Source organism: Xenopus laevis, chromosome 7S (assembly GCF_017654675.1).
Source record: "Xenopus laevis strain J_2021 chromosome 7S, Xenopus_laevis_v10.1, whole genome shotgun sequence".
NCBI classification, from domain to species: Eukaryota; Metazoa; Chordata; class Amphibia; order Anura; family Pipidae; genus Xenopus; species Xenopus laevis.
In genome coordinates this window covers 32362607-32431222 of record NC_054384.1, presented here as the reverse complement: position 1 = coordinate 32431222, position 68616 = coordinate 32362607, and the positions used below count along the sequence as shown (strand labels likewise).

Here is a 68616-nt window from a genome sequence, read left to right as displayed (position 1 = left end):
CCGGCAAAAAATGCGAACGTTCGCGAACAGTTCGCGAACTTCGAACACCCGCTAAAATCGTTCGATTCGAACGATTGAAGGATTTTAATCGTTCGATCGAACGATTTTCATTTGAATCGAACGATCGAAGCATTCGATCGAATGCTTTTCATTCGATCGAATGCTTTTCATTCGATCGAATGCTTACAATCGTTCGAACGAATGTAAATCGTTAGATTTTTAGCGGTCGAAGGAATTCGAATGGTCGAATGGTCGAACGATTTGTATTCGAATCGAACGCGAACAGTTCGCTACATGCCTATTTATAAATGAAGTCGCCATTGCGCTATGATTCTTAGGGAATTCTACATGGAATTCTACTGTGCCATCCTGCTTTCTGGGTGGGGGGTATACAGAAAATACAGGGTTAAAGATCTTAGTACAAAGTTAATCCAGAAAATGGTCCAATTGCATCTTGGAGTCAGGAAGAAATGTTTTAAAGCAAATTGGAGAAGCTTTAGAAAGGGGGTTTTCACCTTCATTTATATCAGCAAGAAGTTAGACAGGTTTTAGGCTAAAGGCTAAAGGCTAGACGTATTTTTTTCAAACTAAATAACTATGTCTAACTAGCATAAAAGGGATCCATGTAGTGAGAGATATTTGAATTTTTCACATTATTAATTTTTCACATTACTAATGCAGCTCCTCATTATACTTGAGTCCTGTACAGTCTATTGTGTCCTAAATCTTGAGGTGCATGTAAAATCATCAAGCAGTAATGTATGTATGAATGAGCAGCAGAACTTTTTTCAATTACCCCTATTTAAGTAAGTAGTAAAAGTAAGTGAGTAAATACATATACTAGTGGCTGAGTGGTAGTTAAAAGCATTAATAAGCTTCATTACTTATTCACTACAAGTATTGCCTAATATAAATAAATATAATAAGGTTGGGGAACAGTAATTATGTATTAACTTTAGGGTATGCACATTAATAGGGTACACACAAAAATATGGATGAGCTTAAATATAAGTGGCTAGGGTCATGGGATAGGGGGGATCAAGGGCATTCCCCCCAGTTATGAGGGGTGCTGGTGGACCCCTGTATATTATTTTCGTGTTCCCCACACTCTACTACAGTGTTGGTGGGGGAGGGGGTTATGCTGGGCCTTGGCTTAAGGAAAAGAAGATACACTCAAAATGTTGTTGCGATGTACAACTTGCTTTGTCCAGAAAAGGGCACCTGCCTGCTTACTGTGATTGTGAATAAATATAGTGTGAGCAAAGTGTATTTTGCTCATTTAACACGATTGAAAAGAATTTGGAATGATTTGTTTGGGTGACAGGTCCCCTTTAAAGGGGAACTCCGGCTTCCAAACCAAAATTTGATAAAGAGGCCCACATAACACAGAAACCCCTAATATACCCATCGCAGTTACCTATTTCTTCAAAACGTATGAATAAATGCTGAAATCCAGCTGTTTAACAGTTCTCTTTCTGCATCATTTGAAATCCTGGCAGGGAAGGAAGGACTAAACTCTGATGTTACAAATTGTAACAACTTCTCCACAGCTTACAGACAGCATGCAGGAACTACATAACCCACAATGCATTGCACTGTAATGTTCCTTTCCTTATTGAAATCATGTGTGCAGGGAATTGTGGGGTTTGGAAGATGCAGGCTAAGGACATATGGCTGTTGATACAAAGTAACAGTAGTCAGGCAGCTCAACAAAGTAGTCAGACAGTTCAGCAGGAGAGCAGGGGGCTAAGCTTAGGGAATTGTTCCAAACCATTAAAAATCATGAAAAGTCTGCATATTTTTTAATTGATGTATATTGCAAAGTTGCTTGAAATTATATTTACTTTTCAAAAAGCGTAAGTTATGTTTTTGTGGAGTTCCCCTTTAAGTTATTTGTATATGTACTGCTATTGAAAGAAACCTTTGTCTGTCCCTTTCTATTCTCTGTCCTGATGACTCAGACTGTTGATACAATGTAAGACAATCCAGCTGATTAACAGACCTGTCTTTTGCAACATTCTTTAAAAAGTAGAAACAAGGAGTTAAGCTAATTCTGCTTTCAGTAGCAATTTTTAGAAATAACTTTTTAACAGCGCTATATTGGAAAGTTGCTTAGAATGATTTTCTTTTCTTAAGCAAATTTTTATTTTGCGGATGACTTGCTGTTTAAAACAGGGGACTAATGCCACAGTGTTATAGTATTCTTCTGTACAGGTTATGAGTAAACCTAGGGAGATGTGCTTGCTTGGAGATTTCTATTTACAACTTCATTTGGCTGACTGTACACATAAGTCAAACCAAGCACCCAAGCCTGATACGCTGTGCCTTCTTTTATTGAGAATTTTATTATGAAGGAAATGAAAGATGGAAAGGGAGTCACCATCTTGAATTGTATTAGTGTTAGTAACATATGCTCACTGTACACTGGGAAGCTTGCTGAGAAACTAAGCTTAGGGGCTTTCGCAAATCATCAAGAAAAAAAATTTAGTTGACCTGTCATAGATGCTAATTCACAGGGCTGATTATTAAATTCTGATGAAGAATGCTCTGGTTTCTATGTTACCACATAATGATAATCTGAATGCATTTCTTTGGAGAGGGATGAAAGCCCCTACCTGCTTTTCTCTCTATTTAGCATGACCTTTTCCAAAAAAAAACAGCTCTTGAGCTTATAATCACCTTTTTAACTGCAGGGCAGTCCATAAAGGAAATGGAAAGTGTTATACTTGGGATGCCAAAACTTAGGCAGCCCCAAATGATCACATTAACTTACCTGAAACCCCGGGCCGGTGCTCCTATCAGGTGAAAGCTGCACCGGCCCGGGGTCATTCCAGCGAGCACCACGGCATGATCCTCCTTGGGCTTCTTCTATCTTCTCGTGGGAGTGCATGTGCAGTAGAGCGAAAAGCCGAATTTTAATGAAAAAAAAAAAGTCAGGTATTTTGTTCTGCTTTGCATGTGTCTGCTCTGGGAAATTTGAAGAAAGAAGAAGCATGAAGACAATTGCTCCGGGGTCCTTGCTGGAAGAATCAGTTTTCTTCTGATAGATGCACCGGCCTGGGGTTTCAAGTAAGTAAATGCGATCAGACTTTCAGGACTTTCACGCAATCACGCCAGCGCCTTTAAGAGACACGCAGGCGTGCGCACCCTAGGAAGCACACAATAAAGAAGGACAGGAGCGGCGCAGCATGCGTCCACGCCACGCCAAGGACGCGTCGTGGGCGACACTGCCCACTAGACCACCAGGGTAGGTTCTTACACAATCCCTGCCAGAAGCACAATAGGAGAGGGATAGGCGAGGGATAGCCAATCACAGCCCTGCATTCACACAAGCAAAGACATGCTTTAGTTCCTATTAGGTCAGCCTAGCTGCTGATTGGTTCCCATCCTAAAGTGCAGCTGATTGCTACCAACTCCCTGCACAGCCTGGGAAAGGAGGCAGCAGGAAGTGGAGTGGTAGGTTTTTGCAGAAATTTTCAATAAATCAACCTCAAACACTATTTTAAGCACATCCTTATATATTTTTGTCTCCTTGTCCAAATCACATGTACCGTACCATTAAAATGATGTGAAAGTAACTTGCCAAATGTCGGTTGGTGGTTAGTTCATTGTATTCTGTGATCCTATTGTGATAAGCTGCAATCAGAAAAAAAAATATACTTGATGTGTGCAAAAAAAAAAAGCTGATATTTGTGTCATTGCTGTGGATCACAATGGAAAGCTATTGCTAAATATGTTTTAACCTGTACATGAAGCAATTTCATATCAGTGGCAAAATAGGACTGGGGGTTTCTATCCAGTTGTAATGCTATTTTAGGTGCCAGTTCAATTCATTTAAATCTGTTAAGCATGAATTTTTCAATGTTTTTTTCACTAATATACCTGCTTTGAGTTTCATATTTAGCTTAATGTGCCAATATTTTCCATAGTTTTCCAGCAAATCTTAAAGGAGAAATAACTGAGTGTAGGGAAATGCCACTTCAAAGAATAATTCTAAAAAACAATACAACCCAGGCAATGCTTATATCTCAGGATGGTACTGCTTTATTATTAAAGAGAAAAAGGAAATAATTTTTTACAATTTGGATTATTTGATTAAAAATCAGTCTGTAGGAGGTGATATTTCCCTAATTCAGAGCTTTCTGCATAATGGGTTTTCAAATAAAAGATCCCATACCTGTACTTGAGTTTCCCTTCCATAAGGTTCACTTGTCATAAAAATATGCAGTGTAGCTATGTCTTACTAGGCTTTATCTCCACAAACTTCACTTCACTTCCCCACACACCATTGCCTCTGAAGTTGCTATTATACATCTTATAACATTTATAATCATTGTGTAAGTCTGGTTAACGGTGAATGTTATTGCTACTTTCTTTCTTACTACATACAGTACATACAGTACGTTACTAATATGCAGTTGTGTTCAGAATAATAGCAGTGTGTTTTAAAAAGTGAACAAAGCTCAAAATCCTTAGAATAGCATCTTATTTCTAAACGAACAAATACATTATGAACACTGGACATTCTATTCCAAATCAAAACATGAAGAAAAATGTATCAAATTTGTGTAATTCCGTTACAGAGGAGAATAATATTCTTTACGAACTGAAACATTCACTGTATAAACTAAAAAATGTTTTATGATTTTGCTTTCCTTTGAATCACTGAACTAATATTTAGTTGTATAAGCAGTGTTTCTCAGAACTGTGTTGTGCTGTATGGAGTCCACCAACTTCTGGCATCTGTTACATTCCACAATTCTTCTGTATTTCTTGATTTTGCCCCAGAAACAGCATTTTTATGTCGCCCGAAAGTTTTCTATTGGATTAAGATCCGGGGATTGGGCTGGTCACTTCATAATGTCAATCTTGTTGTCTGGAACCAAGATTTTGCTCATTTATCGGTGTGTTTGGGATCATTGTCTTGTTGAAACCCATTTCAAGGGCTTTCAACATGAACGCTTCAAGTATTTTGATGTATTGAAATTAATCCATGATCCCTGGGATGTGATAAATACAACGAATTGTAACCTCTTCAGCACGGTTTTTTTCAACAATGGGACTTTGTGGGAATTTCTTGCCGATAGCTTAGCTTCACATAGGGGTATATTTATCAAAGAGTGAAGTTAGAGATCTCCACAGTCCGCAGAGTGAAATAACGCCTCTCTCCATTCATTTCTATGGGATTTTAAAAGGCGTTTTTATCAAAGGGTGATAGTGAAAGTTCACCGTTTGGTAAATACGCCTTTAAAAATCCCATAGAAATGAATGGAGAGAGGCGGTATTTCCCTCTGTGGACTGTGGAGATCTCTAACTTCACTCTTTGATAAATCTACCCCAAAGGCGTCTTCTAATTGTAACAGTACTCACAGGTAACTTAACACTTTCTTTGATCTTCCTGGAGCTGGTCATTGGCAGAGTCTTTGCCATATTGGCTATTCTTCTATCCATTCGAATGGTAGTTTTCCAGTTTTCTTTCATGTCTTTAGTTGCCATTTTAAAGCATTTGAGATATTTTAGCTGAGCAGCCTATCTTTCTGCACTTCTTTAAATGTTTTCCCCTCTCCAATCAACTTTTAGAGGGAAATCATGCAAGCAGCACAATATGTCCCTTGGTGCGTTTAAAGGGGCCGCTTTAGGTTTAAAATTAAAAAAAAAATTTAAAAAAATTTAGAAACATAATTTCAACCAAAAACAGTGATTGATCAGGTTAGTGATGTTGAACTGTTAATATTCTAAACACAACTGTACATGTTTCCATATCATTTCCATGGCTGGAATGTAAATGCCTAACAAAGATCTCAGGTCTCAGGATTAACAAGAAATGAAGTAATGATGTGCAATAAATGTAGTAATCTATTTAATATTAAAGAGTTCCTAAACTTTCTTGCATCAGGCTTCAGTTTTGGCGAGTGGCAGTTTAACAACCAGATGGAGGGTCAGTAAGTTTGCTGCCACCAATAGAAAATAAAGGAGGCCGAACCCCAAATCTTTGATGAAGGATTTGGATCAATGTCCAGTCTGAACCCTATTTTGCAGATGGAAATTAGGGAATGGAAGAAGGAAAAGTAAGTCCATGTGGACTGCACCAGGCTCTTGGATTTGGCCAAATCCTGCTGAAAGAGCCTCAGATTTGGCTGAATCTAGGAATTGGGGCATCCCTAAAATAAACACTACAAAGTATACCGATAGCAGTACAGGCCTGACTCCTAAATTAACAACTCCGTAATGTAGATGGTATATACTGTATAATTCAAAAGTGATTGACCCCTCCAGACAGAGTTGCAGCTTTTTGTGCAGGGTATGGGGGCTTCTCAATGGCGTACCTGAAAATCAGACAGGTTGAAAATCCCTTTAGCAAGTATTGTATCAGGAGATCAATAGGATTGTCAGATAGGCAGGGGCGCTTCGCCAATGAGGCGACTTGAGGCTGTTGCCTCAGGCGGCAGCACCCCACTAGGTACCAGGGGTGGCAAAAATGCCGCTACTGGTACTTTAAGAGCTGAATTTTCGGTTTTCAAACAGGAAATTTGACTCTTCTTGCACAGAGAGCGCAGTTAGGCTCCCTGCGCTAGTGCACTGGCCCTCTCTGCCGCCCTCGTGGACCCCCTCAGGCATAAAAAGTTAAGCGCACGGGGAGGGGTGGCGGAGGGGCCAGGATCGCCCCTGCAGATAGGTCTCCATAGGCTTGAAGTATTATCAGTTCAGTGTAAAGGCAGCCAAACTGAGCAGATGTCCGTGTTTAGCGACATTGCAAAACAAGTGGATCTAAGGATATTTGTTTAGCTGACACTGAAGTTGGCTTGAAAAACTGAAGGAAAGCCATAATAACAATGCAACGGTGTACTAAAGAAAACACAAAAGCATGCACTTTACTGTGAACCCTATGTGCTTCAAATATTCTTTTGCTCGCAAATTGATAGTACTGCACTCCAAAATGCATACACATTTTTTTCTAAAAAAGCAAATAAAAACACACTTTCCCCAACTTTATTCAGAAAAGAGAAAAATCCAACAACATAATTTTGTAACAGAAATATGTTCCTATCCTTATAAAAGAAAACAATCAAACACAAAACAAACGCATCGAAATTGGAATCACTATATAAACTGCAGTCTGAGGTTATACACAAATCTATTAACTTAGCCTGTACTTCTGAGAATAAAACTTAAATTACACTCAGTACATTTGTCTTTAAACATTAAAACAAAAAACCCTCATAGTACAAATAGTGGAAATAGGACTTATATTGAACATACCTTAAAATTGCCTATTGTTTTATTTAAGAAATGAAGTTTGTTTTTTGTTAGTCCTTGTACTAAACAGAACAAAATATATTTATCTAAAGTCACAAAACAAACCAGTATTTCAGTGGGAATCTCTCTTTATAATGAGCTGATCCTCATCTAAAATATTTATATTTACAAGTCAAATAACAGTCAAAAATGATTTTCAGCACAAGCCTTAATTAATGAATGGATGTTGAGAAAGTGGATATACTGGCCATTTAAACAGGAAATACACCTTTTTTTTATTTTGAGTAGGTATGCGCCAAATCCCTGAATGAATCCTAATTTGCATATGCAAATTAGGGGTGGGGAGGAAAATCGCATGACTTTTTGTCAAAAAACAAGGAAGTAAAAAATGTTTTCCAACTTCCCACCCCTAATTTGCATATGCAAATTAGGATTCGGTTCAGGATTTGGCCGAATCTTTGGTGAAGGATTCAGGGGTTCGGCTGAATCCAAAATAGTGGATTCAGTGCATCCCTAATTGAAAGCAAGACTGTTACAATCTGCGTGGTGTGCAATTATAATGTCAAACACAAACTGTAAGAGATGCATGCACCAATTAAAAGCAGCGATATAGGTATAATATGTACAAAAGAGAAATAGCTTAAAAAAATACGGACACCAGAAATTAAAACTTATTTTTACAACTTTCATAAGATTGTTTATGCATGCTATTTATAATTTTGCAATAGGTTTTACATTGCCCATCTGATCCCCCATGTTCCTCTATGAGGGGTCTGCCATATTTGTGCAGCAGTAGTCCGTTAGCATTAGAAGCTGTACCTGACAGGTTGAGAAGGGACAGAGAAAATCAGGTTATGGAACTTCAAGTAACAATAACTTACAAAAACAGAACTTTTAGCAAAAAACGATGTCCTCTAGTTACCTTTATGTTTTGAAAAGTAGTAACACCAAGTAACAGGTTTAGAAAATGCTGCGGGCACCTGTAATATCCGTTTATTCACAATTAATATTCAATTGTTTAAATGACAATCCAGCTGTTGAAATGATGTTTCAGTGCCATTGGAGACAAAGGACTGAGGTTGTACTCACTCATCAGATGTGCCGACTATGGGGGCAGTAACATTTTTAGCTTTACACGCTGGTTAAGGCCAGTAAATGGATCAGATAGGCAGGAGGCACATGTTAGAGCAAAATCTTTTTCCTGGCAAAGCCATGCAATGTTCAGGGACATACTGTCCCACACTAAGACTATCGCTTGAGATGGCTGCATAAGGAAAGAAAAGGAAGATGGAGTTTGCAGGGTGGGGGAAGTGAGTAGGTATGGCTGGAGGCAAAAGTGGTTTTAAGAGAAAAAACTGTACACGTATCCATTTAAAAGTAAAGGTATTCATTTTTTATATACAGATGGATTTTTGTTTGCATCACACATCCGAACTATGTATTGCTTAAGAATTCACAGATGTATAACAAAATGACAGGTCATGATATTCAGCTGTACTTTTATCACATAATCTTACACATAGTATATGTAAAAACTTATAAACAAGTAGTAATAAGGTCACTCTGATAATGCCCTAGTCAACCTATGGATTTCTCCCTATTGGAACAGCATCCTCTTGTCTGAGTAAACTAAGGGAGGATTTTGCCCTGAAAATCCGCAGTCAGGGATTTGCCTCATGTGAGCACTGACAGACAGAAACCATGCTTGTGCTTCCTCAAAATACTGTGCATCAAGGCAGACTGCAGTTTTCTCCACTGGTCATGTGACATTGTACCCTTACAGAAGAGTTGAGGACATTGATCTGCTCAGAGCATCTAGTGAAGAATGGTGAAAATGCAGAAGATATAGCAGTTATCTATAAATCTGCAAGCATTTTAGCCTGCATCACTATAATCTGTGATACGAGTCCAGCCCATTATGAAGCAACTGCAGAGAAAAGCAACAGCCATTTTTATATGCTGCCACTCATTTCTGCCAATATTAACCCTGGTGGATTTAAAAGGCAACACAGAAAATTTCCCAGTGCAAATCAGTGTTGGCTGTGTAAATGATTGTTATAAACAAGGAGAGGAGCCAGTGTAGCAAAACACAGGAACTGCCATAATTAATACAATTGCATAAGAAATTATTTTACAGTTTTACTATCAGCCAGTTTCTAAGGAAGTTCTACAGAGAGGCTTTTTGTTCAAAGGACTTTGCCAAGTCCACTCAGTGTAAAATAAAGGTCTCAAACCTCTGGTGCACACACTTTTTATACAGTAGCACCATATCGTTTATACATACAAAATACAGTCTGGTACCAATGTGGCAGATTACTCTACATTTGACAGTCCTGTTGAATTTCAGTTCTAGGCCCAAGAGCTCTGCAGTGAGCAGGGGTGGACTCATTAGTACCGCTGTGAAGTCAGTAGCAGCTCACCTGATCATGCCAGTAATTGCTGAACTGGGAATTTCAGTCCCAGGGTACTAAAGAAATGCAACAATGATAAAATTAGCAAGCCATTCAGTTTCAACAAGTCCACATGTGTAAGTCATTTTTCCAGTAAGTAAATGTAACGCAGTCCCCCCCAGTCACAGTACTGTAGCAAAGATGTACCGGCTCAAAACCAGTCAATGAAACTTGTATTTTCTAGCTGGCTTGAGATTTATATAGGTTTTCTTCATCTCCTCACTTTCAGGCTTCTTTATATCTTTGTAGCGCTCCCCCTTTGTACTAACCACTTGATTATCAATGTACCGAATCATTTTCTTGGGAGCCTGGGGAACAGTAAAACAAAGAGACAGTTAGAAATTACCTAGACAAACAGCTTTAGTTTGTGTTTTCAAATCCCTGCCATAGACTGTAATACCTACGGTGCCCGCTGCTGAGGACTTGGATGACAGACCCGTAGATTTTAAATTTTTTGGGTGAGTCATCTTAAACAAACCCATTTCTGTACCAGCAGAGAGAAAGGTCACTGTAGTTATTGCTCTGTTACAGATAGAGGAGGATTCTATTCAGCATGAGTGACAGGTGCTGGTCTGACTAATCTTGATAAAGAGTGCTGTATATCAATCACAGTGACACGTGACTATAATAAGATGCTTTACACCTACTGTGACTCCATTAAAAAAGCACTGGGTTCATCCCAAAGAAAGGGATCAATATTATTTTACTTATAAGGGCAGACACACACGCGGCAATTCGGGGAGATTTTTCGCCCGGTGACAAATCTCCCTGCCTTCCCTACCTTCCCGTCAGCTAGAATGAAAATTGCCAGCGGGATGGCACTGAGTGGCGGGAAGGCAGTTCAGGGAGATTAGTCGCACCGAAGAAGAGGAGGAGATTTGTCGCCGGACGACTAATATCCCCAAATTCCCGCGTGAGTCTCTGCCCTAAATGTGTGAATTGCACAAACAGGGCTGTCAGCATAATCTGTGGGGCCCCATACAACAATATTTTCTGGACTCCTACAATTAAAGAAAAAAAAAAAAAAAAACATTGGTAGCCCCCATAAATTAAAAAAAAAAAAAAAAACGTTGGCAGCCATGAGTTTAAAAAAAAAAAAAAAAAAAAAGACCATTGGCATTCAGTGGAACTTACCTTTCAAGTTTTCTTGCCTATTTCGGCTTCATTCATTGACTTTGGCTCCTACTTAGGAAACTCAAGGGGGCCCAGCTAATCTAGGAAACACAGCACACCCTGGGCCCCCTTAACACTTAAAGGAACCAAGCCTGGGACGATTGTCCCCTCAGTGCCCCCCTGATGGCGGCCCTGTGCACAAATTGTTTTTAGAGTATGTCTTCAGATTGGCATATTATACTGAACAAATGTATACTTCGAAAACAATATCCTTGCTAAACAAAATAAAAAATGAATAGGGGTCTCAAGGGCCATATATGATTATACTTTAATAGTCTAACAATAAACTCATCTAGTTAATGGCCGTCAAGGTAAAAGCGGAACTATCTCAAAAATTTAAATTTAATATAAGCTTTAGTATACTGAAATAAGAAGTTTTCTAAATACAATCAAATGAAAGTTCTGTACTGTTTCTGAAATAATCAAGTTTATCTTCACTATCACCCTCTCAGCATATTTCTCTCCATTCTCTATTCATGCAGGAGTTGGGTGTCAGTGACAGTTAGATCCAATATAGATCCAATATCTCTTATAGGGGGCTTCCTTTCCTAGCAGATATATTAGAGCTCACTCTATTAAAATCACCAGACATCATGTCTCTCTACATGCAGTATTTGTGCAAAAGGAAGTTATTTTGTTAGATTTTGTTTGTACTGGAATCAGTTATTTGAGTGAGCTCTAATTCATCTCCTTTAAAACAATTTTAAAGTAAAGTGACCAAATAACAACAAATCTGGAACACTTATTAGAGGCACTTTGCTGGGTTTTCTAACGGATTGCATTTAAACTGAATGAAATCAGTAAAGAACTTCTCACATGATCTGGCGACCTTACTTAAAGAGTAATGGGTAAACCAGCTATGATCAGGTGACCGCACTCAGGCCAAAATTGTCCAGCCGCAGGAAGCAACTGATGCAAAATGTGCCCTTACTCTAAATACAGCCCTGGTCAAGTGTGGTATTCAGCTTGGTAAGGTAATGCTTTCAATCTATCAATGCAGTGCCCAGAGGCCATTTCTGCAGTCATTTTACTGGCAAGTCTGCAGTTAATGGAGTGATCATTGGACATATTTGCAGTGGTCTTACTGGCAAGTCTGGTATTTTTTTTTTAAAATGTTATGCATGTGCTTCATTAGTTCTCCAAGGTAGAAGGGGACCCCCATGTTTGTCTGCAGGGGGCCACCCCAAAATCTAGTTACGCCACTGGTGCTGGACCTAAGGACAAATATATTGCGTTTGAAATGCTTCTCTCCACCTGCGCATTTTAGTGAATCACAAAGCAGTGGATCCTCTCTAATCAGCAGCTTCCTGTAGTTGCCTGCTAGCACAGCCTACCTTATGCCCCTTCCATTCACCAGTGAAGGCAAAGAGGGGTACCCCTTGGATTTAACCATATAAACATCTCATCTCTCTTAGAGTCGTTGCACATGTATTAGTTTTTTTTTTACTGGTCTGCATAATGCCCTGTATTGCCGCTGACCTGCATAAATGTACTGTATACTTGGATGATTACATGAAGTCCAATTTAGACATTTTTCTTTTCATTTTTCAGTAAAAACCTGACTCCCGAATTAGTAAGGGTTATAGCTAGTTAATGCCACAAACCAGACTTTACTATTTAGTCCTAAATAAATTAACCTAGAGAAACATTTAGTTAGACCGAAGGCTGTTTGTGGCATCCATACCTTAGTCACAATTTATTATTATTATGATAATTCACCTTTAAGTTAACTTTTAGTATGTTATACAGTGGCTTATTCTAAGCAACTTTTCAATTGGTCTTTATTATTTTTTTTTAATGATTTGCCTTTTTCTTCTAATTCTTTCCAGCTTTCAAATGAGGGCCACTGACCCCATCTAAAAAACAAATGCTCTGTAAGGCTACAAATGTAGTTACTTTTTATTAATCATCTTTCTATTCAGGCCGCTCCTATTCATATTCCAGGTGCTTATTCAAATCAGTGCATGGTTGCTAGGGTCATGTGGGCCTTAGCAACCAAACTGGAGAGCTGCTGAATAAAAAGCTAAATAACTCAAAAAACTACATAATTAAAAATGGAAACCAATTGCAAATTGTCACAAAATATCCCTCTTTACATCATACTAAAAGTTAATTCAAAGGTAAACAACTCCTTTAACATGTATTTATATAACACCAACATATGTACAATAAATGGGTATATACATTAAACAATAATACATACAAAACATACAATAACCAGCACAAGGGATAACGAGGGGCCTGCCTAAAAGCTTACAATCTAAAAGAGAAAATCTTGTTAGAAGCAATAGCTCACCTCTTTTGGTGCAACAGGTCTGTAGGTTTTTTTGTCATCTTCTGTGTCCACCAGCATGTATCTTAAATAGGAGAAGATTTTTTTCAGCCTAATATAATGGATCTGTAGTGCACTGCTGGAAACTGTACTTCACATGAGATATATAGATACATATTTCTAGCCATTTTTGTCTTGTAATCTTTCATTTAACTGTGCTGGTTCTGCTCAAGCAAGATAAACAATCATACTCATCTTTCCTATTACTCCAACAAAAATAATAAAACTGTTCAAGGAGTTTAAAATCCCATGCACCCCAGTATGAAACCCAATAGCTGTATATAGAATTTTTTTTAAATTACTGATTGGTTTAACATATTAGGTGCTGGATGCTAGCCCCTGCAAACATATCACCATCCTGTATTATTTAGCAGAGCATCTCTACTCTCATATCTACTTTCAGGTTTATGTGTTACATTCTGTAATCCTTCAAAATATTTGTAAACGAATACAGTATGGAAAATATAAAGCATGTTAATTCTTACTTTTGTAAAATAAAGTCTTTTAGATCATCTGTTTTTGGAGCTCCTTGCAAATCCTGAAATTATTTGAAAACCTAATAAATATTTTAGGAAATCAGATTATACAGACTTTAAACAATAAAACCAAACAGATTTTAGCTGAGTTCAGTAACATATTCCTCTCACACTGTATGACTGTACAAAACTGATCAAAGTCTTAATGACATGTATTAATCCCATTATGCCAAGGGAATATTAACTTCTTTGCAATGAGAACAGATACTTCCAAAGTTTTATGAATGTGCAAAATGTTATTGGCCTGGTCACAAGAAACTCATTTAGATTTGGAAATTTGATGTGTGTTATGTCCCTACAGTAGGATATGTCTTTACATTAGGAAGCAAGCCAATTACAAACATGAAACATCAGCATGTTATAATTTTACAGCCAGTCACGTTAATTCCCCCTATTCAATGGTACAATTACATTGATACTTACCTTTGATCCAGAATGATTGTCAGCAATCACCTTTCCATCCACAATAATCTGTACTGCATCTTCCAAGTCCCCCTTTGCCATAGATAGGGCTGTCTGAGCTTGGCTTACAGTGCATGATGGGAAGATTTCCAGGAGCAGATCAATGCCGTTTTTAGCATCATCTTTTTCCTTGAGAAGAAAATGAGTACTATGTGACATCATGCCATGGATAATAAATGTCTAACTATAGCTGCTGTACTGTACCTGCAAATGTTACAAACACTGTTTTACTAAGAAAATATATTTCTTATATGAATGGGGTATTATATCTCTTAAACCCTGAATAAAAGATAACAGCTTTGTACAAAAACGTCCCTTTGCTACATTTATTAAAGCAGTCATACTGCTGTCTTCAGCAGACTTTTGCCATAAATTACAAGAGCAACATTACTGATTGTTCATTGGCGACATTAATTAGCACACATTTATGAAGTCCTACATATTCTGCATTATTCTGAATTATTACTTGACCAAAAGCCCTAGACACATTCAAAAGTCCCAAAATTGGCTGAAACCTGTTACAAAATATTATACTCACTCACATAGTTTAACTATTGTTTGGATAAGGCTTTGATTTCCAGTGGATATATTTTGGATAGTGAGGATAATAATGGATGGGCATGGTACAAGCCATGCTGCAGCAAAGACTAGAGTAACACACAACGCTTTGCTATATACGGGTACCATGATATCATATTAGGGATGCACGGTTTGGGATTTGGCCAGAATTCTGCCTTTTTCAGCAGGATTCGGGCGAATCCTTCTGCCTGACCAAACCGAATTCAAATCCTAATTTGCATATGCAAACTAGGGATGGGGAGCGAAATCACGTGACTTTTTGTCACAAAACAAGGAAGCAAAAAATGTTTTCCCCTTCCCATCCCTAATTTGCATATTCAAATTAGGATTCAGTTTGGTATTCAGCCGAATCTTTCGCAAAGTATTCGGGGGTTCGGCCAAATCCAAAATAGTGGATTCGATGCATCACTATATCATACATAGGTATATGGTGCTAGCGAGTCTGCATACTGGAATAATCACACTTATTTTACTCAGTACCTGTGCCACTGCTCCTTCTAATGGTTCTGTTTCAATTTTTTTGCTGGATTCCGTGCTGGAAGATGTAGGTGTCATAAATGAAACTTCAGCAGTAGGTTTAGAAGAAACATTTTCTTGGGGGGGAAAAAAAAACATAGTATTAACCAAATCTGTAATTTTTCTTCTATGTGATAATATATCAGTGTTTATGCTTGCCCCCCTTAAAAATATGTTATCAGGCTTCAAATTCAAGGACAACTGACTGCTTCCTTAGTTTTTACTGAATAAAATTGTCAAATCTATACCTCCAGTTTCTTCCTTTCCAGGTCACACATCATTAGCTACTTTATATACCCAAAAATGAGAAAACATCAAACGTCAAAGAGAATAAAGAGAGTAAAGGCAACACATACTGACAGATTAGTAAAAATACACCTACACTGAGCCACAGGAAAAACTAACTGACACAGGTAAAGGTGGCTGTACAACGGCAGATTTAAGATGCTAATTCGTGTCCTTTAGAATAATTTGTTTTATCTGCCAGTGTATGGGGCCCTCTGATGGGCCTCCCAGACGAATAGCTAACCAAAAGTCGGGCAGATCTCGATCAGGAAGGTTTGATTTTCCCGATCGAGGACCACATCGGCTAGTTGATGCGGTCCTCAACCCGTAAACTAGTATGCCTGTCACTGTTATCAGATCATTTGGCTGTAGGGCCGAACTATCAGATTAACCCAATATCACCCGAACTTTTGGTGAGCATATAAGGGGGAAATATCCAGTCATTTGACAACCATGCCAAACGAGCATATCTTATAGCGTATGGCACCTTAAGCCACACCAACTGCCATTCACGAATAAAGGTCAGCTAATGATCACCGTAGTGGTAGTAGTAGTTATACTGAATCTACTTTTTTATTCCAGGGAGCACAACTGAATGTGCTTCATTTCGGTTGGTGTGGTTTCCATTAACGCTAGCTGTTCTGAGAATGAGTTCTATATTCCTGTTCTTTTTAGCACTGCTTCTTCATAAGAATCAGCAAATAAAGTAAGTTTGGTTAATTTACTACACATCCAGTAGTTGGAGTCTGCATGGGTAATTTGGCTAAATAGTCTCACTCTCACTGTCTCTTACAAACAGTTTGTATTTTACTTGTAATTGTAAAATACACAAACCTACCTTTGCCACGTGCTTCACTCAACCTCCTCGAGAGTTCAAACAACATATCGTATACTTTCCCACTGCAAATATAGTAAGAATTTTGTCAAGATGGTAACAGAAGGAAAAATATGAATTTTGATTACTAAGGCAATGCCCTTCTAAAATGTAAAAGTCTTTTTAGAAAGTCAGCAATTACAATATTAATCCCTTCTTATTAAAAAAAAAAGTCTGAAAATAAAAATTTGTAAGGAGGTTCACAGTGTTGGCTCAACTGCAAAAAATTAGCAAATATACCAATGCTTCTAGAACATGGATGCTGGATCTCCCCTAAATGAATAAAAAGATGTGATGTTTTTGTGCTAGAAGCTTTGGGTTGAGAATGCTTGTGTTCCTATTTTTCTATATTTAGAAAGTTACCATCAGATGAGGTGTTTAGTCCTCCAGTGCTATCTCCCTGGGGGAGAAAACATTGATCCGCTTTCCTCCGCCCTGACATCATTGCCATGGACAGTCACTAAATCTACTTGTTAGTGCACAGATGGGATGAATCTTGGTGCAAAAATGCATACTTTTGCATGAGGAAGCGAATCTGCATTTCTCCAGAGGAGAAAACGCCCTTTCCTGACATTATAAAAGCATCCTCAGTGCCTTCTAATGCTTTATAACTAGGGATGCACCGAATCCAGGATTCGGTTCGGGATTTGGCCAGGATTCGGCCTTTTTCAACAAGATTCAGATCCGGCCGAACCAAATTTGCATATGCAAATTAGGGGTGGGGAGGGAACTCGCGTGACTTTTTGTCACAAAACAAGGAAGTAAAAACGGTTTTCCCCTTCCCACCCCTAATTTGCATATGCAAATTAGGATTCGGTTCGGTATTCGGCCGAATCTTTTGCAAAGGATTCGGGGGATCGGCCAAATCCAAAATAGTGGATTCGGTGCACCCCTATTTATGACTTACAGTAGAAGGTATATGCTCTATATAACAGTTTAGTTCTAAGAATCCCCCTAAATGTCACCCAAACAGAGCAAAAAGTGCTCAGTCACCCACCAATCACTTGACTGAATGGCAGTCTGAAAGCACCTCTGCACATCCCTAGCAGTTAGTGCTAATAAATCGGCAGTCAGACACTGCATCTATGTAAAATGTAAATTAAAAAATATATATTTAAATATAAATTTCAATGTCTGAGAAAAAAAAATCACAGCATATTGATGAAAATTTACCTGCTAATTTCAGAAAATCCTGGAATATAAGCCTCCAGCATTTCTACAAAAGATTCCATTTCAAAATCTTCTTCTGATGAGTTCTGAGACCCCAGCTCTTCCAAGACTCCAGTGGCATAGGCATAAAACACTTCATCCAGTGCACTAAATGAGTAGAAAAGCACATGCAGAAAAATCAGTTCGTAACAAAATCTGGTTATTCTTTGCATTTCTTAGCATTGAACGAATGGCACCTTACAGAATCACTGCACTGAGCAATACACTCTTGTAAATAATGGCTGGTCTCATCACCCACCTTGGAATTCTCTCCAGTTTCCTTTACTTGACATTGGGCATGCAGAGATAATAAAAGGGCCACATATTATCAGATGATGGAGGGCAACCAGACTGTATTTCTTTGAATTATTTTAAATTATTTTATTTTTTGTTCAGCAGCTTTCTAGTTTGCATTTTCAGCAGTTCTCTGGTTGCCAGGGTACAATTTACCATTGCAACCAGACAATGGTTTGAAAGAGACTGAAACATTAACAGGACAGGCCTTAAATGAACAATAAATAAAACAAATATAATAAAATTAATTTTTCAGTGACTCCCATTTGAAAGCTAGAAATAGGAGGAAGGGGACTTAAAGGGGAAGCAAAAGAGTTGAGGAACTTCACAGCATGGCTCTTCAATGTAATATATTTACATCTTACGGGAAGATTTATCAAAATGTGAGTTTGGAGCTTAATAAAATAAATTAAAACTCACCATGTTCTTTTAGAACTGTATTTATTAAATGTGAGTTCTAACTTTCACCAATTGATAAATACATTTCCCATAGGAATGAATAGAACTTGGGTGAGTTTTTATTTATTAAGCTCCAAACTCACATTTTGATAAATCTACCCCTAAGCTGTAAATACATTATATTGAAGAGCCATGCTGTGAAACTCTAAACTTACATTTTGATAAATCTGCCCCTTATTGTAAAGCACTGCAAAATATGGTGGCACTTAATAAATATGTTTAACAAGTATCACAATAATCTGCAGCATTATGCTATTATACTGACAGTGAAGATGTTTTTGAGAATAATGTCACTTAACGCATTCACTGCTGCAGATAAGTATCAAAAAACTGCCCCTACCTGAGGTCAGCATGGGGGATATGACATTGTATGAAGCCTGTAAGGGATTCACGGATGATTTTCTCGAGAGCCATGCTCCTTGCGTCCTGTTCTGTTGTGCAACAAGAAATTACAGCAAATATTTATAAAATATTTAGCTGCAGCAAAAATAAGTACCAGTTACTGATGAGCAGCCAGCTGCTAAAAAATTACCAGCCCATGGAGCAGTAAATATAGCCTTTCAAGCATGTTCTTTCTAAGTGACGGGGAAAATAAAAACAAAAAGCGAAGCTCAGGTGGAGTTCAAGAAACAGGATAGAGAAATACTTTGTGCCAGAAAGCAGAATGGTTTAGAATAGCAGCATTTTCTTCTGGTCAATTTTTCAATCATACATTACAGGGATCTAAGAAGGGATCTTTCCATTATTTGGATCACCATAACTTAAGTCTACTAAAAATCATTTAAACATAAAATAAACCCAATATGATTGTTTTGCCACCAATATGGATTCATGCAGTTTAGTTAACATCAGATACAAGGAACTGTTTTATTATAACAGAGATAAAAGATATCATTTAGAAAATTAAAACTTCTGCTTAAATGGATTCTATGGGAGATGGCCTTCCCATAATGTTAAGCTTTCTGTATAACAGGTTTCTGGATAAGGGATCCCACACCTGTACAATTACAGAATGTTGGTGTGTAGCACTCAAAAGCTATAGAAACTGTAAAAGACAAGATTCTGTATGAGGCATAACACAAAGGATATATGCTATATGTAATTCTGTAGTCACAGCTACCCTGCAACACTAAATTTAACACTATAACAGGCCTATAGCCACAAAAGGCTCTATACTGCAACATCAGTAAGCATGCCATAACAGCTGCTAAATTCATACTACAAATAAATATACTGCAATACTAGGCTACAATGCAACAACAATAAAAGCTACGCCAATTCCTACAATGAAATACTGTACCTTAAGCTCCAGTAGTTAAACCATACATGGAGCCAGTCGTAGCTATAGTAGTTAAAGAAGAAGTAAAGTAAAATTGTAGGCACCCCCAGTGATTATAAACATGTACCTGATACCCTGGGCCAGAGCTCGTTTGCTAAAACCTGCACTGGCCTGGAGTTCTTCTGTAGGAATACCATGGAGCCATAATCTTCTTCAGATTTTTCATTCTTTGATGGCCCTGAGCTGGCGCATGCACAGTAGATTCGGTTTTTCACTATATTGTGCATGTACCAGCCCAGAAGAGAACAAGAGGAAGCATAAGTGGAATTCATGCTGCTCCTACAAAAGTACCCTGGTCCAGTGCTTGAAGCAACATAGGCTGCCATCCAGAAAAAAGGTTTTCAGGGAAGGTCTTGCTTATTGATGCAATACAATGCAAAACCATGTTCAGCAGTGCTCTGTAGTGCTCAGCTGCTGAACTGGCCTTCCTGCAGTCCTGACCTGTCACTCATTGAAAACATTTGGAGCATTATGAAATTAAAATGCAACAAAGGAGACCCACGAGCAGCTGAAACTCTGTATCACAGCAATAGGTCTCCTTAGTTCCCAATTGTTTACAAAGTGTTGTTAAGGCTAGGGCCAGACAAGGACAAAATTCCTTAACAGTTACAAAGTGGTGTTAAGGGCAGACAAGGCCGAAACTCCCAAACGGTTACAAATTTGTTAAGGCTAGGGCCAGACAAGGCCAAACTCAGTCTGCTGAAATCTGCCGAGCGATTTTAGCCCCGACCACTAGCAAACTCCTCTTCTGTGTTGGCATCTGGAATCTTTTTGTCAGCACGAACACAGAGAAGAAACGCAAGACTTTGTATAGGACAACAATATTTGCCCCAGAGCCAAACCAAGGCTTATTTGCATAAAATCCTATTCTATTTATTTACATTTTACCCAGTGTCCCAACTTTTTTTGAAACATGGTTATGCTTATAATTTATATGGTAATGTCAAAAAACTGTAACTTAATACACTGGAAAGATAATACATTATTAGCTTGTAAAAATTTTGCAGTATATTGTAATGACAATAATATAGATTTGGAATTGAAATTATAATCATAGAATCAAGATATTATTATATGAATGAAGTGCTAGAGTCTTGGCAAATATCTGGCAATAGAATAGCATTATAAATAATGATGAACATCAGATATCCCCACAATATTAATATTCTGATTAATATTCACTATGATAATGGTGAGCTGTGATACACATATTAAAATACAGAATAGCAGCAAGATAGCATAAGTAAAGATGTACAGCAGACACACAGTATTAATATACTTCATAACAACAAAACAAAAATAGCATCAAAGTTAATGACATACTACAGATTTGCTAAGTAGTAGCAAGACAACTGTTACAATGGTGAGCTGCAACAAAATACACAGTATTAACATACAGTGAGATGTACAGTATTAAAGGATAAGTAAACCTTAAAAATAAGTTGATGAGGGTGCTAGTCTAAGCACTTTTGCAATGTACATTCATTTTTTTTTTTAAGATTCCAAGATACATGTACTGTTAATATGAATTTGTTTCTTTCCAACCAGTCTGACCACCAAGTAGTCAAGGAAGTAAATGTATCCCATAATATCTTGAAATCTAAAAAGGTTTACTTATCCTATAAATAAAGAATAATGCAAGCCAGCGCTTTCCACATAAAGGAACTAGACTAGTGATGGGCGAATCTGACCAGCTTTGCCAAAAATTCGTGAAATGGTGAAAAATTCCCCAAATGCATTGAAGTCAATGGGCAACAATTTTTTTTTATCACCCATTGGAGTCTATGGGCAGCTATTTTGCTGCAAAACCTGCCGCAAAATTTTGCTCACCACTACTTGACACAATATAGTAATCTGCTGCAAAAAGCAGTCTGTAATATTAACAGTAGTAATAATGTATTACATTTTAAAAAGGCACCATTGTGTTGCTGAGTAACAATCCGATAGCACCATGCACAATGATGCTGTAGAGATGCACAATGTATATACCATTGAAAAATATAGTTTTGAGAATGTTAAACTTACATACACAGTATATATATATATATATATATATATATATATATATATATATATATATATATATATATATATATATATATATATATATATATATATATATATATATATATAGTAACTAAAGAGGAGTTATACACAATGCTACTTTAGTCAGTAAACATAATTGCAGAGCTGCATCCCATATTAATATGTAACATAATAACTATGATGAATTTCAGAATCATTCACCCAGTATTAGTATGGAGTAATTGCAACATTGTAGTAGATAAAAACTCCTGAAGAGTTGGCAGTATCCATTTACTGAGTAGCTGCAACAAGTAGCATTAATGAAATGTGGCAAAATGAATATACGATGTAGCTGTAACACAGTAACTTTAGATGCACACTCAGGGGCCTAGTTATCATACTGTGTAAAACAATTAACAGGAGAGAAACTGTGGAAAAAGCTGTGTAAAATAAACGGGGAATGCATGATCGTGTTTTATTTCACTCCATTATGTTACAGCACTTCAGACTTTTCATAATGCAATGGGAAAAATCAAGCAGTAAGTGCTGGCAGAAAAAAAATACATGGAAAAAATATGGAAAACACAGCAATGGATGAACGCCATATTTTACCTACAGCATTTTCAAATACTGTAGCTACTTTACACCAGAATTTTGCATAGAGGTAAACAATGGCTGAAAATAATTCACATTTCCTGGTTAATTATAGTGTATTTTGTCACCTTTTTTTCAACACATCATTATAAATATATAGGCCCCTAAGTAACTTCAACATTGTAACAATGATGAACCGCAGAGTTAGTTACTGCATAGTAACAACCTGCAGAGATGTGCATGCATTTTTTTTCATATACTGACTTTTTCCCATCCTCTGGGTATAATAGATCCCAAAAAATTTGAGTATTTTTTACCCTCCCTCCAAAAATTCGGATTTTATAGTGAAAAAAAAAAACACAAATGGAGCAAAGGAGTCACATAAATCCCTTGGAGAACCACATCAAGCAGTGCCCCCCACTGGATTCAAAACAGTGTTTGTTTTATCTTAGACTTGGTAGTATCACTCATGGACACATAGGGAAAAGGTTCTGTGACACTGCTAGTGCCTCTAACTTGCCAACAGGTATAAAGAATAGCATTGCTATTTGCAGTCTACCACCGTTTTCTCTTTGAGAATTTTCACACCAGTTTTTTTCTTCCCAGCTGAAAATGCTGTATAGTGAACTCGTCAAAATGGCAGTAAGGGCAATTTTGATACAATTGTTGCCTGGAAATTAGCAAAAATCATCCATGTTGGTAGTTTGACACAAATACCTATAGCCATGAATAAGAATTAGTAGAGAGCAATTTTCAGGGTTTAGAATTAACCTAAGAAGTCACCCAAAAAGTGCCTTGCGTGCCACAGGCCTATTAAGAAATTCCAAAAAAAGGTAGGAGTGATTAATAGCAAACTGTGTATTTAAATATATGTAATAGTATACATTTAAATAAGTACTTTATCTTTATATTAGCTTTTAGTATGATGTAGATTGTGTTTATTTACTATCTTTTGTATGGTATTTGAATTATTAAGCTTTTTGTTTGATTTCCAGCAGCTATCTGGCAGTGCTTTAAATGAAAGACTGGAATAAAAATAGAAGAGCCCTAAATAGAAAGATAAACAAGAAACAATAACACTGTAGCCTTCCAGAGCAGGAGCTCTGCAATCAGGGTTAGTATCCCCCATTTGAAATTCATGAGGAGGCAGAAGACAAGGACAAATAATTCAGAAAAGCTAAGAAATAAAAATAAAAGAAAAACTTTAAAACTTGCTTAGGATATATAAGTCTATAATATTCTAAACTTTATTTACAGGAAAGTATCTTCCTTTAATGAGCCAAACAATAATAATTTTGAGGTATTATATAGTGAATAAAGTACCCCCTCTTGTAAAATATAAGGATATTTTAAGTTACCGAGGAGTTCCATGACCATATAAAAGCACGAGGCCAAAGGCCGAGTTTTTTTATACAGGTCATGGAACTCCGAGGTAACTTCTAATATCCTCATATTTTGCAACTGGGGGTACTTTATTTATTATAATACACAAATTTCAGCGAGTCATATGACAGAAATGACATCAGAACTCATCGTTTATCACTGATGACATCAGAACTCACCGTTTATAAGGATATAATTTACAAGATATTCATGGTATTTGTGCATTATAATTATATACTGTATATTAATATCATTTTTGTATTACAGGACAATCCCTCATAATTATAACTATCCTCTGCCCTGGGACAGTACTCTTGTTGGTTCGTAAATGCAGTGGCTTGCTGCACTGTTCTATGATGCACCATACTGCAACCTTTTTTCTTTCCCTAGGGATCCCTTGCAGTTCTCCCGCATAGAGCCCATGTTTATGTGAGTGAAAAACTGAATTGAAAAATCTGAACAGCACATGCACATCACAGCCTCAATGGATCCCTGGCAATTGGTAACAGTGGTACAGCACTCATTAGAATAGCAACCTGGGAAGGCATGTTTTTATGTGAAGACAAGCACCAATCAGGAGTCTAAGGCTATCACTTATAATCACTGGGGGTGTCTAACAAATGAGTACCCATGTAACTAAATATACTTCCTTAAAGGGCATCTATCATTAAACTTTTCCCTAGAACTGGTTTAAAGAGTGATTAGAAACAATGGTATCTTTTTCAAGAATTATGCCTCAACAAGTATTGTGCCCTGTGCATTAGGAGCACATTTCTGACGTGTGCGGCCATGATGCAGCACAGCATACTGAGAGAGTGTCCTGATTGGCTCAGTAGAAAGGGCGACTGAGTAAACCAGCTCAATATGCACGTGTGTTCCAGCATGGCCACTCCTACCAGAAGCTTGCCCCCATCCAGAGTGCAGTCTCTAATAGTTTTTAGAGGAAGAAACGGTATCAATGTGTGCCCTTTAAAAAAAAAGGAATGCAGTTAATATTGATTCAGTTAGCTAATAAAGTTGCAGTATTTAACCTGTGGTTAGTCCTGATGAACATAAAGAATTTATAGAAACTGCTAAATATGCAAAAAAAATCATAATTAAACTAAAGCAAATTATTCATTCTAACCCCCAATCTGGGTTCACAAAGCAACATTTTACGTTTAATCTGGGTCCCATCCATAGAAAGCTGACAAACCCCAATAAAAAGTGCATGACTTTATAGGGGACACATTGTATCATCCAAATCTCCTAGTTTATATGCCCCCCGTCCTGTATACGTATAGTGCCCCTTAAAAATGGTTTAAATTGCATTTTACCTCTTAAAAATGTAATTATATCAGAGCTGCAGAGACATCCTCTTTGCTCTGCGTCTGAAATGAGAGCTGGTGTGAGCTTTTGTTCTCCTACAGGAAATGGTCATAGCTTTGAGTGACATGTAAGCAAAAACAACCCAAGTCCCGCCCCCTGTCTCTCTGCTCCTACCAACCAAACTGCTTTAGGAATTTCCTGCTCGTGCTTTTTAGCTGAGCTGCAGCTTCACCCAAATGCAAAAGTTCTATTTTGTACACATAATTCTGTATTAGCTCTCAGATCTCTGTGGCATAGACATGGACAGGGGAGCATGGGGCCCTTCAAGTAAGGCAGGAACTAGAGCCTCAGATCCTTATAATGGTGTTTACAGTGTCAGCAACGTTTGATTCTCTATATCACTCTGGATTACACTGCAAGTCTCTCTCACAGCTGCAGTCTGACTGATCCACAGCCTGGTCACATGGTGCTGTGTGAGGGAGAGATGGTGAATAAATTTCTGTGTGAGTGGAAGGTGGAAGGTGTATTTGTGAGAGTGACTTTTTGTGTGTGATTGTGCATTTTTGTGCTGAACATGGCTACCTGTAGCTGCTGTACCGAGGAAACTTACCAAATAACAGTGTAGAGCTGTTGCCTTTTTTTTTTGGTCAAATGTTTTTTGGACTTTGGCAGTGATGATGTTACACGCATGTGTAACCTTTCCTGAAGCCAAAGATTCTGCACTGCGCATACATGCATCACTGCTGACGTCTGAAATGTTCTGTGTGTTCCAAACCAATCACGGGAGACCAGGGGCAAAGCCAAAATGTGATCATTCCCCCAAAAATTTGGGAGGGGGGGGAGTTTGACAGCTCTGACTGTGTGTGCTCTAGAGAAACAAAGTAGAGAGGTGCACACCCTAAGTTTAAAATACAAGGTGCTAATCCATGGGAGGCTCCCCATGTGGGTCTCCAGGACTAATATAACGAAAAACGGATTGCACACTTGATTTAGAAAAATCATAAACAAAATTAATTAATCAAAAAAAGAAGGTTACAAAAAATACAAAAACAAATGGTGAGCCCAAGTGTTTCGACCAGAGCGGTCTTCCTCAGGGGCACAAATAATAAATAATGAAAAAAGAAAAAGGCCCTTTCTTCTTTGTATTTTTTGTAACCTTCTTTTGTTTATGATTTTTCTAAACCGAGTGTGCAATCCGTTCTTCGTTTTCTGACTGTGTGAGCTCCTCTGTATTATATATTATTATATAAAGTGCCAACCCCTATGGGATTAAATGAGAGCCTCCGTATGCATATGTTTATATGATACCTAGTGAAAAGTTATCTCAGCAGATTTTAGCACCTCTTACAAGGTAATGATGTATGAAATATGCATACCTATACCCTGTTAGTGAGGTAATCAAGATAGTAATTCCATTAAACATCCCCTTATATAGTAAGGACATAGCAAAGCTGTGTATGGCCAGCTGTATTCAACTGAGCTGGGTTTATTTAGCCTGACAGTGTTACAGGATGAGAGACTTGAAACACACTACTACTAGCAAACCTGTATATAGTAGCAAGATTATTGCAATTTTTATTAGGGATGCACTGAATCCAGAATTCGGTTCGGGATTCGGCCTTTTTCATTTTTCGGTCGAATCCGTCTGCCCGGCAAAACCAAATCCGAATCCTAATTTGCATATACAAACTAGGGGCAGGGAAGGAAATCACAATCACAAAACAAGGAAGTAAAAAATGTTTCCGCCTTTCTCACCTCTAATTTGAATATGCAAATTAGGATTCGGTTTGGTATTCGGACGAATCTTTCGTGAAGGATTCGGGGTTCGGCTGAATCCAAAATAGTGGATTTGGTGCATCCCTACTTTTTATTTTATTTTAATTATTTTCCCATCTCTTGACCCCATAATCAATAATTTTAGTTATTTCTATATAAAAGTTATGTTTTAGTAGGAATCAACATCTTTTGAATACTGAATTCTCACAATAGGGTGGTGTGTTTGGACACACAGTGTGGAAGTCCAGGAGTGGGTATACAGGACACTTAATTGATATTGCTTGTTGTTCTTAAATTTTATGTGTAGCTAGCACACCCTTTTTCCTGGCATAAGACACTTTTTCCCTCACACGAGGTGCAGGGGCCACTTCTCCTCCTGTCTTGGTATTTGTCCATTATATATATTTAGTTGTATTCAGAATATTAACAGTGTGTTTTTAAAAAAAAAAGTGAATAAAGCTCAAAATCCTTTATTTCCATAAACACAAATACATTGGGAACACTGCCCATTCTATTCCAAATCAAAAAGTGAAGAATAATGTATCAAATTATTGATAAAATGTTGCGCCATTTCTCTTTAGGCCAGTCAATGTGTTCTTCGGCAAATTGTAACCTCTTCAAACAATGGTACTTTGTGGGGCATCCCTGCTCACTGTACTCACAGGTAACTTTACACCTTCTCTGACCTCCCTGGAGCTGATCATTGGCTGAGTCATTTCCATTTTGGCAATTCTTCTATCCATTCGAATGGTATTCAAATGGTAGTTTTCCGTTTTCCTCCATGTCTTTCAGTTTTTGGTCGCCATTTTAAAGCATTTGAGATTATTTTAGCTGAACAGCCTATTATTTTCTCCACTTCTTTATATGTTTGCCCCTCTCCAATCAACTTTTTAAAGTAAAGTACGCCGTCTTGAATGACCCATTTTACTCAGAGAGAAATGTCCCTTAAATAAGGAACTCCTGTTTTTTCACAGAATGAATTACCTCACTAATTGAATTTCACATTGCTATTATTTTGAACAAGCCTCAGTTAATGATTAAATGACACAGAATCAGCAGCATGCTTGTTATGACTGCTAGTGATTAGTGAGTGAGGTTAGTGAGTTAGTGATGTCAGACTGCTATTTTTCTGAACACAGTTGTGTGTGTATTATTATAGGTATTGGACCTGTTAGGACATGGGGTTTTCTGGTAAGGAATCTTTCTGTAATTTGTATCTTCATACCTTAAAATTAGAAAACTGTTTAAACATTAAATAAACCCTAACTAAAAGAATGGCAGTGAAAAAGTCATACTGACCGTTTCCTGTATAAAACTGGTACATTGTCCTGAAACATGTTCCCTTAGGTTTTACATGCTTTTTTATGCTGAGCAAAGCTTCATAGAGTTGTGCCCTATATATCTGAGGAACTCACCCAAGGGCTATGTTTAAGGTGGACTGTGACAAGTATATGTATTCCAACAGTAATATCACCATCTAGTGGACAATGCATATAATGGCAAAAACGAAACATCTACATAGAATTACAAATTTACAATAACTCAAAGGGCCTATTTATCAAAGTTTGAAAAGGCAAAAGAAAATAATGTTGTTAATGTCACTCCCAGTTTGGATGCATCTTAAATGAAGGTCCCGACTCGAGTGTATCTTACTCCTTGCAACCTTATCCACCTTACATTTTTTAAGCTCAGGGCACATGCGACCCACTCAGAACTCCCGGCCTCAGGGCATGGACACACATGTGTTTTTATGGCGCGGTTTTAAAAAGACCGAACGCCACGTAAATACGCTAAAACTAGTGCGCAATTCCGGCAGTGTGTTTTCAAGCTTAGGCAATGGCGCACTAGGTTTAGCGTATTTACTCGGCAGTCGGTCTTTCTAAAAACCGTGCCATTACCGCGTAGTAAAAATGTGCCCTTAGAGGTTATGTAATAACAGAGACTAAGTTACCTATAGCAACTATTCAGCAGTAGCATTTATTAACCACCTGTTTAAAAGCAAGCATCTTATTGATTGCCACGGGCACCTTAATAAACATTTCTTTTATTACATGTGGGGGCAAGTGCTCAAAAAAGTAGCACACACAATTTATTAATTGCTAGTATTTACTTGTCCTTGCCAATTTGCTATTTATTGTCTCTCATCCTGGATAGTGATGGGCGAATTTGCGCGAATAAATTCGAGAAAATTCGCCGCCAAAACTTCGCCGGCGTCAAAAACAAATTTTCGCGGGCGTCGTAAAAAAATGGATGCCGGCGTCAAAAACGGCTGCCGGCGTCAAAAAAACATGTGCCGGCATCAAAAACGTGCGCCGGCGTCAAAAACGAATTTTTCGGTAAACCAAAACGGCGCAAATTCGCCCATCACTAATCCTGGATAAACCTTATAAGGCTAAAGCAGTTGGGTTAAATAAATTAGCATATTGTATAGTAATGCCATTCCTATTTACAACACAGGGCCTAAACTTAAAACCCACAAGGAACTGAGGGATCCTGGCCTATACTTAAAATTTAGTGTTCCAAAGGTGTTGGGGACTGCCTAGGCCTGGGCCTTTGTGTTCTTTTCATAAATCCAGGCCTCATGTTTTTAGGTATTATTGAAGTACAAGTGTCAAATTCCACTCCTCCAGCACTCCAGGTGTAAATGGCAGTATGATTGGGAATGCAGGCTGGGTGCAAGATGACACAAGGAATAGCAGCCCTGTCAGTTGTCATTCACAAAATCTGCATCCACGATACCCTACTTATCAACTAATTGTCCAAATAGTGCATGAAAAAAAACTCCTTCAGATTACTGGATCAGTTTAATGAACACTATTGGACCTCCCTGATGAAGTGCCCAATGGTGCAAAACGCGTGCGGAGGAAGTGGCTTAAATGAGGTATGAAGAAGGGGGAGACACTGCCATGTGGTATGATATGAGTTAACTTATCATAATTTTGTAATTCAATTGCTGTGGTGAATTTGCACAAATAAATGCCTGAAGTGAGGTACCTTGCATATTTTTTTGATTATTTGCTGAACAGTGGCGGACTCAAACTGTTGTACTGAATGAGTATGTAAGGAGTAGGAAACTATTTCAATTGTAATTACTATTATTTTATCTTCATCCACCAGGTAATGATGTTGGGAAGGAGAATGCCCCAGGGGGAAGTATAGTGAGCTACCTCCTCTGATTGATGAAGAGATAGTAGTAGAAGAGAGTTGTTGGAGCTCACTGCAGTTGGTGAGAGTCAGTGGCAGGGTTGTGAGACAAGCAACTGTGGCTCCAATGTGAAGGAGGCGAGGGACCGGGGTATGCAGGGCCTAGTGTACCTGGAATGTAAGACTGACCCCTCTGCTGAAAGTATACAATAAGGAGCAATGTCCCTGACCGGCAAGGATGGCCTGTAAAGTAAGCAGGAGGCTGAGGCCGAGTGGTCTGGTGAAACCCTAACTGTCAAGAGTGGGGAGGAGAATATGTGTTATAATTGTGCTGAATCACTGGTGGCTGACAATAAATTAATTCTTGAGTTCATTGCAAGCATGTTATGTAACTCCAGTTTAATTGGTACTACAGTGTGGCAAAGGCTTCCTGAGAAAGGGACTGTTGTGGGTGTTACTCAAATAAGTATCCAAAAGGGAGCACAGGACACACGAGACCCATCTGATGTTATAGTTTGCACCTCACACCTCATTTGTTTTGTTGTGTGAAGCTGTTGACTTCACCAGACCTGGTAAAGAAGTGCTGTTAGAATGAGAACTAAGGTGCACACTCATGCTTAAACGACCCATTACTTTTGCTTACTTTTGGTGAGCAAAAGGTCTACTGCCCTGCTGAGTGTCTCTTCCCCAGAGAAACCTTATCAATATTCTTTTTTGAGCTCTGGACTAAAAAGAGAAGAACCAACAAACAACAAAACAAAATTAAACTACCTGACATTCAAGTAAGATCTGCTACCCTGGAGATTGAATTATACAAAACATTCTAGCACCAACTAAAATGGAAGGGTAATTAGAGTTAGGTTTGGCATAAACACTTCATTATCAATAAACATGTATGTAACCTTGCTGTGAGCTAATAGTTGGCCTGCAAAAGGGAAATTGAAAATCAGTGGTGTGCAATCAGTGAAATCACTGCTGATGTCCCATGGAAGCTCAAATCGATTGGCTGCAAATGAATAAATGTTGAGTTTTATAATTTTTTTTTATACACATATATATTTTTTGTATACAATGGAGTCTATGGAAGATGGCCTTTCTATAATTCAGTGCTTAATTCAGTGCTTTCTGGACAATAAATTTCCGGATAATGGATCCTATAACAGTACTGGTGTACCATAAAGAAAATATTTAACACGGTGGATATGTAGTAATTTGCTTTAACACTAGATGTCACTCTCAATCCACTCTAGTGAAGGAAGAGGCTTACAACATGTTTCAAGTTCATTGTACTAGTATTTGTATGTATGCATATCTTTATTTATAAAGTGCTGCTGTATACTCAATGCTGTATATTTCAAAATACAGTAATAGTACACCTGGTGGACAAACTATACAATGAATATGAATAAATTCACAGCAACAAAAACCAAGCGCAAAATGTAAAGAGACACAGGTTCCTGAGCTGTAGAACCTACAATCTATGTAACAATATAGTGTCCTATGAATAAAGAGAAATCAATTTAACTGGTTATTCCATGTTAACTATTTATAAAAGTTGAACTTTGACATACATGTTTAATTCTTAAAGCTTTCCATTTGCATCAGGGATTGACAATTTTGAGAGATGTTAGATATCAATCAATGAATGTAGTTTAACTGCTTCAAGCAATCCAACACTGATACATTTGTCATTGTGTTAAGTATTTTCTTAATGTTGAAAGGAATAAAAAAATGAAACATTTTATAACAATAAGCAAAGTGTTTAGTAACTAGGCAAAATTCTAACTGCTGGGAAGCTTTCAGGCCTTCCCAGTCTGGGTTTTAATAAATCAGCCCCTGAATGGGGCCACTAGAATCTTTCAGAAGAACTATACCCCCAACCAGTAAAGATATTCAGTAAAGAAAAGCACTGGTCCATTTGATAGGCAGTATAAACAAAGGCTGTTTGTTTAAATTATGCTGTTAAACGTATATGGGTCACAGAACTGCTATGAATGGCTGGGGTCCAAAAATTTACAGAATTATGTTTGTGTACTGGTTTCATAACTTGTACATAAGCACATGGCTTAGAGGAATCATTGTGTCATCATTGTAATTCTGATAAACTCTGAATTATAGGTAATATATTGTTTAAATACGTACATACAAGGACAACTAAAGCTTAATACAGAAGTAGCCTACACATTATATTTTGGGCTTTTATAATAGCCCAGGGTGACCCCAGGTCTTCAACAGTGAAGATCTGCTCATATGATGATGGCCCCAATAGATCCCCATTTTCTTTTTTTGTGTTATGGCCAGTTGTCTAAGTTTAGGAACCGACTCTCAATATAAAGTAAAAAAAAATTATATTATTATATCACAATACACAAATGATTAGTAATTAATTCAGATTTACATTACAGAGCAGCATAGAAACTAATACATTGTCTATGACAGATGAACCTCATTTTCTGCCTCATGATTTCCAAAGACCCCTACGCTTAACTTTTCAACAGCAGGCCAAAGCACACTGTGCATGTGTAGTGTCCCTGACACACAAAATATTGCCACACAATATCCAAGATGGCTAGCTCCTGTGGACAATTTCTTGGCCTCAGTTATTACTGTTTTAAGGCTTGCTGCTGTGTATAAAACTGCTCGTGTGGCAAACCATAGCAACCAACCAGTGACTGGCTTTTTTCAGTCAACTGCAAGTTGAACAATGAAAGCAAACATCTGATTGGTTGCCATGGATTGCTGCCCATAGCATATTTTCCTAGTGTTTATAAATGAGCCCAGCACTTAGCAGCATTTAGCTATGTAAATATTTAGGCTTTGGTTCTTCTTTAATACTATAGTGGAAAGTAGCTGACAGCTGTGAATACGACAACAGCAAGTGGGCCCATTTTGGGTTCCATCCCATGGGTTAAGAAGCATTTTTATACATTTTGACTTTTTGACTTTGGAAGCTAACTGCTGTGTTTGTTCTGGCATACTACATTCTAGTTTTGTACCTGCTTGCTACAGAAGCTCCTATGTTTACAGTTACAGAGAATAAGTACAAATCTGTGACAGCCTAAGAAGAGGGGTAAGAAGTGCATCAATATGACCTCATATGCGGCTGCCACAGCTATACAAAGTTGCAAGGATTGGCCAAAAAGTAGGGACACAAATTGCTCATCGATCCACATGTGGTGTGCAGCACTATCCCAAATGAGAATCAAAAGAAATGGATTGTGTTTGTAGGGCAGAGAATAATCCCAGCACACAGAGGTAGAACAAAGTGCACCTCCCCACCAATTAATGCAGTTTGTAATAGGGACAGAAAATAAAAACATACGTTTTACTTCCTCTATTACAACACAACAACATTGATAAAACTATGGGTCTAATACATATAACAGCAGGTGAGTGGTGACTGACACTGTTTGAAGCACGCTGCTTAAAAATGTCCCTTTATCCATAATTAACAGATAGAGATAGGGCCGCCTTTAGAAATCACGGGGCCCCGTACAACAAAATTTTTGGGGCCCCCGCCCACACTGGTGCCCAAGCCCCACCCTATATCCCGCCCACATCACAGTTAAAAGACCACACAGACATCAGCGCTAAAAAAGTAACCCTCACCACACAAAAGTTATAAAAAGCTATTGATGTTCAGGGCCCCTTATAAGTAAAAAAAAAACATTGGCACCAGGGCCCCCCATAAAAGTTTAAAAAAAAAAATCATTGGTGCCAGGGCCCCCCTTACAAGATAAAAAAAATTGAGGCCCCAAACATTTTTTAAAAAAAAAACATCGGCGGGGGGCAAAGCTTGACGCCATGCTGAGCAGACGCATGAGCTAGAGGCTCCTGCAACACTTCAGAAACTTTATTGATTTAGGGTCCATTACTTTACATCAATCAGTACACCCTAAGCTGACATCACAGATAACAGAAATGGCTAATGCAAAGAGAGAGGTAATTTCTTTAAGAAGAATCCTCCGGAGTCCAACAAGGCCCAAGATGGCGCCGCATTATCCTGTACCACTGTGAAAACTTACCCAGACTTAGCGAATACGCAAAGTCTCACCAAAGATTATTTAGATACTAGTCTGGACATTCTCTTAACTAAAATCACGGCCTCATTTCAATCAGAATTAAGGTCGGCAGTTTCAGATCTCACAAAGGAAATTATGTCCCTTGGGACTCCAACAGATTTGTTGGAAACTAAACATGACGACTTACTATCGGAGCATACTAATTTGCAAAGTCGGGTAAACTCTTAGCAGCGTGAAGTCACAGCTTTATCTGCACATGGGGAAGTTCTTGAGAACAGATTCAGACGTAACAATATTCGTATCCGGAAATGTGCCGGAAACCTATAGAGATATGCAGCATCTCCTTGAATTGCTTTTTTCCAAGCTCCTACCGGAATACAGCTCAGACTTACTGCTGATTGATAGAGCTCATACAGGGGAATGTAATAAAAGTCGCAAAGAGCAAAACAATTCGCACCAATAAGACTAAAAATCCACATCTCGCAATGTAATATTGTTCCTTAAACTGTTATTGCATTGCGAATTTTAATTGCGCATTCATAAGAAGTGCTTGAAGGTGTCGTAATCTTTTGGAGCAAACATAACGACTTTTTCAGTAAGAAGTTTTATTACATTGACTGCGCATTGGCGCAAACTATAAAATTCGCAAACGGTCTTTCACTGTCGGAAGGGGTCGCTAAACTGTTTCCGGGCTCGCAAAAGCTATATTAAATTCGCACAAAGCAAAATTTGTTCGCGCAAAGGCATAACTTTTCGCATTGCGAATAGTTTTTCCGTTAGCGATTTTTATTACATTCCCCCGATAGAGCCTTCGTAACAAGCCTAGGCCAGGGGAGCCTCCTCGCAACATGTCACACGTTTGCACTATTTTTAAACCAAGGAAGACCTCCTTAAATCAGCCAGAGACCATGACACAGTGGAAATTGATGATGAATCAATATCGATCTACCCAGATCTGGCCCCTACTACTTTACAAAAAAGAAGGGAACTACGACCAGTCACTCTGGCTCTTCAACAGGCAGGCCTTAAATACAGAAGGGGCTTCTCATTTCGTTTATCGGTCCTGGAAAATTGAGTTTTACACTCGATCACAGATCCGTTTGATGGCCCACACTTGCTGTCTAGATTGGGCCTCGATGAACAGCCGTCGCCACCGCTTTCGCAACCCAAAAGGGAAACCTCACCACTACAACCCATATGGGAAAAGAAGACGGGCAAACAAAAGCAGAATGTACCTGTTCTGCGTGATCTGTTCTAGGATCCCTAGAGTCACCTGAACATGTCTTCATTAGAAGCATGACCGTCCTTTTCTTTGTGAAACTTGGCCAATATATGCCAGTGATTTCTTGTTCTGCAGTTTATACCTTTGGTTCTGGGGTGTTAAGCCGATGTGCTTTTGGCTATGTGTTCTAGCTTTTGGCACTCTGCTACACCTCTCTGGGTCATTTTGATATCTAACATGTTTACTTTCTTGATATGTTCTGACCCTCCTGGGTCTGTTTTCCCAGGCTACTGAAACCGGATCTTTTGGTTACTACTTCTTAAGTTTCTTTATATTGCAGTTTTAATTTTTTTTGCATTTTTCCTTTTTTTATTCTTTTTTTTGTTTTTGTTTTTGTTTTTTTGCATATTTTGCTTTTCTCTCCTACTGTACTGTTTGCTCACTGGATACAAGGACTCGGACAAGCAAAGGTTATATGTTATAGTCATATGATTGATAGTTCAGAGAACTGTTGTCGGATACCATTTATTCAGTTCAGCCTCATGATGTTCTATTTTTATTTTAGGCATCTTCAATGCATACTATATCTCATGTATATGTTTATTATGCTACAGTGGATGATATTTTATTGCACTTATTTTTCATTATCATGGACAACAATATATACAACATGGCGACTGAAATTACTATAGTTACTCAGAATGTTATAATGTATAAGTCTCTCAATCAGCTATATCCAATGTCACAGAAGCTAAAATTGTTCCCATAGCCTGGTCAGACCACGCTTCGGTCTTTGTTTCATATTCCTGCTCATAAAGCTACCATTCGTGGAGTGCGTATTAGTATTGCAGCACATAAAAATAAAGCCTTTCGTAACCAAATTTTGACCGTTGAATGTGAGGTGACAAAGCTAGACCAAATTCACAAACTTAACCCCAATCCACAATCCTTAGAAGCTCTAATGCAAGCTTGCCAAAATCTTACTACTCTGTTATACCAAAAAGCTGATAAATCTCTTAGACGTACACAACATAACTTTTTTCATTCAAAAGATAAACCTGATCGTCTCTTAGCCAGAAAATTACGACAGGCCTAGGGTTTCGATTCCATACTGTCTATTAAGAAAGTGGATGGGACAGTTTTAAATACCCCCTCTGACATAATTGCTCAGTTCCAGGAGTTTTATACAAAGCTTTACTCCATTAGCCCCCGACACCCTCACTTGGACAAAGAAGCGTTGCTATCACATATTAAATTCCCTAAGTTATCGTTAGATGACAATACAGCCCTTAATGCTCCTATTACCACAGAACAAATTTAAACTGCTATTCGACAACTAAGGAACAGTTCCAGCCCAGGCCCAGATGGTATTATAAAAAATTTCGGACCTTTTTAATACCTATCCTATTGACACTTTTTAATGAAATGCTCCGAGAAATGTTATTTGCTAATCTTTCTCTCCTTCCTAAGCCTCATAAAGAACTTTCCGATGTCCAGAATTACCGTCCCATTTCAGTTCTTAAAGGGATCCTGTCATCGGAAAACATGTTTTTTTCAAAACGCATCAGTTAATAGTGCTACTCCAGCAGAATTCTGCACTGAAATCCATTTCTCAAAAGAGCAAATAGATTTTTTCATATTCAATTTTGAAATCTGACATGGGGCTAGACATTTTGTCAATTTCCCAGCTGCCCCTGGTCATGTGACTTGTGCCTGCACTTTAGGAGAGAAATAATTTCTGGCAGGCTGCTGTTTTTCCTTCTCAATGTAACTGAATGTGTCTCAGTGGGACATGGTTTTTTACTATTGAGTGTTGTTCTTAGATCTACCAGGCAGCTGTTATCTTGTGTTAGGGAGCTATCTGGTTATCTGGTTACCTTCCCATTGTTTTTTTGTTTGGCTGCTGGGGGGGAAAAGGGATATCACTCCAACTTGCAGTACAGCAGTAAAGAGTGATTGAAGTTTATCAGAGCACAAGTCACATGACTTGGGGCAGCTGGGAAATTGACAATATGTCTAGCCCCATGTCAGATTTCAAAATTGAATATAAAAAAAATCTGTTTGCTCTTTTGAGAAATGTATTTCAGCGCAAAATTCTGCTGGAGCAGCACTATTAACCGATTCATTTTGAAAAAAATGTTTTTCCCATGACAGTATCCCTTTAATGTAGATATCTGGATTTTCTAAAAAATTTTACCGGCTCGCCTTAATACTTACCTTCCTCAGTTGATTCACCCTGACCAAACTGGTTTTATACCAGGTAGGCCAACTACAGATGCCACTCGTAGGCTTATCAATATAATTGAAGATGCTAACATTACGAAAACTCCTTTACTAACACTTTTATTGGACATACATAAGGCATTTGATTCTCTTTCCTGGCTTTATCTCTTTCAAATACTACCAAAATACAATATCACTGGACATTTTTTAGACATTTCCCTTACAAGTTAAAAAAAAATTGGGGCCCCAAAAAATATTTAAAAAAAAACCCCATTGGTGGCCTATAGAATATTAGAATAATACATTGGTGGCCAGGGGATTTAAAAAAAACAAAAAAACCCCACACAAATTGGTGTTCAGTAGGTGTTCAGGACTTCAACTTTGCCTCCTTTCGTGACTTTTCGCTGCTTCAGGACTTAAATTTCGGCTGTTTTCGTGACTTCGGGTCTTTTTGCCGCTTCGGGAGTTTAGCTTCGGCTGTTTTCGTGGCTTTGGGTCCTTCGGCTGTTCGGGCGCTCGTAAAGGGTGCTCTTTCAAAACTGTAACACTGCCGGGCCCCCCTTCATGCCTGGGCCCGGGACACCTGTCCCCCCCTGATGGTGGCCCTGGATACAGAGACATTTATTAAGGGGTGTACTACAAACAGTGTCAGTCACCACTCACCTGCTGATACATGTATTATACCCAGGCTTTCTTTCTGCCCTACAGATACATTCATCTAGACTAGAACATGTCAAACTCTCCCGACAAGTGAATCGAGTATCTTTGGAAAGCAAATCATTTATATTTTGTATTGTTTAAGCAAGTCCATAGGATGGTCAAATTTCCATTTCACCCTCTTATACTGTAGATGGTACATTTTCAGCACAGTCATATTGATTTGAACCAACCATCACGTTTCCCAAATTGTGGTCTATCCCCCTATGAGGGTTAGGAGGGGATACAGTGAAAGGCTTTTACTGCCAAGATTCTGGTTGCTCATATTTATGTTAACATTTATAGAAATTATGTAGTTGAAGATTTCTTTTTTTTCTGTCTGTTAACATTTGTTAACATCTTGTAGGCAAATGGCCTAAACAAATGTTGGGTAGCAAAAAAGGGGTTTCTGTTGGGTAGAGAATGTTGGGTAGCACTTAAATTCTGAAACCATGTGGCTTACAGCATTGACTGGATTACATTGCTGCCCTCTGAACCACCAAAAAATATTTACAACTACTAGTAGAGCTGGGTCAAGAGATATGTGGACCCAAGGCCACTTGGGTCAGTCTACAATCAACTCTATAGCCCCCTAAGAGCCAAATGAATCGGATTTGAATATTTGTGCCCTTGGTTGGACCGACAGTTAAAACACACGGGAATCTTTACAGAACATATATGTAAGTACAAGATTGTAACGCTGCTTCTGCAGAAGTGTAAGTATATCTCAGCTGTAACTGCCTTTCAAAGGTGAGATCTTGTCATCAGAAAATGATAACCTACATGACAAACAAATACATTTCAAAGTTAGCAAGATGCATTTTTAAGAGTTAGACCTACACCTACAATTTAATACAAGGGTGATTGTATGTTCTGAATAAGAATTAAGATCCAGTAGAAAAAAGAGTGAGTGTGGGGCTGATAAAAGAAATGACCGAAAACCAGCAAAATGCAAGTAGGTAAGTTAGGATCATGACACACAGTTATTGCTAGTGAGATTACTTCTGTTGCCGTTCAAATGGTGCAAATGATTCAATCATTTTAATAAAGCTTTGGCTGCAGTTAATAGAAAATAAATTTGTGGATCTGCACTTTTCAATGCCATTTCGTAATCTGCAAGTTTGGACACATTTTTTGACAAACCTGATGGTTAAACAACATCACTTAGCTTGCATGGTAACTCACTCAGTCCTTTTGTGATGGAATGCTTTATGTTGTCAAAGGGTAACTGATTTAGTCCACTAAAATATTTCATACATGACATCTCATTTCATTTAAATCTAAGTCCCAGTGGTGAAATACTTTAGCTGAGAAAGCAAACAGCCTTTATGTTTGAGCTCTGTCTTACCCATCCATCTTCTTAGGCCCACCTCATATTAGCATTGATCTACAGGGGAAATAAAGTGCATGCTGCTGTTATTATATACCCTGTTACAATTTCAGTTCCAGTGATTGAATGTATATGGAGGCTTTTTGAAATATCGCCATACTAACTTATTTTGTCTTCCTGTCAATATCATGGCACTTGTCCAAATTATGGATCAATATCAGCTGATCTTTTTTATGTTAAACTGTAATGAAGTTGGCTCTTTCTTATTGGAGATGGGATTTTGCTCTAGGCGACATTTTTAACAGAGAACTTTAAAATGGAAATGAGCTACAGAATGGAGAGTAGGTGAATTTTACTCTGTGTATTATAAAATTAATGGCAAGAAAGATATAGAGCTCTCTGTTGTAACTTAATTAAAGGAACTTACATGCAGGAGGTTGACAGATCCTATGTGATGATAAATGAGTTAATTCAGTAAAATAAAGACACCACATAGAACACTGTTTCATGGCATGAAGACAGAGATAGATCAAAATTGGTCACTGAGGCCAGAAATAACATTACATGAACCAAAAGACATACTGTATCTTTACGGTAAGCGGGGCTTCAAACTTCCAACACTTTTTGCTTGCATAGGAAATAAATTTGAAGACTATGGATAAGTGGACTTTTACAGGCCAACTGCAAAGGGTTAAGAGAATTTGCAGAAATCAGGGGGAATATATACTTAAGGGTGAAAGTTAAAATTTGGGAAATTTTCACCGAAAATGAAAACTCAGCACAACACCCCAAATTTAATTATCATTTTGCCATGATTACAATTTTAAGGGAATATTCACACTTCAGTATATATGCTGCTAAAATTCAAGTTCTCTTATCTTAAAGGAGAAGTAAACCTTAAAAATAAATATGACTAAAAATGCCATATTTTATATACTGCACCTATTGCACCAGCCTAAAGTTTCAGCTTGTCAATTGCAGCAATGATCCAGGACTTCAAACTTGTCACAGGGGGTCACCATCTTGGAAAGTGTCTGCGACACTCACATGCTCAGTGGGCTCTGAGCAGCTGTTGAGAAGCTAAGCTGAAATAAGCTGATGCTACAGGACTGATTATTAAATTCTGATGCTTGTTGCATTGGTTTCTGTGCTGACATGTAGTAATTATCTGTATTAATTACTAATCAGCCTTATATTGTGACATATATATTCTATGTGTAATGTATATTTTAATTTGGTCCCTAAGCTCAGTAAATGCCAGTGCCAGTAACCCCTATGTGGACTGTCAGCCTAAAGGAGACTCTGTTTGGCAGTACACCAGGTTTTTATACAACCAAAACTTGCCTCAAAGCCAGGAATACAAAATTTCTTTTATCTTTAGCATAAAGGTTATTTTATAAAAATGTGGAACTGCGTTTACTTACCAGGTTTCCTTTTGCTTTGCATATAAATTGGGGGAGAGATTCCTCAATCCAAATGCTTTTCATTTGGAATGTTCTTGTAATACCATTAACAGTAATTTTGATGTGTGTGTCAGTCAATATAGTAAATAATATAGATATGTGACATTACTCAAGCACACAAGTGCCTAATGGCATCTCTTAACCCAAATGAAGCCTGTATTGTTCCTTGGAGTGCAAGAAACAAAATAACTAGCCTTAATGCACGGTATATACACCTTGCAGTGAGGCTAGTTATTTTGTATTTACTGGACAGTGATAATGCATGATCTAGTTGTAGGAGATTTAGGACAGATTTGTTACTGCTGTACATCAGTTTCCAACATGTTCGTTAAAATGACCACATGTCTCAGCAATAATATGAACAACAAATACACAGTTAAGGACAATGTATTTTATATTGCTCTTTAGTCTTAGTTGAATCATGTGTGTGTATCTCTGTAATTAATACCATTATGGGGTTTCATATGCTCAGGGCTCCTTTAATCGAAGCTACATCTTCCTTCTGTTCTAGAGTGACACCTTCATCAAATCCCCACAGCCCTCTCTCAATTCATTATTTTTGCTTTCAGCTTTCTTTTCATATCATGAGACTAGGAGATCATGTTTCTTTTCTTTGCAGGCATCCACCTGGGCCAGAAAGTGTTTTTTTGGTTTTAACCCTCAGATCAGGGGGCTATAATTAAAGAGATAGTGTTCCGGTTTTATTAACTAAGATTATGTTTCAGCTCAGAAGCGTCCATCACATGCCCTTCACATACTAATGTATAGTGACAATTACTGACTTTGCACATGCCTAAATATGTATAGGGATGTAGCGAACTGTTCGCTGGCGAACTAGTTCGCGCGAACTTCGACTGTTCGCGTCCGCCGAATGTTCGCGAACAAAAAAAAAAAATCGTTCGACCATTCGACCATTCGATTCCTTCGATCGCTAAAATCGAAGGATTTTCGTTCTAATCGAACGATCGAAGCCATTGGATTGAATGAAATCATTCGATCGAATGGCTTCGATCGTTCGATTCGAACGAAAATCCTTCGATCGAACGATTAAAATCCTTCGATCGTTCGAATCGAACGATTTTCGGATGTTCGAAGTTCGCGAACAGTTCGCGAACTGTTCGCATTTTTTGCCGGTGTTCGCGAACGGCGTTCGCGAACATCAAATCGGCGGTTCGCTACATCCCTAAATATGTATATATTCAGATTTTCATATGTACATGCACACATTTGACCTTTTAATAGAAACAGAAATAAAATATAACATATAAAATGTATATTAATTTTATGGTAACATATACCCTACATTACATGTGTTTCCAGTTTGTTTTCCTCTAAGCTTTTTCTTTAACATAAAGGCACAATAAATTCTAAATAGAAAGGTCAGCCTACACAATTCTGTTTGTTAAAATGGATTTTCCAAAGGTAAAATAAAATGGCATCTATAGACTGCAATGATCATTGCTCTGTCTGAAATGTATATTAACTTTGATTTATCAAGCAAAAATATTGGGAGGGGAATACGCTTGTTTTACTCAGTGAGAAGCAACAGACAATAAAGTTATTTTCAAATGTCAGCTTTTGATTGATGAAATGTTCTTTTCAGCTCTAGATTATATTCTGGTTATTTAGGATAGCAGCTGCCATATTAGCTTGGTGTGACATCACTCCCTGTCTCTCCCTGCTCACTCATAGCTCTGGGCTCAGATTACAGCAGTCAGGGGAGGACAGAGGGGGGGGAAAGGGAGGGGGGAGAGGGAGAGAGGAACAAACTGAGCATTCTCAAGCCCTGGAGGTTTAAACTGAAAACAGGAAGTCTGATACAGAAGCCCATGTGTACACAATAGAAGGAAGGAAATGTTGTGTTTCTTTTGACAGAGGACCCAGAGCAGCATTACTGTGAGGGTTTAGTGGTATTTCTATAGACTTAAGCTTACTTAATTTTAGCCTTTCCTTCTCCTTTAAAGGTGAACAACCCTTTTAAGGCTTAGGCTTTATCATTAGTTGTTGGACTTGTTCCAATAAATCCCCTTCCTCAGAGGTTCAGTATTTGGTCAGGGTACCTCCAAGTTAGGGCTACACTTTAAAAAACAAACAAAAAAAAAAACAATTCTGGCAGTACAGAAAGGGGAAGGGAGGTTATTAAAGTAAAGGGGGTGAGCTGGATGGAAATTGGTTGTGTAGGGCAAGGCAATGGCATAACTAGATATTACTGGGCTCCACAGCAAATTTTTTTCAGGCCCCCAAAATGTCTAGAAGTTGAACTGTTTTACCAATATCTATTTAAATTGTATATGAATTAGTAGCTCATCGGGCCCCTATATCTCCTGCCCCCCCCCTGCAGCCACAGGGTCTGCTTCCTCTGTAGTTAAGCCCTCTGGGGCAAGGTGAACGAGGGGCAGTGAGGAAAGAGGCTGAGCTGGAAGTGGGTATTGTTGCACAATGGAGGCACCCAGGCTTTGGCTGATGTTTTAATGACTAGGTAAAGCAAAAAAAAAAATTTGGGGGGTTATTTATCACAATCCAAAAGGTTCTCACTACATTTGAAAACAAGTCCACCAAGACTTTCTCCCCCTATTTATCAATAAATTTTTCTGAAAATTTCTTGTACAGATAAAAACTCGATAAAAACGTGAAAACATCTGAATCTTATGCATTTTTTCAGATTTGTCTCCGAAACCTCTGCCTTTTTCAGATTTGACGACTAAAATCTCAAACTTTTTCAGATTCTCCGTTCGAAGCTACGAAATCTTCAGATTATTGACCTAAACCCAGCACAGATCAGGATTTCATAGGGACATCTGCCATTGACTTTTACATGAACTCGACAGGTCTGAGTTAGAGTACTATTTTCAGACTTTTAACACCAACAGAGTTTAATAAATCTTGAAAAATTTCAGTTTTTATGACGAGAAAAAAATCAGACTTTAATAAATAACCCTCTTTATATAGTGTAGCAGCTAATAATTAGAAAAGGCTCACCAGTAAAAACAGGGTAGTGGGGAACTTGCCGCACCTACAGCTAAGGAGGTAGTTCACAGATCTAGACACAGCAGGAACTTATAGATCCCACCAACCGACATGTGATAAAACGTACCATAAAGAACAACAAATGCTAGGATGGTGAAATATGGGTCAGGTGCCAACCCTACTCTTTGTGCATAACAAAGTTATAAATATAGTAAAAAGCTTTGTCATGTCATTCAGCCGTAGGCAACTCATGTATGTTTTCACTCTAAATTAAAATGTAATTAATTTTTAAGGTAGGTTCACAGATTTGTATAAAGAGTTCAGATAGACATTATCCCCAGTTCTCACCCCAACTGCTCCATCCTCCAAGTCTCCACAGGGGTCCAGCCCAACAGTTTAGAAACCATTGGGTTGCATGGCATTAATGAGGAGACTGAACAAAAAACCTGAACCTTCCTATTTACAAACATCTGCAGCTATTAAAGCCTTCACTGACCTCAGAAAAAGCAGGACTGGGGCTTGAATAAAGGTTACACTAGCTTCCTCTTTGCCTTGTGTTCCACTGATGTTAGATTTGAACAATGTAGATGCCAGGCATTTGTGTTGTATTAGCACTGGCACTTGGTTAGTTTTGACTTGTGAATTCCTAGGACCTGTGAAACTAGCTTAATCTATTTTGTAACAAAAAAAATATTTGTTGTTTTGTGATTTAAACTAAAAAAGACTACAATTTTTCTGGGGGAAAATGTCTACCAAAGATGATGGGTAAAGAAGATACCTTGTTGTAAGCAGAAGTTTCAATCTTTTATATGGACATTTGTAAAAGGAATGTAAAATGGTAATACTTTGGGAAGAAATTAATCTTACTAGTCAGACTGACATACATGATGCAACTAAATTGGTTTAATAGTCCCAAGAGATTTTTTATTTAAAAATATTCCAGAATAGTTAATTTGTACTCCCCCCGTACATGTGCCTATCCCTTTCCCTATTTGATATAATCCCAGTGTTGCATTGCTCACTATTAGTTATGATCAGAAGAAATGGTTGTGTAAAGCTGTGCAGATTTTTTCAGGTTGTGATGTAGGTAACTGCAGGGATTTGTAAGGCAATAACATCTGGAGATCTAAATATGGGGAACAGAAAATATTAGTAAATGAGTGGACTATGACAATGGTCTTCCTGTAGAACAGAGGTTTTAATATTTCTCTTAAATTTTCATGCTCTCTTGACTCATCTACTGTAGAGTTAAAAGATAGAATTAAAAAAGCATGATCATAATATTTTACTTTCTGTAGTTCTAAAAATATCTGAGAGGGCAAATAAGCATACTGTGCATTTCAAATCTCACCTTGAAATGCTTTCAGACTTGGTCAGTCTACCCCACACTTTGAGCGCTTCTGTGGTTCAGGTATGGAACCTGTTATCCAGAAATCTCGGGACATGGGTTTTCTGGGCAAGGAATCTTTCTGGCTCTCCATACCTTTAAATAGAATTAATTTGCCTCCAATAAGGGTTCATTAAAACTTAGTTAGGATCAAGTAAGAGAAACTGTTTGATTATTACAGAGACAAAAAAAATCATTCTTAAAAATGTGAATTTTTTGATTATAATGGAGTCTTTGGGAGATTGCTTTCCCATGGCTTTCTGGATAACAGGTTTCTGGATAATGGATCCTATACCTGTACCTAGCCTATGAATATGTTTTGTAAATTCCATGTTCTGTTAATTTGCTGACAAGTGTTGTTTTAGGCAAAGTTAAACTTGTTTTGTAAACTGTTTTATCTAAATAATCTGCAGATGAGGGAATGTCATGTTCCATTCTCATAGAGAGAGAAATATTTTACTGGCAATTTTCTTTGCCATTTAATCTGCCATATGGCCCAAGGTTATAGGTGGACCTAAGCCATGTAATAAAAATACACGTCACACCATAACAAGGCCATTGTGACGTATGACTTATCTAATAATAAGGAAATAATATGGACATTTCTCATTGTGCACGGCTTGTGTTCTTTGAACATTTTAAAGCGCAAAAGAGCATTTTTAAGTGAGGTGAATATACTCTATACTAGTTGTATTTGATGACAATGCTTTTACATATCCTAATCGATATGTGTAGTCAGTTTGACCTACAGTTTCTCATCTATTTTTTAAATCCACAGTTACTCCTAGAAGATTTTATCCTTTACAAATCATGACTCTAGTTCTAACCATATGTGCCACAACTAGGGTTGCTACCTTTTCTGGAAAAAAATACCGGCCTTCCTATATATTTATCTTTTTTCCTTATTAATAACATTGGGATCAACCATCATTTTTACCTGCCAGGCCGGTAAAATACTGGCCAGGTGGCAACCCTAGCCACAACAATGATCTCAAAACCACTGTGAGCTCTACTTCTAGCAATGACTACTCAGCATTTTATGTATTGCCAAAAATTATGGCCTTTAATTCAGCAACTACATGGACAGATGAGTGGGTTGTAGATTCATTGTTTTTGTAGATTCACAAGTTTGATATAACTGACCTAGTGTTGGTATCTCTGTGTACATCTTGGCAAACAGTTGGAACTCGGGTTGCCACCTGTCCGGATTTCACCCGGACATCCTGTATTTGAAAGGGGTTCCAAATCAGGAAATCCAGACAGGATATTGAAAATAATGACATAGCATTATTATTATATGGCTGATTGCCATGTAATCAGTCCCACTCCCAATATCACCAGTCCTGCCCCAAATGTCATTGGTCCTGCCGCCGCCGTCATCCACCCCGCCCCCCTGCCCATTTACGGCCCCAGAAAAGGCGGCAACCCTAGTTTGGACAGTCACTTCTGTTATTCCATTCATCAGTCTGTCCAAACTAAAAATCTGTATAAGTACATGGATGGGAAATTAGCAGATATGGAGGTATTGGTGCTACGGCATACTTTCTCTCTTCAGAACTGTTCATCCAGTCAGTATTGACCAGATAAATTAATCAGTGTTGTTTGGCCTGTGTATAGCACCTAAATATTTACATTTTAGAATAATTTTTAGAGCATTAAATGGTATGTGGGCAGCCTAATCAACCTGGGGATGTGGTAGTGTATAAAAAGAACAGAGGCGCCAAAAGAATAAAAGGATATAAACGAGTTTAAAAACCAAAACTTGGTAATCAGAGGAGGCAGTAATGGACTTACCTCCTCCAAGCAGACACAAAACGACTGTAATTAAGCAGTCAAAATTTATTAACGAACTCCAATCAGTACAACGCGTTTCACGGGCTCAGACCTGCTTCTTCAGGCAATAAACATAGGAGTTACAGCTGTGAATTTCAGAGACCAAAGTGACAAATAGTATGCTGTATGCTTATTCGTCAAAACAAAAGCTTTTTTAGTATTACAAAAATAAGTATGGTAGTCATTATTCTGGGATAAAGGTATGGTGCAGGGATTGGTTAGCTATTAAAAAAAATGGGGGGTTATTGTGGTAGGGTTGCCACCTGGCTGGTATTTTATCGGTCTGGCCGGTAAAAATGTTGCTTGATGCCAATGTTATTTATAGGTAAAAACCATAAAAATATAGGAAGGCCGGTATTTTTTTTGAGAAAAGGTGGCAACCGTAGGATGTGGCCCATCCAAATGCCAGATATTGTTCACTGCACATGAGCACATAGCAACCTCGCCCTTTCTCGTGGCTTTCTTATTGCGCATGTGCACACAGAACACTAAAGGGAATGTGGTCTTTTTCAGAATCAGGTTACTCCTGGGAAATCTGGAACAATTGACCTTTCTGGCACCCTGGTCTCAACAGAAGTGGAAACCATAGATTACTATTGACTTGTACTAAATATGTTTTAATCTGTATTTTTTATTGTTTTGTATCAGTCAGAAGTAGATTTTGTTTTATTAATACCTTAAATTATTTTCCAAAGCTATATTTAGCCAACAAAGACCACACACTAACACTCATGAGACAGATTCAGTTAGCCCGTAGACCCCAAATTTAGTGAAAGCAATTCCAATTATGTTCCACAGATTCTTACAGTGCTGACACTTAACAGTGGTACCTGGACATTTATTCTTAAACAATTATGTCCCAGTTTGATATGAATGATTTATAATATCTGTAAACACTGTGGAATATGTCAGTGCTATATAAATAAAGGATATTAATAATAATAATAATAATATATTCCTTATTTTGAAAAAGTTGCCTAAAGGAAAGCAATTCATTTCATTTCTTTAAAACTGGGACTTCCAGATATCCAGTGTAGTAATTGCCGTTATTGAACCACCCTTTTCTTTTTCTATGCTTCATTAAGAACTTCACTGATTAATATGTGGGTGGGAATTAGCCTATTCTTTCTTTAAGCAGTTGTCAACTTCCATTTGTACAAGAGCAAGGCCATCCATAGCCACCTGCATGTGTGTGCAAATGGAGCCCAGTACCAAACATAAATACACATGCTGCTACTGATGTACACACACACTCCTCCTTAGGCCTCCAAGAAATGCCTTTATAGCAGGACACAGGAGAAGAGGTCATAACCCTGTCCATTCTTTTTTTTTTTTTTTTGTGTGTGGAGGTTTGTATGATAATGAGAAAAGAAACAAGGCCTTAGACTAATTTGTAGTGGCATTTCCTGGCTTCTTCTTTACCAATGAAGCTCTGTTTCATCTTTAGCTTTATCAGTTCTATAGTCATGTGGCTTTCCGCATGGACGCCTCTCTCTCCCCCGTGCTCCTGAATCTCAGATGCTAATGGAAACTTCGTTAATACCATTAATCTACTGAGCTGAACAAGTCAAAATCACATCCAGCAGTCAGCACAAAGTCTACTTTTACCCCCAGGGCTGAGAGCCAGAGGTAAATTCAGCTTCTTCAGTTCATTCTTTCTGTGGTTATCAGACACTATTTCCTTAACGTGGTTTTTAATCTTTGTGTTTGTTTGTCGTCTTTGTTTTTCTTTCTTAAATAACCTCTTGCTGCGATACACACACAGATCCCTCTGACTGTCTCACATTTCTAATAAAAGTCTGAGTTTGCTCTGGGCCTCCAGACCTGGTAAAGCACTTTACAAGAAAGTATTTCCTTTCCTTTTGTTGCATTTGAAATAGGATTACATGGAAAAGCACTTGTAAGGATAACGGCATACACTGGCCAGTTATAGGGATCAGTATGGTCTTCCCCACTGGAAACCAGATGCCATTTTTGGCACACTTCTGAAACAATTTCACACATATTCAAAATTAAGTGCTAAATATAATAAGTGTAAAGAGAAACCACTTCAGTTATTATTTGATAAAGTTTTTTTGTTAGGCTTTGAAGTCAGGGCCACTATCAGAAACTTTGGGGCCCCATATAATTTCTTTATATGGAGCCCCCCGAGAACACAAGTAGAGCAGTACCAACATTTTTTGCCCTTCCCCTTGTGTGCGCAACACAAATGATCTACTAGCGGGTGTATTAGTTTTTCTAGGACAAATGGTTGAACTTGTTGGATGTATCATGTATGATACTAACTCTCCAATAATTTGACTGAAAAGCAGGGGTGTAACAATAGAGGAAATGAGCCCTGGAGGGCAAAGGAACTATAGGAGGCTGCATGGGGCTGATAATCATCTGCAAAAATATGTCTATGGAAAATGTCTTGTTTATAGGCCCAATGATTTTGCTCTGGGGCCCAAAAACTATTCATTCCATTGCTGAAATGTTCATGTTGGATATGTTGATATAATTCAAAAAATAGATCCCAATATAAACAGCAAATGTTCCTTTGTAATGAGTAGTTCATACAAATAGTTCAATGAATTAATTTGCTAATCAAGCCAATTCTTTGGGGTCAATGGAGTTTGCCTAAGCAGTGCCAGAACTAGGGGTAGGCAGAAGTGGCACGTGCTTAGGGCGCAAATGTTGGGGGGGGGCACTAGGCACATACCTCTTCCATCACTTTCCCCTAGTCCTGACCGTTGTCACCTCATGGTCGCTGTCCACTTTTCACATAGCATGGTTGCGTATGTTTCTACTAAGTAACGTATGTTTTGTCATAAGTTAGATAAACTGCATACATATAGAGACCAAATGATCTTGCTGTAGGGTCCAATTACTAATCAGTAGTAGTTCATATGTAATAGTAAAAGTTAGAAAAAAATGTGCAAATAAAGTCAATCAGTTCACTAGGGGGTCAGTGGGATTTGCCCCTGCCTGTCCTGTCAAACTTCTCTGCTTGATACGTAACCTTCTATGTAAGTTACATAGGTTTCTAGCCAAACCAGGACAGTTTTGTGGAAGTTTTGGCATAACTTTATATGGAACTCACGCAGTGTACATAACTTTTGTCCCTCCACCCTTTTGATGAAGATTTCTCTGGCCTGGGTCAACAGTCCCCCCTCTCCCCCTGATGGTGACCCTGTTTGCAGTCTCAGTTTGCAGGTTGAGAAACCAACATCAAATCAAATATGATTGAACAATGCAAGGCATTTTGAGTAAGAAGACCCACTCCTATTTTTTATGTCAGTCACATGGTAGACTAGAACCATAATATGGAAATTTAAATTTTCCTTGGCTAAATCATACCAATAACATTTTCAAGGTCTTTCAGGTCTATTAGGATCTGCTAAGCATTAGTCTATAAGATTTTCTATTGAGATACAAATTCCAGGAGTCAAAAAATTCAGGAGCAAAACCAAAATTAAAGGGTATACTGTACACAATACAGTATTTCTTTAGAGATGTATTCACAGAGTTTTTTTTCTTGAATTAACATTGGAACAACACAGGGTTTTACACTATGGTCTTACTCTGATACAGATATAGGAAATATCTGGGGTTTTCAAAATAAGGGATCTTTTTATAATTTATCCAAACCCATACCCAAAAGCAGGTAAAAATCATTTGAACATTACACAGGTTACACATTACACACATTTCTACAGGTTTTAGTTACAGTATTTTCGGCGGCATAGTAAATCTCCAAATTTGGATTTTTTTCCCTTTTAAAACTCGACCAGAAAAATTTAATTATAAATTGGCCTCTTAAAGTTTTGCACATTTTATTCACTGAAGTGTGAGTGTCATTTATGAATATTGTGTTCTGGAGGGATTACTTTTAGCTGGAGTACTTAACAGGGGATAACTTACAGAGTGATGTTTTCCTGACTGTGAGGATTTAGAACAGTAACAGTTTTCTTTTTTAATTGGCATGAAGCAGAATGTATGAGAATCATTACATATTTACTCCGCTTTGTTTATCGATTCTGTAGTACAACTCCCAATTGGTAATAACCCAGCCTATACCTTGACTTTAAGTTCTCCACTCCACTACCATGTTCGGTTCCCTTGTCTGCCTAGAGCTCTTTCCCTGGTTCTCTCACATTAACACCTGGCGGCACCCGAGTAGTGGAGGGCTCCTCCCGAAGCGAAAGGTGGTTGCCAAAGGAGGAAGAGTAAGCCGTGACCGGGACCTTGGAGTTTGCTCTGGGTTTGGGACTCTGTTAGTAACAATTATATTTGTAAAAACTACACATCTAAAAGGGAAACTAAAATCAGAGCATGATATTTAAATATCTTTGAAAGAATACGTAATTGCTTTGTGACCAGTAGATTACGTCTGACCACTGAAAGTAAATCAATAGAATCAATGCTGCTTTTCAGTTAAGGGCAATCTAACTGTGCTCTTGCATGTCAGATATGGTGGCTGCCAAGTGAGCATTGGGTGTATCCATTTAATATATATATATATATATATATATATTGAGACAAAGTAAAGTAACAAATTGTCCTCAACCCCTGCTGGTAAACTAGTATTTTAGAGTGGGAAGCATCTGATTTTATTACAAGGTGGGTTACTTTAAGGAAACGTAATATTTTTACCATACCTATGCAAAAGCAACAAAGTAAAGATATTATTGGAAAATGTAATGGTAATATCTGCTTTTAAAGGGATACTGTCATGGGAAAAAACATTTTTTAAAAAATGAATCAGTTAATAGTGCTGCTCCGGCAGAATTCTGCACTGAAATCCATTTCTCAAAAGAGCAAACAGATTTTTTTATATTCAGTTTTGAAATCTGACATGGGGCTAGACTTATTGTCAATTTCCCAGCTGCCCCAAGTCATGTGACTTGTGCTCTGATAAACTTCAATCACTCTTGAAAAGTGATATCACCCCCTCCCTTTTCCCCCCCAGCAGCCAAACAATAGAACAATGGGAAGGTAACCAGATAGCAGCTCCCTAACACAAGATAACAGCTGCCTGGTAGATCTAAGAACAACACTGAATATTAAAAACCCATGTCTCACTGAGACACATTCAGTGACATTGAGAAGGAAAAACAGCAGCCTGCCAGAAAGCATTTCTCTCCTAAAGTGCAGGCACAAGTCACATGACCAGGGGCAGCTGGGAAATTGACAAAATGTCTAGCCCCATGTCAGATTTCAAAATTGAATATAAAAAAATCTGTTTGCTCTTTTGAGAAATGGATTTCAGTGCAGAATTCTGCTGGAGTAGCACTATTAACTGATGCGAAAACATGTTTTCCGATGACAGAATCCCTTTAAGTAAAAATTTTATACATTTCCCAAATCATATTTGCAAATGCTTTGTCTTGTCCATGCGCTCACCCTTACCCAAGTCTGACTGGTGCTTTTTGCACTTTAACATAAAGTTAGCACAACCCATTCTATGGTTCAATGGAAGGTAATAGGTTAAGGTGCCAAAGAACATATCAGGCACTGTTTGCTGACTCTTGACAGAGCTGAAAGCCAGATGACCAGAGTATGATTGCAAATGATTGCATTCTCTATTAGGTATCTGATTGGGCTGGGTCACATATTGATCCTATAGGGCATAAAATCACATTGACTGAGGATTGCATTTGGCAATAGATGCATTTCTAAGCTGGCAGGTTATCAGTAACCCGCAGTGTGAGGATCCTTGGGGGGAGGGGGGCAATCAGTGGATTTGGCGTACCATTTGGAAAGAAAAATCAGGCAGAGATCTACTTATTTGTGACTTGACCAAATGAGATGATCTTTTAGTGTGTGGCCAGTTTTGCACTTAGTCCATCTTCCATGATTTTATTCCAGGGATTGTTTACCTCTAAATGTATTTTTAGTTTGATGTAGACACTGATATTCAGAGACAATTTGCAACTGATTTTCATTTTTTGGTGGTTTTTCAGTTATTTAGTTTTTGTGTAACAGCTTTCCAATTTAGAATTTAAGTAGCTATCTGGTTGCTAGGGTCTTGTTTGTCTTAACAGCCAAGCAGTGGTTTAAACGAGAGACTAGAATATGAATAGGATAGTGGTCAAATAGATAAGCAATAAAATGTAACAAAAATATTGTAAGCACAGAGCAATAGTTTTTGGCTGTCAGGGTCAATGACCTCCATTTGAAAGCTGGGAAAGAGTAGGACAAATGATGAAGAAACTATTATAAATAAACAATGAAAACCAATTGAAAAGTTGCAAGGAACTGAATATTCTATAACATACCAAAAGTTAACGTAAAGGTGAACCACCCTTTTAAAAATATTGATAATGTTTACGTAGCAGAATACAGTTTCTTATATGGGGTATTTATATTTACAGTAGATGGAAAAAAGGCAACATTTTAAAGAAAGGGTGCTGGCACAGATTCAGTAAACATTTTGCACAGTCAGTGTAAAAATCCCACATAGCCATATATTTTCAAACCCTGTGAAAGGCACTTTATACACTGAGGCCGATAAGAATAACCTATACAAACCAATGTACGAGTCCTCCAGAACATTGCATAACCTATTTGTGCATAGAAACAAAAACAACCCCATGACTGCATAGACATGTAATTTAAGCCATTATTTTTAACTACATAGCCCTAAATATTGCAAAGAATGGTGGTCCCTTCTGAAACAAGTCTATCACAATGCCCTTCACAATGCATCACAGCGGGTATTGTAATGCTCAGCATCAATGAGCACATGACATGTTTTCAACCAACTATAACCCTTGCTGACACTAGTGTAAGACAAAATGTAGAAATAACCTTTTCCCTTTTCAAGGATTTGCAAGCTGAACTTTGACCTACAATTCTCAAGAATGAAGAGAGACTAACATTTGGCCATTTTTAAACCTATTAAAGGGAAAATGTAAACACATGGCATACAGAAAGGTAATTGTCTTCTAGGATAAAAACAGCTGTATCTGGACCTTTTCTATAGCTTTATTCATTTAAGTCGTGGTTCCTTTGTTTAAATTCTAGCCAACACCAAACTTCTTTTGGGCTCACACAGAGTGAAGGTTTAGGTTTTTCTAAATATTTGTTAATAGTTACAAATCTTTCATTCACTTTCTTGTTAGGAGGAGATCGAAGAGAATCAAAATAAACCCAGCAAACCCAACTTCTTAATTGACAGCTTGGAAATATTTCCTCTTACCAGTTTCATATTACAGGTAAACTTTCTCAATGTCAGCTGAAGTTCAGTCTATTTTAACTAGGAGTAATTATCTGATTTATCTATGCATTTATTATTATTTAAGTTTACTGGCTTCCCAGAGTAGTTGTGTATGTAATGGGGTAATACCTAAGTCAATACTGTGGTCTATACCTTTGAGATCTATATGTTAGAAATGTACTCTTTACTTATTTAAGACAACAATTTAGCTCTGCACCAAAGTCACACAGTAGGCTGATTGTGGTATGCTGGGAATAGTGATTGTCTTATACACTGTGAATTACCATCTTATTGTGAGTTTGTAGGTATTGTACCATTTTTTACATTTTCAAATTACCTGGGAAATTCATAGTCAAAACAATTTAAGAAGATATCGCTCTAACCTAAAACTTGAGTTATAATTTCATAAGCAGAGAAACTCACCTGGTTAGGGTGAGACGGGCTAAAAGGAGCCAAAAGGCCCTTCACAATGCAAGACATGCTGTGTAAAGCCTTCAGAAGACAAAAGGTATTTACAAGTCCCATGCTGCACACATAGCACTGCCTTAATACCCAAAATGAGATTTTAACTCTCACATAAAGCATTATGGACAGAAAATCACTCCTTTATGTCCCTATGGCCAACTATGCATCCAGAACTGCTAGTTTTATAGCACGGATACAACCTAATAGTTCATAGTCATATATCCATCATCATTTCATAAGAAATTAGATTTTAATTACAAGGAAAAGGAGGTAACTGAACTAGGACAAAGAGTTTAGTGTATCAGTCTAGGGTATAATTATCAACAAATCATCTAAAAATGAGTGTTCGATCAAATTCTATACCCAGCTGTGGGGGTCATATTTTTTTGTTCTAACTATTTCGAGTTAACTTGATTTGGGGGCCCCACAAAGAAGCACTTTCCAGTTAGTCCAAATTAACAGGTTGTGCCCAACCTTATCTCCCTAGGCATTTATTTAAACACCTGTCTTGTGCCTTTTTTGAATTTTCATGATTATGTTTATCATCAACAGATTTACTATATAGTATATACAGTTTTTATATTGTATAACATTTCGTTTGTTTTTTTACTAAAGTCCAAATTTTTCTGGTCAGAGTTTTAAAAGGGAAAACTCAATTCTTCCTGGAAAAAAAACTAAAATTTTTATACCCCAGGGCAACTAAAAGTCAGAATCCGAAAATAATCCATCTCAAACCTGCCGAGTTCATGTAGAAGTCAATTGCAGATGTCCCTTTTAACAATTGGAAGATATCATGATCTGCACTGGGTTTTGTACGATAATCCGAAAAAATTCATGGTTTTCGGGTAAAATTGAAAAAAAGCTGGAGTTTTCAGGCATCAAATCCGAAAAAAACGTTTACCTTTTTTTCATAATTTTATTGAACGTTTATAGAGTCTTTTCCCATACCAAATTTTTCAAAGTATTTTATTAATACATAAGGTAAAATTGTGGGGAGTTTGGTCGAAGTTGTTTTAATAAAATAATGAGAAAAATTCGGATTTTAGTAAATAACCCCCTATATGTACCACTGGGTTCTGGCAGCTAAGTGACATTCTCATATATTACAGCAGCTTTTATAAATAGTAAGGTGTCTTTCTCTTGCACAAAATTTTCTGATGAATACAAATGACTACTGTATTCAAAAGAATGAATAAAGTGTTTACAGGAAATATGTATAAAGTGGAAGAGAAGATTTTTGTACAAAGCCTTTTTTCCTTTGCTTTTGCTAGCCAACTTTGCTTCCGATTCTCAACATAATATTCCCATTACTTAAAAAAACAGTTGGATTTAAAAATGATGTCAAAGCCTTTCGAGCAGAAAAACCAACAGAGAAAATCCTTTTCAGTAAAAGGAGGAGAAAAATAATAGGATGCTTTGAAATTAACTAATTAAAGTTGTTTTAGCTACTCTTGTTCTGTCCCTCTCTCACTCTCGACTTCTCTAAGGCGCCTAACCTTTAAGGGGTACGAGGTTAGGGACAGGGGAAACAAAGGCAGCCCTCCATCACTGACTCTACCCTTGGCTGAGAGGTCTTAAAACAAGAAGGTTCTTTAAATTAATGAGTTATCAGCTGGCAGATAGGGGATTCTCACTAATTAAGGCCTGTGTTCACACATTCTCTGGCTGCCTGAATAAGAAGCTGCCAAGCTTTAAACTGTCAGGAAGCCCCATTCACAAAAAAATAGCCAACCATGGAGGTTTGGGGTGGATGTCTCTGAATAAAATGGTCAGATCAAGAGGCCAAGCAGGAACGTGTACCTCCAGCCTTGTCTGTCCACAGGGAATCAAGACCCTGGCTCCTCTGACCATTGTGAGTAGAGTAATTAGGAGGATCCGAATAGCTTTGGTGTCTACTGAAGTCTGTCGGGATAATTAGTGAGGATTTGGGGGAGGCTGTAGTACTGATATATATAATTCTGTGTTCAAGGATTTACATTTCATTTTTAAAATATGTTGCCAGTACTGGAAATCCTTCACCATTTTTTATTTTAAAAAGTGATCCTTTCATTTGTTAGAAAAAAATAGAAACATTTTTTACTAATCCAAAAAAAGCTTTGAATTTCACCAAAATCACAAACAAGTGTTTCACAGACTCAGGGAGATAAATATGAAAGGGCTACTGTTGTCATACATTTTTTTAATACATCTTCTGTTTTCTTGTGTGAAGAAATCATTTAGGCCGCAGGTTTGTGAACAAAGGGAATTTAAAAGATTTTCTTTGAGCAAGTCTGAGCGAGAATCACAGAAGAATGGCAATATATCTATTAGAAAAAAATATTTTAGAGGTTTAATATTTATTTAAATATTAGATGTGTTTTTATTTCGAACAAATGTTTGCAAAAATGTTTTACTCAACTGCTAGCACATATCGAAAAAAAAATCACGTTAATTCATGGAAATTGGAAACTCGATCGCAACTCGATCCCCATGTGCCTCAATTTAAAGGGACACAATCATCAACAGGAAATGTATTGAAATGAAAATAATGTACATCATTTTGATCATGGGATTAGCATTAGAAAAAAATGATTGTAATTATGACAAGACTGTATCCACCAAACAACCAACTACATATATCCAACGCTGTTCCCTGGTTTCTATATTACTAAATCAGTGGGATCCAACTTCGCCATTAAAAGAAACATTAAAGCCTGTGTGCTGCTCACCACCAGAAACTTATGGTCCGGGTGCCTTCGGCCACCGACCCCACGCCATTGTCTTTCTCTCTCCCTTTAGCTATGTAATAGACTGTTTAAGAAAGTGAAAGGCTTATTTTGTAAAGGAACTTACCCATTCTTGATCAGATTCAATATCTTAAAGGAGAACTAAAGCGTAACTAAATAATTAGGCTAGAAATGTTGTACATTATGTTTTTGGTTTTCTGTACCAGCCCAAGGCAACTAGAGCCCTTTAGCATTACAAAGATACCCCAGTGGCCATTGTTTTCTTGTACAGTTGCTTATAGGAATATTGCTCTGCAGCAACTTGTCCACCAACTTTTTGTATGTAATTGGTGAGAAACTTTTTTTCCTATCTCCTGAATCGTCTTTGTAATTACTAGCAATGTAACTAGGAATGTTGTCTCTCAGACTTGTGTGGTTAACATGATGTATAAATTCACAGTGTAAGATTCCAAAGCAACCAATCAGACATTTGTTTTCAGAAACCAGTTGCATTGGGTTGCTAATATGGCTTCCTTTACAGATTTACACTGTGTTAACACATAAACGTCTTTAGCTTCTGAATGTTTTTCTGGTTGTATTCATCCGCTGATGCACTGATTTTTGTGTAACCCTTTTATACGGTATTTAAAGCTTTAAGGATCATTGCTCTCTCTCCTCAAGAGGGTGCTTGTTCTTTGAGATGCACTTGAGATGATGTGAACTTTGAAGCACCATTAGCTACCAGAAAAGTGTCTTCTTAATTGACCAAAATGATACAGTGTTATTTTTATAGTGATGTTTGTTAGAAGAGAAAATTCCAATTTCTTGCATGGTTTAAATTTTTTTCTATACTCTAAGTAACTGGGGAGATATGCTCAATTTATAAATACACCATAGGTTCAAATTATCAAAAGTAAAGATACAAATTGTTAATAATTCTCAACAACAACAAAAAAATTATCACTTTTCTGTCACTTACCAAACAATTCTCAAGTTGGTTTATCTTGTGAATAAGAAAAAAAAGTTACTCAAAAAGCAGTAATTTGCGTAATTTGCAACATTTCTCTTACATGGGATTCGACAACCAAGATGAAGAAGATTTTTTTAGATTTTTATAAATTTACCTCTATATCTCCCGTTTACCTTGGCTATAACAGTACTGTAAGGTGCAGATTTATCAAGGGTCGAATTTCAAAGTAGAAAGAGCTCCGAAATTGGAATATCGAAGTCGAAGATTTTTTACACCAAATTTGGCCATTTGCGGTCGAAGTAAAATCGTTTGATCGAACAATGAAATCCTTCGAATCGAACGATTCGAAGGATTTCATCCATCGATCGACCGATTTTTCTTCAACTTCAAAAAACTTGCTTTAGAAGGTCCCCATAGGCTAACATAGCACTAATTTGGCGAAGTATTGAAGTCAAAGTTTTTTAAAGAGACAGTACTTCGATTATTGAATGGTTGAATATTCAAACGATTTAACTTCGAATCAAATTCGAAGTCGAAGTCGTAGTAGCCTATTCGATGGTCGAAGTATCCAAAAAATTTGTTCGAAATTTTTTACTTCAAAAATTCCCTCGAATTCACTAAATCTGCCCCCAAGTGATTTTAAAGGGGTCCTCCAGCCCCTAAACTCCATTTTTTGCACAGTGAAAGAAAATGTAATTCTACAAATTAATAAAAAAATAAAAGTTACTCAAAAAAGTTGAGTAATTTGCAACATTTCTCTTGCATGGGATTCAACAACAAAAATCAAGAACATTTTTTTTAGATTTTTATAAATTTACTGCTATATCTCCTGTTTACCTGCTATATCTCCCGTTTACCTTGGCATTAACAGTATGTGATGTTAAAGGGGTCCATTTTTGCACAGTGAAAGAAAATGTAATTCTAAGCACCTCAACAATATACATAAATTAAACGATTTTCTGTGGTTTTAATATTTTCGAAAAATTACTATTAAATAGGTCTGGTTGCTTCATTTATCTGCATTAAAAGGTCTCCTCCAGGGGATTAAAAGACATGGAGGAGACCTGGCTCCATTTACACTTCTTTAAAGGAGAAGGAAAGTCATTTTATACTTGGGGGCGCCAAAAGTTAGGCACCCCCAAGTGGTAGGCACCCTGGCTCTGGGTCCTTCCAGCGAACCCCATGAAGCAATCTTCTTCCTGCTTCTTCTTTAGCTTCAGCTACTGTGCATGCGTCTACCCCAGGAAATTTGAAGAGTGAAGGAGCAGGAACAGGATCACTCCCTGGGGCTCACTGGAATAACCCTGGGCTGGTGCAGTTTTCTGCTGATATGAGCACAGACGGGAGTGTTGGGTAAGTAATTACAATCAATTGGGGGTTCCTAACTTTTGGCACCGCCATGTATAAAATGACTTTTCTTCTCCTTTAAGAGTCATACTAAGAGAACAGAAAATTGCTATCAACAGCAATTACATTTACAATGTTAAAATCACTAAAAAACATTAATAAATGCATGAATGCATATTGGAATGCTATTTAGTATTACATAGTGAATGTCATACTAACTTCAAACACATGGGAGATCTTACCTGACACCTACCTTGTAGGGTGTGTAAATTGACATCCATGTTTTGCCTGTAGTATAGAGTTAATACAAGATATTGTAATAAAACTTGCCAATAAATTAAAACATTTACTAAAATAAACAAATAGATGCAAAATCCCAAGTCCTGCATTTTTGGGGGGATGCAGTGTAAATATGACTCAAAGTCTGCAGTGTAAAAAAAAATGGTGCACTCTGAATCTTGCCCAGTTGAATTTATACTTGGTGCCCAGAGGATGAAGTGCCACTCTCTGTACATGGAACTGCATACTGTCAGGGAGCTGCAGCTGTTTGCCAGAAAGATTGGAAAAAAAGAAAGATGATTTTACAATATATGGCCCCTAAAACAAACTTAATTTAAACCACGGGTAATTTGGCCCATGGGGATGCTGTCTTACTTTACTCCACAGCACCAGTGCTATAATATTCAGAGTGGCCAGGGGTGCATGTGATTTTCCTTTATTTTTTACAATTTCCTCAATCTGAAAATCGCTAAATAATGGGAAATATTAGAAACATTCCATATGTCATTGCTTAACAAGATCATTAAAACAATTTAGGGGGTCATATATTAAACTCTGAATGCCAAAATCCCAAATAAATTGTGTTTTTAAATATAAAATCTGAATTTTTAGCTGAAAAAAACCACAAATTTTTCGGGATTTATTATACCCAGAGGATGAAAAAAGTCAGAATCCAAAAATCTGGCATCTTAGACCTGCCGAGGTTTCAAATAATTCAATGGGAGAAGTCCCAAATAGATTTTGATCCGCGCTGGGTTTCGTACAATAATCCGAAGATTTTGTGATTTTTGGGCAAATATCTGTAAAATACGTACGAATTAGGTCTGAGTTGTTTTAAGAAAATATTGAGAAAAATCTGGACTTTGATAAATGGGCCTCGCCATGTTAGTCAGAGTCAGAGCTCTTCTAGCCTCTGTGAAAATAGGTTTATATAAAAATAAATCTCATATACCATTTCACATTCATTGAAGTTGTTAGATTTTTTGAGGTAAATATAAAATAAGATCTAGTGTTTGCAAATCGTTAAACAGCTATATAAAAGATTGGCTAATCCATCTTCATTTCTTTCATAGACTAAAATACATGCCAATGAGTTGGTGTACAATGTTTTTGCGTATATACACCTACTTCAAATACAGAATTCTCCCATGTCACTGGCAAACAAATCAACTGTCTTTTGGAATCAAGCTCTTACCTTCAGGAACTAGCCTTTAGGTGTGCTGAACACCTGCCGCAAGTGCAGCCATGCTAATATGGATGCAAATGGTATGTGTATTGACTTAATTCACTTGACAAAGGGCCTCATGGGCTTGAAACATGTTGTGTGGCAAATAAATACTTTTTGAGCAGTTAATCTCTGCTGTATGAGCCTATTCTTGTACACAGCGCCGGATTTGCTGGGCGGGCAACACTAGGCCACGAGGTCCGCTCGGTCCTAGCACTATCTCACGCAAGCGAAATAGCGCCAGCGTGCAAGCACCGGAGCACTGGGGAGCAGCGTGTCCCCAGTGCTCCCCATAGAGCAGCTGGGCGGCATCCCGACTCCAAAAATGTTCCGCCCTAGGCACGGGCCTATGTGGCCTCGCTGCAAATCCAGGCCTGCTTGTACACTCATTATTTAGATTATATTGCACCTTAAGGCGGAGGTGTATACAAGAATATTGGCCAATATTGAACCCTTGCTAATTTTTGGGACTCCAAGCTACATTTCCCCTGTTTGGGAACTAGCCTTTAGGTGTGCTAAACAACTGCCATAAGTGCAGCCATGCTAATATGGATGCAAATGTTATGGCAAACCGCCGTTTTAAGACTACTCATCAGGAGTGATGCAGTCCCCACTGCAACTTGCATCCTTTTCATGTTTAATTGTATTTGTTTTAATGCATCCGGTTCTATTTCAGCATTTGCAAGAATGCAGATGCAGTTATGCTGAAAATGCATTATGGGTTAAAAAACAGGACAATTTGCAGCCGAAAACTGCACTTTGCACACTGTACAGTACTGCATTCTTAAATGACCCTTATAGAGTCTGGTTGACTCAAGCAGTTTATGTCATCAGTAGGAAGTAACGATGAGCGATTTTCTCCCGTTTCACTTTGGCGAGAAATTCACGAATTTCTAGCGAAATTCACGAAATGGCGAAAAAATTGCGGAACGCGAAAATTCCGTTGACAATTCCGACACTGGTGACAATTGTGATGCCCATTAAAGTCAATGGGAGCCTAGAATTGTCACCGGCATCGGAATTGTCACCGGAGAGTTTGGTTGCGGTTGTTTTACAGAAATAGCGTTGAGAAAATGTAGAGCTTTAGTAAATAACCATAACTGTTAAACTATGCTCTTTTAATGGAAGACAAGAGGAATAAGACCTTATTATACTTCCCCTGGTGAAACGGAGTAAGAGCAGAAACACCACTAAAGGATTTGTTGCCAAGTCTCACAACAGACAAAGAACAAAGATCTTACACAGAATGAACACAGTATGGAAAGGAACAATGAAGATTTACATACAGGCAGGGGAAACAAGTGTCATACAGGAAAAGCTGAAAACCCTGGGTCATTTACTGGAGCTGTGAAACATAAGAGGTATCTATTACTATTTTCTTTGAACAAGCTTGGTCAGCTGTTTGGCCTTCCCTAAAGGCAGTTTTGAAAGCTGGCAGAGAGTGACCATCCATAAGCAAACACTGCAGGTATTTGCTTAGTGAAATACTTAGGGGAAATAAAAAAAACTTCTCTTTTCAGTTTTCCAAGAACATTTAAGCCATTTTCAAAACAAAGAGCAAAGAACCTTTAGGTGCTTGAGAACTCAGGACTGAAGAGCAGTATTTCTGCACAGATTTCTAAAGTCACTAGAAAATATATACCCAGGACCTTGAAATCATTTAACATGCATTCCCATACAAAATATAATGCTATGCAGCTTTAGGCTATTTTTGTAATCATTTTGTGGTTATCTATGTTTTGTTAATAGTCCCATCTGTCAAATATACATTGCTTTGTTAATTCTGGCCCAATCAATAAAATAGTAACATTTAGGGGAAAATTTACTAAGCTCGAGTAAAGGATTAGAATAAAAAATACTTCGACCATCGAATTGGCTACTTCGACCTTCGACTACGACTTCGACTAATTGTAATTGTTCGACTATTCGACCATTCGATAGTCGAAGTACTGTCTCTTTAAAAAAAAATTTGACTACCTACTTCGCCACCTAAAACCTACCGAGCACCAATGTTAGCCTATGGGGAAGGTCCCCATAAGCTTTCCTTGCTTTTTTTATAGAAGGAAAATCGTTCGATCGATGGATTGAAATCCTTCAAATCGTTCGATTCATTTTAATCGATTTTTCCTTTGATCGTTCGATCAAACGAAATGAGGTAAATCCTTCGACTTCGATATTCCAATAGTACTTTACTTTGAGGTTCGAATATCGAGGGTTAATTAACCCTCGATATTCGACCAATAGTAAATGTGCCCCTTAGTATGTGTGGGTAACGTGTTTTTAGACCACCAACATGTTTAAGATGCTATAGGCAAGCAACCAGAAAAAAACCTGCTCCCCAAAAAAGTGACATTTTTTAAACTGCCACACCAACAGTTTCTCTATTGTGTCTTTTATTTTTTACACCTCAGACAAGACTATTCTATTCAGATTTTAAAGCTTTTGATTAGAAATAAAACTGTGTTGCCCTAGCCTGAACCATTGTAGTTCTGAAATTGGCATTAATATAAACCTAGTACTGTAAAACCTTGCACCAATGTATGAGTTTATAACTATTGTTACTGTACCATACTGTACATGAAAACACTGTTTTAGGACATTTTGTGCCGATTACAAAAAATTACATCTCAAATTTCTGAGTCTTTTTACTGCCTATGAAAAAGATTGAAAACTTATAATATAAAATATATTTTCTTATTATTCTGCTCCTTTAATTGGGCAGAATACATTTCTTTATGATAAGTGAGTTCTTCTGTATCACAAAGTGACCTTTGGAAGAATGGACAGTTAGTGGCCAAATATTTATAAACGCATAGGATAAAGATGAATTAGATCTGAATGAACATTTATCTATGTGTTTCTATTCTCATAGAGACAGTATTAGGGCATCTCACCACAAATGTCAGAGGGATTGGCCACAGCACAACAGCACAACATAGGTTTATTGTTCTCTGTTATTAATGTGGGTCTGTACCCCCACAGAAGAAGATACCAACACTGAACACATGACAGGGTTCCTGTTTTTAGAGTTGGTCTCCTTTATGGATGCACCCTTGGGTACATACCTATTATTTCTGTTTTTAGTGTTGGTTTCTATCTTGTTTGCACAGACCTTAGTTACCTGTTTTCAGCCTTGGTCTCAGTTTTCAGAATTACTGGGTCCCATTCATTTTTGTTGTGCAGTACTGTGCAGTGACATGGATTGGGAGGCACACCTCAAGCATAAATTAGTTACCCAATTGCTGTCTCTTGGACAGAGCATGAATACGGGATGGGAACTTGCTAGAGGATACTGTTATACATATATATACATATATTGAAAATAGGAGAGTGAGTCTGAAGCATTTAATCCTTTGTCATAGACTTTATCTTGCCTGTGTTGCTAACTATTAATATAATTTAAGCAACTCTACAATTGTTTTTTTTTTTTATAATTAATGTATTTTTGCTTTTCTGTGTTCTGGGGTCAGTGACCTCACAACCCTGAAAGAAGGTTTTGAGGCTACTTTTTTATTGTTCTGGTTAGACCCTCTCCTATTCATCTTCCAGTCTGCTATTTAAATCCCTGTATTGCTGCTGCTTACCATTGTCCTAGTACTAGTTTGCAAATAACCAAGAATGGATTGCACACTCAATTTACAAAAAAAATAAATAAAAAAAGGGGGGTTACATGAATTGCAAAAAACAATTGTTTAGCCCTACGCGTTTCGACCATAGTGGTCTTCCTCAGGGGCACAAATAATAAATAATCAAAAAGAAAAGGCAGAACGAGTCTTACTGTCCAGATAGATTTTATACCCATTGATGTTATGTTTCCTCAATAGCGAGTATTGGGCATCTGATGTCACTTCAAATTCAATAAAGTTGCGATGATCAAAAAGCAAAGGTATATTCGGTGAGAAACAGAAACATTAACAGAATGTCAAATAGTCAGAATAGATCACAGAGTCTCCCCAAACTGATAGTATCCACTAGAAGAAGTCAGGAGGATGACAACCATAATTTATGTGTATAAAAATTCACTAAGAATTTTTTGATGACCCATAAATGCCTCAAAAAGGCTTATTAAATGATAAAATTTGAGGAGAATTTAACAAAATTCAAAAGTATTTACAAAAAAAGGGGAAAAAAGGAAAAAAAGGAGGGGGATTTTATTTTGTACTGCAATTAATTTATTGTGTAAAAAGGCATATACTCACATATTGAGAACATATCAGATAATTGAAATTCAGATATAAACTGAAAGTGAACGCACGATGGTACTTTGAAGAAAGGTTTTTCATCTAGTCTGTAGGAAGCAAGATAAATTTAACATGTCATTTAGACCTGACGGAGTCACTGTGTTCAGATGAAATATCCATTCTCCTGCCTTCCTCAAAAGCAAAGTGTTTTTATTAACACATCTTTGGGGCTCTACTAGTTTGAACTGGAAAACTTCTGAAGCAAAAGTCAATTGCACGTACTCAAGCAAACAAGTGCGGATGGGCCTGCGTCAGCATGCTTTGACATCAGAGAGCGGCATCCGCTTAACCTTTATCAGTGGTGGACTAGGGGTAGGCTTTGCATCCTAGACATGTGCCTCTTCTGCCTACCCCATGATGTAGAACATGGTTGACATATGATGTGGGCTGATAAATCTGGATAAAAAAATTTACTGTATTGTTTTAAATATTAATGCATTTTGACACATACAAAGAAAAGTAATTTTTTTTCATTTTTATAGACAAGATTTTATCTTAAGATTTTTTTCATTGCTGCTGAAACTCTCATCTGGTTGGCTACCACTAGCACAGCAGCTACTGCAAGGCTATACCTCTTAATGATTTATAGAATTGCTTAAAGCGATAGCTGGTATGCGACTGATGTATTGTCACATTTTGTCATTTTAATTATTTTTAAAGGCTCTTTGAAATAGCTGACATCATTGTTGTATTATTGCTCCTCCTTATTAACTTACAGATTATTGACTTTCATTGATTTGATTGACAGCATATTCAATAATTGAAGAACTTGTCAATCAGAGAGGAGAAAACAAAAACATAGTGAAGACACCGAAGGTTCACTGAAGATGGAAGACAAGAGGTCCCAACAGTGTGCATATTGTCTCTTTAGATTTGTTAATTTTCAAAATTGGCCCTAATTAGATCTTTTGGGCCACACCTCAGGTATTTACTGCCTGGGGATAAGATTCAATAGTTTTCTTTAAAAAAAAGTCATTTGCAAAGAACAAGCTCCCTTTGTTTTCCACAAAGTACCTGCTGATGCTTAATGAGAACAACCTGCTGACTTACTTGGGGACATGTTTACTAATATAAAGTTCCAAACTTTGAGCATGCTTCCCAAAAGGACCATAAGGCCACTTGTCAAATGACATGTCTTCATGTAGCTGCATTGGAGAATATTTTTTTTTAACTTTGCAAATATTAAAGTTAACTATGTTGATAACCCGGATTATTAACAAAAGCATTGTGGATTAAATGGGTGCAATGGCCACAGCAAATCAGAATGGTTCTTGCATACACATCTCTTCTGTATTGTACAGAATCTGTGTGACAAGAGTTGGAATTTGTTGAAGTTTCCTTGTGCATGCACCATTTGTCCTACAACCACAGCTCTCTTGTTCAGTAGAGATATACATAAATATGCAGAAAAATGCAAAGAAAAAAATAAGGTGGCATGAAAATTTCATATGTAGGAATGTGATACATGTATGGAATCCATTATCTGGAAACCCTTTATCCAGAAAGCTCCAAATTATGCAAAGGCCGTCTCCCTTAGACTCCATTTTAGCCAAATATTGAAAAATCATTTCATTTTTCTCTGTAATAACAAATCAGTAGCTTGCACTTGATCCAAACTAAGATATATTACATTGAAAAAATAGACACATCTATCAAGTTCAAACTTTTAACTCCATTTTAACCAGCCTAACTGCTAGTTGATCCAGAGCAGGGGTAGACAACCCGCGGCTCTGTAGCCTCATGCGGCTCTTCATTCTGCTTGCTGCAGCTCAGTCTTGCTGCTTTGCCTGTCACGTTCTTGAGTGTGCGACCACGGTAAGCTAACGGTTAGCTTACTGCTGTCGCACACTCAGGGTGCCTCCAGCGAGGGCTGTATAGAAGTCCCAGGAGTGAAAGCAAGACCAAGCCGCTACAAGATGATTCATCATGGTCACACACTCAAGACAAGAGAAGGAAGATCAGCATGAACCTTCAGAAAGAGAAATCACATTAAACAGATAGGAACACTAGCATTTAATAGGGCTATTTAGTGTTTAATTTATTTCAAAGTAGGCCTACACATACACACTGCACTTCTGTTTGTTGTATTCTGTTGTTGTTACAGTTAAAATTAAAAAAAGGTTAAAACTTTTAAAAGTTTATAACATTGTGTTATGTTTTGCGGCTCCAGACTATTTTTCTTTAGTGGAAGAGGGGGCAAAATGGCTCTTTTGATAGTAAAGGTTGCTGACCCCTGATCCAGAGGAAGGCATAAATCCCATTTCAAGCCTCTCCAATTTGCCTCAGAGGGGGAAAAAAATTCCTTCCTGACTCCAAAATGGCAATCGGACTAGTCCCTGGATCAACTTGTACTATGAGCTATCTCCCATAACCCTGTATTCCCTCACTTGCTAAAAAGCCATCCAAACCCTTCTTAAAGCTATCTAATGTATCAGCCTGTACGCTTCATTCAGGGAGAGAATTCCATATCTTCACAGCTCTCACTGTAAAAAAAAAAAACCCTTCCGAAGTTCCGAATATTTAGGCGGAACCTCCTTTCTTTTAATTGGAATGGGTACCCTCTTGTCAGCTGGAAAGACCTACTGGTAAATAAAGCATTAGAAAGATTATTATATGATCCCCTTATATATTTATACATAGTTTTCATATCTCCCCCTTAAGCGCCTCTTCTCCAGCGTGAACATCCCCAATTTGGCCAGTCTTTCCTCATAGCTAAGATTTTCCATACCTTTTACCAGCTTAGTTGCCCTTCTCTGTAACCTCTCTAATACAATAATGTCCTGTTTGAGTGATGGAGACCAAACCTGTACGAAATATTCTAGATGGGGACTTACCAGTGCTCTATACAGTGGAAGAATGACTCCCTCCTACTGTGAATCTATGCCACTTATAATACAGCTCAAGATTTTATTTGCCCTTGATACTGCTGACTGGCATTGCTTGCTACAGCCAAGTTTATCATCTACAAGGACTCCAAGGTCCTTTTCCATTATGGATTTGCCTAGTGCAGTCCCATTAAGGGTATAAGTGGCTTGGATATTTTTA

General features: G+C 37.7%; 1 protein-coding gene across 1 annotated transcript; it reads right to left on the bottom strand.

The window, feature by feature from the left end:
- Positions 1-7873: 7873 nt before the first annotated feature.
- cuedc2.S (CUE domain containing 2 S homeolog) lies at positions 7874-25146 on the bottom strand (the record flags this gene model as incomplete). Its single annotated transcript, NM_001088775.1, is given in 9 exon segments — positions 7874-10015; positions 13177-13237; positions 13698-13750; positions 14172-14339; positions 15270-15382; positions 16429-16490; positions 17638-17781; positions 18767-18857; positions 25084-25146. Coding segments are annotated over 8 exon segments (822 nt in total). The 3' UTR covers positions 7874-9868.
- Positions 25147-68616: the final 43470 nt, after the last annotated feature.